The sequence below is a fragment of the Oncorhynchus tshawytscha genome, linkage group LG07 (genome assembly GCF_018296145.1).
Source record: "Oncorhynchus tshawytscha isolate Ot180627B linkage group LG07, Otsh_v2.0, whole genome shotgun sequence".
NCBI lineage: Eukaryota > Metazoa > Chordata > Actinopteri > Salmoniformes > Salmonidae > Oncorhynchus > Oncorhynchus tshawytscha.
In genome coordinates this window covers 33,918,555-33,983,201 of record NC_056435.1, presented here as the reverse complement: position 1 = coordinate 33,983,201, position 64,647 = coordinate 33,918,555, and the positions used below count along the sequence as shown (strand labels likewise).

At 43.0% G+C, this 64,647-nt stretch overlaps 4 protein-coding genes, 2 non-coding genes and 1 pseudogene across 10 annotated transcripts; 5 read left to right on the top strand and 2 right to left on the bottom strand.

Annotated features, from left to right (window-relative positions):
* Positions 1-4,849: 4,849 nt before the first annotated feature.
* On the top strand, positions 4,850-21,980 carry LOC112254419 (scm-like with four MBT domains protein 1). Of its 3 annotated transcripts, none has more exons than XM_024426997.1 (22): positions 4,850-4,942; positions 5,285-5,349; positions 7,529-7,586; positions 7,681-7,775; positions 7,876-8,119; positions 8,271-8,359; positions 8,505-8,751; positions 15,404-15,501; positions 15,637-15,738; positions 16,133-16,295; positions 16,431-16,513; positions 16,639-16,765; positions 16,919-17,032; positions 17,192-17,234; positions 17,352-17,419; positions 17,525-17,664; positions 17,873-17,982; positions 18,132-18,307; positions 18,704-18,882; positions 18,967-19,188; positions 20,715-20,843; positions 20,958-21,980. In XM_024426997.1, the coding sequence occupies exons 3-22, from the start codon at positions 7,562-7,564 to the stop codon at positions 21,096-21,098; spliced, it is 2,595 nt and encodes an 864-aa protein (XP_024282765.1). In that variant the 5' UTR covers positions 4,850-4,942; positions 5,285-5,349; positions 7,529-7,561; the 3' UTR covers positions 21,099-21,980. The 3 variants fall into 3 exon arrangements, with proteins under 3 accessions (XP_024282765.1, XP_024282762.1, XP_024282764.1); XM_024426994.1 differs by having other exon boundaries at positions 16,621-16,765; XM_024426996.2 differs by lacking the exon at positions 5,285-5,349 and having other exon boundaries at positions 4,854-4,942; positions 16,621-16,765.
* Positions 21,981-22,056: 76 nt separating this feature from the next.
* LOC112254420 (store-operated calcium entry regulator STIMATE) lies at positions 22,057-35,701 on the top strand. Of its 3 annotated transcripts, XM_024426998.2 has the most exons (9): positions 22,058-23,197; positions 25,041-25,089; positions 25,305-25,400; positions 27,911-28,032; positions 28,533-28,645; positions 28,850-28,927; positions 29,161-29,310; positions 34,378-34,471; positions 34,576-35,701. In XM_024426998.2, the coding sequence occupies exons 1-9, from the start codon at positions 23,056-23,058 to the stop codon at positions 34,617-34,619; spliced, it is 888 nt and encodes a 295-aa protein (XP_024282766.1). In that variant the 5' UTR covers positions 22,058-23,055; the 3' UTR covers positions 34,620-35,701. The 3 variants fall into 3 exon arrangements, with proteins under 3 accessions (XP_024282768.1, XP_024282766.1, XP_024282767.1); XM_024427000.2 differs by lacking the exons at positions 34,378-34,471; positions 34,576-35,701 and adding an exon at positions 30,293-30,719 and having other exon boundaries at positions 22,057-23,197; XM_024426999.2 differs by having other exon boundaries at positions 22,060-23,197; positions 34,378-35,701.
* On the bottom strand, positions 33,977-34,048 carry trnae-cuc. The gene has a single exon. It is a non-coding gene; the product is annotated as a tRNA-Glu (tRNA).
* A 5,010-nt stretch (positions 35,702-40,711) lies between the features above and the next one.
* trnae-cuc lies at positions 40,712-40,783 on the bottom strand. Its single transcript has one exon. It is a non-coding gene; the product is annotated as a tRNA-Glu (tRNA).
* A 1,212-nt stretch (positions 40,784-41,995) lies between these two features.
* On the top strand, positions 41,996-44,028 carry mustn1b (musculoskeletal, embryonic nuclear protein 1b). Its single transcript, XM_024427001.2, has 3 exons — positions 41,996-42,147; positions 42,362-42,485; positions 43,055-44,028. Exons 1-3 carry the CDS (start codon positions 42,139-42,141, stop codon positions 43,159-43,161), a joined length of 240 nt encoding a protein of 79 aa, XP_024282769.1. The 5' UTR covers positions 41,996-42,138; the 3' UTR covers positions 43,162-44,028.
* A 3,888-nt stretch (positions 44,029-47,916) lies between these two features.
* Positions 47,917-58,476, top strand: LOC112254418 (inter-alpha-trypsin inhibitor heavy chain H3). The gene is given in 24 exon segments (XM_042324333.1): positions 47,917-48,105; positions 51,410-51,439; positions 51,803-51,826; positions 52,211-52,365; positions 52,565-52,669; positions 53,040-53,202; positions 53,301-53,376; positions 53,379-53,410; positions 53,529-53,657; positions 53,757-53,811; positions 53,814-53,872; positions 54,024-54,192; positions 54,412-54,537; positions 54,681-54,862; positions 55,074-55,259; positions 55,458-55,597; positions 55,868-56,028; positions 56,191-56,217; positions 56,392-56,457; positions 56,697-56,810; positions 56,972-57,173; positions 57,357-57,529; positions 57,888-57,999; positions 58,086-58,476. Coding segments are annotated over 24 exon segments (2,727 nt in total). The 5' UTR covers positions 47,917-48,003; the 3' UTR covers positions 58,225-58,476.
* Positions 58,477-61,412: 2,936 nt separating this feature from the next.
* LOC121846790 overlaps positions 61,413-64,647 on the top strand; it is a 7,102-nt pseudogene continuing 3,867 nt past the window's right edge.

Below are 64,647 nucleotides of genomic sequence, written 5' to 3'. Positions count from 1 at the left end.
AGTGTACGGCTTAAAGTGGTCCTATGGACAGATACTCCAATCTCTGCTGTGGAGCTTTGCAGCTCCTTCAGGGTTATCTTTGGTCTCTTTATTGCCTTTGATTATTGCCCTCCTTGCCTGGTCCATGAGTTTTGGTGGGCGGCCTTCTCTTGGCAGGTTTGTTGTGGTGCCATATTCTTTCCGTTTTTTAATAATGGATTTAATGGTGCTCCGTGGGATGTTCAAAGTTTCTGATATGTTTTTTTTAACCCAACCCTGATCTGTACTTCTCCACAACTTCATCCCTGACCTGTTTGGAGAGCTCCTTGGTCTTCATAATGCCGCTTGCTTAGTGGTGTTGCAGACTCTGAGGTCTTTCAGAACAGGTGTAAATATACTGAGATCATGTGACAGATCATGTGACACTTAGATTGCACACAGGTGGACTTTATTTAACTAATTATGTGACTTCTGAAGGTAATTGGTTGCACCAGATATTTCGGGGATTCATAGCAAAGAGGGTGAATACATATGCATGTACCAATTTTCTGTTTTGTATTATTTTTTATTTTTTGAAACAGGTTATTTTTTTCATTTCAATTCACCAATTTGGACTATTTTGTGTATGTCCATTACATGAAATCCAAATAAAAATCCATTTAAATGTCAGGTTGTAATGCAACAAAATAGGACAAACACCAACAAGGATGAATAGTTTTGCAAGGCACTGTACCTCATGCAGCACAACACATCTCCTTTGCATAGAGTTGATCAGGCTTTTGATTGTGGCCTGTGGAATGTTGTCCCACTCCTCTTCAATGGCTGTGTGAAGTTGCTGGATATTGGAACACACTATCGATCCAGAGCATCCCAAACATTCTCAATGGGAGACATGTTTGGTGAATATGGAGGCCTTGGAAGAACGGGGCCATTTTCAACCTCCAGGAATTGTATACAGATCTTTGCGACATGGGGCCATGCATTATCACGCTGAAACGTGATGGTGGCATTGTGTTGTGTCACAAAACTGCACATTTTAGAGTGGCAATTTATTGTCCCAGCACAAGGTGCACTTGTGTAATGATCATGCTGTTTAATCAGTTTCTTGATATTCCAGACCAGTCAGGTGGATGGATTATCTTGGCAAAGGAGAAAATCCCAGTAACAGGGATGTAAACAAATTTGTACACAAAATTGGAGATAAAATAGCTTTTTGTGCGTATGGAAAATGTCTGGGATCTTTTATTTCGGCGCATGAAACATGGGACCTACACTTTACATGTTGTTTTCCAATTTGATTAATTTATCAAAACTCTGAATAGAATAGGAATGGAGTTATAGGCCTTCTCAGGCTAGTTATAGGCAGACTATCACTCCACCTGTACCATAGCCCATAAATCCCATCTATCTTATTTAAAAAGGACTGAAGAGAGAAACAGATTATTTGATTACATTTCAACATATTTATTAGTATAACTAAAGTACAGTAACATAAATTAAATCAAATTGCCTAGTACACACCAAATCAAAAGGCTATTGTACAGAAAAATATGGACAGTCACAGATCACAAATTCAGAACCGCTGGACAGCAACATAATAAACTAATGCACTGATGATTGGGAATGAGATGAGAATGACTGCTAAGGCTTAATCGATTAATTAAATACTAAACAATCCATATTTTCAAATTAAAAGGCCTGATTAACGTGACATCAATAACGCAGCCACATCCCGAGTTCCTGGTGCCGAGACATTCAGAAACGTAAAGGATAGTTTAGAATTTAGTTTAAAAGCTCTGATGAAGTCCAAGAGAACAATAAACACTTTTCAATGAGGAAAGAGAAATCCACTTTGGGTAAAACAAATCAAAATAATTTTCTTCTCAAAGATGTAGCCTATACTCGTGATAAGTTTAAGGAGAACAAAAACGACTTAGCCTACATTTGAACAACACTGCAGAAGCTTCTCTATTCGGAATCTTCCCAATTAAGTGGCCTAGCTGTTGTTTAGCTACTTGAAGAGAACTAGGGCCTATCACTCGCAGCCCAGCTCTTCCAACGCATTGTGGAAAAGTGTGCATCGAATTCTACTAAATGAAGAACCAAAATTAGTATAACATCCTGGCATCTAAACCATATTCGATGTTTTAGAAAACTCAGATACTCTGATACATTCTATTTTTGCATACTGAGAATGTGTCATGCGCGATTGTGTTGTTTCACAGCTATTAGTTGATTTCAGTAGCGCGTCCCAATCTAATAGATCAGCTTTTGTCAAAGCCGAAATAAGTATGACATCCGGGCATTTAAAGTATACTTGATTTTCAAATAGTCTCATAATATTAAACATTATTTTTTTACATACTCAAACGGACTACTATTAAGGATGCAAGTATGGGTATTTCGACACATACACTGCCTTTATCATTGGATGAGTACCACTTCAACGTATTTTGGGGGACAATCATTTCCTCCTCCAGGCTAGAGGGTCATCATATTGTACAATTTTTGTCTCCCCTTTTCGTAGGGCTAGATTAGGAGGAGTAGGCTGCAATTTCTTCAGCGGAGTAGGCTACTAATTTGTGTCATATTAAAAATGATGTTGGTTATGTCTCCAATCATATAAAGTGTAATAGAATTGCATGAACTATGTTTATAAAAGGTCACATTTTCCCTGTGCAAAAACAGAAGAAATGTCTCTGATAAGACCTAGCTGTCACTACGCACTCAGGCCTACATTGTTCAGAACTGTCTGTTTAGCTTACAGTGATATGAGTTGTATTATTAGCCTAAATTATTACTATGCAATCTATTCATCACATTAGGAAAAGTAGCCTATCTTACATTAGTCTGCAAATTTGATGATAGATGCATGCAATCCATTATTATGAAGGTGCAATTTTATGGTAGAAAAATAGCTTCCTCAAACTTGAAACTCATGGAAGTTGACATTTGAAGTCGGCCTTGTTCTGACTTGATAGCGTGTTTTATGCATCTATTTCACGTTGCACTGGATATGTGCCGTTCCACAAGTAAATCAGTCAATTTATGAGGTTGATTAGTGGTTGACATTGTATATGCTGTTCCACAGACCTTTAAACCTAATATTTCGGTGATGATACATTTGGTTTATTTTTGCTGTTCTCCAAATAACATATTTTTGGCGTTTTAAATTGTGAATAAAGGCAGTAAATGAGCTTCAACTTCCAAAAAATTCCATCCCCCCCACCCCCCCACCCCAACACCCCACTTTGCCATACCCTAGGTTTGGCTGAACTGACACCACTGCTGTGGTAGGTGGGAAGGTGCAAGTTACCTGAATGGTATTTATATTGTGTTGGCTTTTGAATAGAATTGACATGTTGATTCTTCTTATTAATGTTCATTTCAAAGTCCACTATATTGTTGCATTTAGCTGTTAAAATTATAGTTTTTTTTTCTTCCAGCAGAGAGCCCCAGAAACCCCTGCTAGGTTTCCTCCTCTGGCTTTGGGCTAAGCCCCCAATGTCATCAAATCGTTGTAACGCCCCTGCTTTTGACTGTAGGTTATAATAGGTTGACTACCCTGCCATCTAGCGGTCAGGTTCTACAATTACTATTCATCTCATTGTCTGAGCCTCGGAGGCCGACGACATTCCTGCAGTGCGCACGGCAACTGTCCTCTGAGTCCGCTCCCTCCCTCTCTGCCTGGCATCACATAAGCTCACTGCACTAACCAACAATGGTTGAAAAGTTGCATCATTGGGACATCTGCCAAGCTTCCAAGCCTTTAGAAGGCTCATAAAAGCCTGTATAAATTAAGATTATCTCATGTTATGGCTGCATATTATTCTATCCCTAGCAACTCGGACACCATTGACATTTGAGGTTTATATTAGGAATATAAATCCACATCCTTTTTTCCTCTCCAAAATAAAACCACATAGGCCCGTGTCATGTCTCAAAATGGCACTAGACCTATTTCCCCTTTGATTTATTGATGGTTATCATATCTGCGGCTACTTCTTGTTGGGAACAAATATTTTAGAAAGATCAAATCGATTTTGTAAAATTGGAAAGAAATAGGCTAATAAACTGTTGTTTTAATATTCAAGCCATTCGTACATGTTCATGCTAGCGAATGGATTATTGTTATGCTACATTTATTGAATTGTAGTTATGCCATTTCCATTCTCAACGACTGTGGGACAGCTCAGACATTTTTTTGTTACCAAATGGATTGGTATTTGTGGGGATTAAGCTTTAGCCTATAGAGTCAACAGCCTAGTCGGAACCTGTTTTTAACAAACGGGTCTCTTTATAACGATTTTCAAATCTAGAACACATTGGGTTCGCCATGAAAGCATATTTCTAAAAAACTCTACACCCAAACATTTCATAAACACCTTATCACCGCCCAGCCCCCAGCCCCCCAAAAAAAAAAACTGGGGGCGGGGGGATAATTAATGTGCCGAACAATGGAGCAAAATTAAGCAACATCGAGGTATTTTATGCGGTTTCAGTCAAAAGTCGATATCACCTTGACAGTTTTGTGGAGAAAGAAATGCCATTCAACGAAAGTGGCTCGATTATATAGGCCAATGCAATCCATATTCTAGTTCAACGATTAACAAAGTGTTGAATCCATAAGGGAATTTGCCAAACGTAGGCTAAAGGTTCTTTCTCAATCAACGTTAAAGAAGATTAACATTATTAACATTATTAAACAACGTTAAAGAAAACATTGTTTTCTGTTTCTTTGCATCTGTTCATTCTGGTTATTTGATATTAGATTTTTATTGTGTTTGAAGGTGGAAGTCATATTTTTATTCTCAACGCCGACAATATCAGCTACTCTGGTTTAGAACGTAGATATAGGCGGCAGAACATGCGCAGTGGCAGTTTGTGCCATATTGGAATGAGGTCGTGAACGACTAGGCGGAAAGAGACGGCATCTAAAACCGACTTGAAAAACTATTTACTGGTAAGAATCAGATTTTGTGACCAAATACTCACATACAATATTTTGTTTATTAAGATCTTAATATGATATAATGTAATTTGGTGCTGTCTGCGTCTTTTTTCCCGTCTCTGAAAAAGATGACTCTGGCTCGGTCGAGTGCAAGCGCCCGTATTGCTTAGTATAGCCTATCGCTCAAGCCATGACGTTTCAGTAACTTGACTTGGTCACAGGCGTTTTTAGCATGTGCCGAATCAGCCGCATTCTACTGCGGTGCCGTTGGCTTCTGAACTGACCTATATGGCATAAACACAGAGAGGCTATGAAATACATGTTCTTTATTGCATTCGGTGTTCTTCTCTTTAGTGCACGTTCCAGTGTGAAAGTTGGATCATCGGCGCTCGTGCGTTCAAATTAATATCCATATTGCGGTAAGTAACCTTCTATCGAAATTCCCACAAATGTTGTTAATGTACTTAATCCATGTATTTAGTTGGATATCGCTCCTATATAATAACGGTTGCACAAGCTTGATGGACGTCTGCGGATGTATTTTATTTTACAAATAGCCTTGCCATTTTTATTTTTTATTTTGTTTTAAATTAAATTGTAGTTGATTGAATATGCCTAACAGATCAGGCCTAAATTATGCTATACACATTGATATTTCCACGTAGGCTACTCTAAGCACTAAACTGCCCATTTCTCTCCAGGTCCAACTTCCCAGTTATGCAACTTGAGTGATCGCGGCAACATTTTTTCAAATGACCTGCGGCATTAAACTGCAACATTGTTTCAATTGATGTGCATCTATAGCCTAAAATGCTACATTGTTTCTTCCACTTGCCAATGAAATAGCAATGCGAAGTGGGTTTTTTTGCGCAAAACTTTTATATTTACGTCTGCCATTGGTTAATTAAGTTGGAGCTATTTATGGTCAGGCTCTCCTATGGCCATTTACACGAAAATCCAGTTCAAAGAACAGTTTCAACACTGCAACAACACTGGGACAACAACAACAGTGGGACAACAACACTGCCCTCTGACGTGCAAGGGGCTCACGAACACCCCACTAACATTAGGCCCCTACTTGACATTGGCAACATGCAACCCTGAAATAATACAATCTCTCAAAGAAGAAGTAACCTATGTGAAGGCAAATTGCTGACAGAAAGGATTCATAAACAAATAGGCTACTATTATTGTAATTGTGTTACACTTGATGAAAATACTCCCAACAGTCTAACTTTATTCTTGACATAAACCCTTGTCATCAAGACTTCACTTTCATTTAAAGTACATTTCTCAAACCCTTGTGTGTTCAATCAATGCATTTATTTTGCTTGCATTTCCTGCCCAGTGATCACCCAGTGACTAAGAGGACTTGATTCAGTCAGCTGCATGTTAAAAATATGTTTGTTTTTGTGTATGCATTCTAGTTTCTCTTTCAGGGCGAGTCAGTGTATTTCTGCTGGGTCTATCTTTTGGTGGAGAGAGTCAGACTGGCAGGGAGCCTGGTGGTGTGTGTGGATACTGGGCAGGCCTCTTTCAAACCATAGGGGAAGTTGTTAGTCATCCTGTTCACTTTGGTGATGAACTGAGAGTTTGTTTAACTGAATTAGCTGTGAATTCCCAGAAATATCAGCATAATAAAATATTATTTAATCAACCCCCTCATCCTTCCCTTCTCAGCTTCATTCTAACTTGTCTATATCATATTACAATAAACTTGCTGACATTTTCAATCTTTATCAACAACTGTTAGAATACTTTTTTTTGTGATCATCGGGTATATTAGAATACACCTCAACAGTGAGGCGTGGCTGTTTGCAAATGGCTAAATGGCTCTGCTGCTCTTTTTTATCCTCCCTAGTGTGAGACGTCAGTATGACCTCCAGCACAATGAGGCCCTTTACACTGTCTGTGTGTGTCAGAAAATTCAGTCGGGCTTGGTTGGATAGCTCTGTGTGTGTACTCTGAGGGCGGCAGGGTCGTGGGTGAAAGGATGGGCTGATCCTGGGTCGCGATGTCCGTGCGGTGGTCAGAAGGACCCTGTCTGATGGCTGTCTACTTTAATAGAGACATCAGACTTGACAAAGACGGGCCTGACAGCCCTGCTGAATGGAGCAGCAGTGACCGAGCAGCTATCTTCTACATCCTATACACAAACCTCTCAGCTATTGTCATTTCCAATGCTCTCTCTCATGCCCGGTATATAAATGCCGTTTCTCTTTTGTGTTCAATTCTTTAATCTGCTTTGTTGTCACAGACTGGCTATAAGCCTACAGCTCAACTTTGGTTCAAAGTTATCGTGTCTTTAAGAGGCCTCACTCATGCTTTTAGAAACTTAGCTAGAAGGATCATTTGTATTTTCAAAACCCTTACCTAAATGTCCTCAGTTTCACTTCTCTCACACACACTAACTAAACTTTGTTTATGCTTTTGTTTGGCAATCCACATCAACTTTCACAAAAATAAATGTAATCACTGGACAAATTACATCTCTTTCACCAGCTGTACCACTTTTACCAACCACCTACTATTCTTACTTGCTCTCCTGATTTTGGCTGTCAAACACAAATAATAATCCAGCTCTCCTTTCTTCCCCAGAGCTTCTAGACTTGGCCTGTGGGAGGAGCTAACATGAGTCACGAGTCACTGGAATCTGGTGAGTAATTACATGGACCTCCAGCTTTGTTACTGGTGACGAGGGCTTTCTAACGTAACAAAATGAACTGAACTGGTGTATGTGTGTGTTGCAGATGAGGACTCGAGTCAGCACGTGTCTGACTTTAACTGGGATGAATATCTGGAGGAAAACGGGACCTTGTCTGTGCCCCACCATGCCTTCAAACACGTAAGTACTGAGACCGCTCACAATCCTCTCATAACCACACACAATACTCACACACTCTTGATCCCAAATCCACCTTGTAAGATATTTCAACATCCCCCAGGTGGACCAGGGCTTGCAGACAGGGCTGACTCCAGGTATGAAGCTGGAGGTGTGTGTGCGTTCAGAGCCTGACCAACCCTACTGGGTGGCCACCATCATCACCACCTGTGGCCAGCTGCTCCTCCTGCGCTACGAGGGTTACCACGATGACCGCCGCGCTGACTTCTGGTGTGACATCATGACGGCGGACCTCCACCCCCTGGGCTGGAGCCGGCAGCAGGGCAAGCCCATGAGACCCTCCGAGGGTAAGAGAACTAGGGCTGGGGAGGAAACTCAGTTGGACGGGTGTTGTTTTACAAGGGTTATTACAGTAAAATCTAAAATGTTGTTTTCTAAAAACATTTCTGAGGTTTCTTTCCATATTCTGTAATCGTGCCTCTCCATCGCCCTCCTCAGGTGTGAGAGAGAAGCAGCCAGACTGGGAGGGCATCCTGGAGAAAGCCCTGGCTGAGAAGTGCAGTGCACCTGCCAACCTGCTGGAAGTGGTAAGGGGATGCTCAGTTATAAACTGGAACAACTGGGAATGTATGACAGATAGGCAAGGGTTTTGATGTGTGTGTGTGTGTGTGTGTGTGTGTGTGTGTGTGTGTGTGTGTGTGTGTGTGTGTGTGTGTGTGTGTGTGGCCTCAGCGTCGTAAGGACCCAGTGGACCTGATGTCTCCAGGCTGCAGTGTGGAGCTGCAGGACAGTTTTGACCCTGGGGTGGTGTGGGGCGCTGAGGTGGAGGAGAATGTGGGTGGCAGGCTGAGACTACGCCTAGCAGGCGCAGAGGGGCTCCCTGAAACACACTCCACCCTCTGGCTCTACTACCTGCACCCCCGCCTTCACCCACCTGGCTGGGCCAAGGAGCATGGCTGCACCCTCAGGCCTCCTTTAGGTAAGCTGATCCTCTTTTCAAAAAGACCTTGGGGAAATTCAGTTTGAACCTTTTCATGTGTGTTCCACAAATCTCTAACGGTCGCCCCAACGTTTCTTTTATATGTGTGATGTCAGAATGCACTCACTGTTCCAAAATGGGATTGTTACACAACAGGACAGTGAACCCACACTGTCCTCAAACCAAGACACACTGCCTGCTATTTATCTATAGGCTATGTTTTAACTTATCAATTTCAAGTTATTTTCAAACAAGTTTTGTTTTCTATCAACAGTTTCAATTGAGGTGTGTTCCGCCCCCTTGTTAATTCACATAAGAAGTAGCCCATTTCACTGTTGTGGACCATTTATATTTGAGGCTTTATTGAGCTGGACAAACTTCTCTCTTCGAGGAGATCCCAAACACGTCCCAAGTGTTTCCCCAGATCAAATATGTAGACATTTGCAAATATGTAGACATATTATCCAGCTGGTGCCCACATCGCCTTAATATTAGTTTTCCTTACTAATAAAAACTTTGGACGTTTGCGTTCCTATCAAAGTAAGTGCCTTATTAAGTTATTATTATAGTTTCTTTATTGTGATGTCATTTCTACTGTAGCACACTGTACATACAGTTGGAAGTTTACATAGTCGTGACAAAGTTTTGGGAATGACACAAATATTAATTTTCACAAAGTCTGCTGCCTCAGTTTGTATGATTGCAATTTGCATATACTCCAGAATGTTATGAAGAGTGATCACATGAATTGAAATTAATTGAAAAGTCCCTCTTTGCCATGCAAATGAACTGAATCCCAAAAAACATTTCTACTGCATTTCAGCCCTGCCACAAATGGACCAGCTGACATCATGTCAGTGATTCTCTCGTTAACACAGGTATGAGTGTTGACGAGGACCAGGCTGGAGATCACTCTGTCATGCTGATTGAGTTTGAATAACAGACTGGAAGCTTCAAAGGAGGGTGGTGCTTGGAATCATTGTTATTCCTCTTTCAACCATGGTTACCATGAGGTAACCAGAGGCAGGTGGACAAACAATAAAACATGTGCCGTCATCATTGCTTTGCACAAAAAGGGCTTCACAGGCAAGGATATTGCTGCCAGTAAGATTGCACCTAAATCAACCATTTATCGGATCATCAAGAACTTCAAGGAGAGCGGTTCAATTGTTGTGAAGAAGGCTTCAGGGCACCCAAGAAAGTCCAGCAAGCGCCAGGACCATCTCCTAAAGTTGATTCAGCTGCTGGATCGGGGCACCCACCAGTACAGAGCTTGCTCAGGAATGGCAGCAGGCAGGTGTGAGTGCATCTGCACGCACAGTGAGGCGAAAACCTTTTGGAGGATGGCCTGGTGTCAAGAAGGGCAGCAAAGAAGCCACTTCTCTCCAGGAAAAACATCAGGGACAGACTGATATTCTGCAAAAGGTACAGGGATTGATTGCTGAGGACTGGGGTAAAGTCATTTTCTCTGAATCCCCTTTCCGATTGTTTGGGGCATCCGGAAAAAAGCTTGTCCGGAGAAGACGAAGTGAGCGCTACCATCAGTCCTGTGTCATGCCAACAGTAAAGCATCCTGAGACCATTCATGTGTGGGGTTGCTTCTCAGCCAAGGGAGTGGGCTCACTCCCAATTTTGCCTAAGAACACAGCCATGAATAAAGAATGGTACCAACACATCCTCCGAGAGCAACTTCTCCCAAACATCCAGGAACAGTTTGGTGACGAACAATGCCTTTTCCAGCATGATGGAGCACCTTGCCATAAGGCAAAAGTGATAACTAAGTGGCTCGGGGAACAAAACTTCAATATTTTGGGTCCATGGCCTCTCAACTCCCCAGACCTTAATCCCATTGAGAACTTGTGGTCAATCCTCAAGAGGCAGGTGGACAAACAATAACCCACAAATTCTGACAAACTCCAAGCATTGACTATGCAAGAATGGACTGCCATCAGGCAGGATGCCAGGGTGAATTGCAAGAGGTCTTGAAAAAGAAGGGTCGGCATTGCAAATATTGACTCTTTGCATCAACTTCATGTAATTGTCAATAAAAGCCTTTGACACTTATGAAATGCTTGTAATTATACTTCAGTATTCCATAGTAACGTCTGACAAAATATCTAAAGACACTGAAGCAGCAAACTTTGTGAAAATTAATATTTGTGTCATTCTCAAAACTTTTGGCCACGACTGTACACCTTAGCCAAATGCATTTAAACTAAGTTTTTCACAATTCCTGACATTTAATCCTAGTAAAAATTCCCTTTCTTAGGTCAGTAAGGATCACCACTTTATTTTAAGAATTTGAAATGTCAGAATAATAGTAGAGAGTGATTTATTTCATCACATTCCCAGTGGGTCAGAAGATGACATACTCAATTAGTATTTGGTAGCATTGCCTTTAAATTGTTTAACTTGGGTCAAATGTTTTGGGTAGCCTTCCACAAACCACTATAAGTTGGGTGAATTTTGGCCCATTCCTCCTGACAGAGCTGGTGTAACTGAGTCAGGTTTGTAGGCCTCCTTGCTCATACACGCTTTTTCAGTTCTACCCACAACTTTTATATGGGATTGAGGTCAGGACTTTGTGATGGCCACTCCAATACATTGACTTTGTTGTCCTTAAGCCATTTTGCCACAACTTTGGAAGTATGCTTGGGGTCTTTGTCCATTTGGAAGACCCATTTGTGACCAAGCTTTAACTTCCTGACATATCTTGAGATGTTGCTTCAATATATCCATAGAATTTTCCTACCTCATGATGCCATCTATTTTGTGAAGTGCACCAGTCCCTCCTTCAGCAAAGCACCCCCACAACATGATGCTGCCACCCCTGTGCTTCACGGTTGGGATGGTGTTCTTCAGCTCACAAACCTCCCCCTTTTTGCTCCAAACATAACGATGGTCATTATGGCCATATTTTTGTTTCATTAGACCAGAGGACAAAAAGTACGATCTTTGTCCCCATGTGCAGTTGCAAACCGTAGTCTGGCTTTATGGCGGTTTTTGAGAAGTGGCTTCTTCCTTGCTGAGCGGCCTTTCAGGTCATGTCGATATAGGACTCGTTTTACTGTTGATATAGATACTTTTGTACCTGTTTCCTCCAGTATCTACACAAGGTCCTTTGCTGTTGTTCTGGGATTGATTTGCACTTTTTGCAAAGTATCTCTTGGAGACAGAACATGTCTCCTTCCTGAGCGGTATTATGGCTGCGTGGTCCCATGTTGTTTATACTTGCATATTTTTGTTTGTACAGATGAACGTGGTACCTTCAGGCATTTGGAAATTGCTCCCAAGGATGAACCAGACTTGTGGAGGTCTCCAATTCTTTTTCTGAGGCCTTGGCTGATTTCTTTTTGATTCAAATTATGTCAATTAGCCTATCAGAAGCTTCTAACGCCATGACATCATTTTCTGGAAATTTCCAAGCTGTTTAAAGGCACAGTCAACTTAGTGTATGTAAACTTCTAATCCACTGGAATTGTGATACAGTGAATTATAAGTTAAGTAAATCTGTCTGTTAACAATTGTCGGAAAAGTACTTGTGTCATGCACAAAGTAGATGTCCTAACCGACTTGCCAAAACTATAGTTTGTTAACAAGAAATTTGTGGAGTGGTTGAAAAACGAGTTTTAATGACTCCATCCTAAGTGTATGCAAACTTCCGACTTCAACTGTATATATGGAGCATAATATATTTACTGTTTTATTCACATTTTCAAGTACTTTTGACAAATCATGCATTCTGATTCTTGCATAGATTATAATGGACAGATACACTATATTTATAAAATCATATGGACACCCCTTCAAGTAAGTGTATTTGGCTATTGCAAACACACCCGTTGCTGACAGATGTAAGAAATTGAGCATATAGCCAAGCAATCTCCGTACACAAACATTGGCAGTAGAATGACCTTCCTAAAGAGCTCATTGACTTTCAACATGGCACCATCATAAGATGCCACCTTTCTAACAAATCACTTCGTCAAATTGTTGCCCCGGTCAACTGTAAGTCCTGTTATTGTGAAGTGGAAACGTCTAGGAGCAACAACAGCAGAGAACGGGACCACTGAGTGCTGAAGCGTGTAGTGCAAAAAAATAGTCTGTCGTTCGTCGGGAGCTTCATTAAATGGGTTTCCGTGGCCAAGCAGCCTCACACAAGCCTAAGATCACCTTGCGTAATGCCAAGTGTTGGCTGGAGTGGTGTTAAGCTCGTAGCCATTGGCGTCTGGAGCAGTGGAAACGCATTCTCTGGAGTGAATCACACTTCACCATCTGTCAGTCCGACGGATGAATCTGGGTTTGGCAGATGCCGAGAACGCTACCTGCCCTAATGCATAGTGCCAACTGTAAAATGTGGTGGAGGAGGAATAATGGTCTGGGGCTATTTTTCGTGGTTTGGGCTAGGCCCCTTAGTTCCAGTGAAGGGAAGTCTTAACGCTACAGCATACAATGACATTCTAGACGATTCTGTGCTTCCAACTTTGTGGCAACAGTTTGAGGAAGGCCATTTCTTGTTTCAGAATGACAATGCGAGGTCCATACAGAAATGGTTTATTGAGATGATAGGTGTGGAAGAACTTGACTGGCTGCACAGGGCCCTGACCTCAACCCCATCGAACACCTGTGTTCGACCTCACTAATGCTCTTGTGGCTGAATGGAAGCAAGTTCCCGCAGCAATGTTCCAACATCTAGTGGAAAGCCTTCCCAGAAGAGTAGAGGCTGCAAAGGGGGGACCAATTCCATATTAATGCCCATGATTTTGGAATGAGATGTTCGATGAGCAGGTGTCCGCTTACTTTTGGTCATGTAGTGTATGGCGTGTAAAATACTTTTTGGAAAGTTGTACTGATTATGATGAGCGAATGCCAGCTATGTGTGGCGCCATGTTTGTTGACATCATATAAAGCTTTCTGGTTGTCACGTAAATATCTGACCAAAGATGTTATAACAAAACAAGGTAAAGGGATGGTTCACTCAACTGACTTCGATTGTAACTATCGTTACTCCAGGTTGCTAGCTCAGACCCCCCCACCCTTTCCAGGGTTTTTTATTTTTATTTAGCGTATAATCTTCTCCTGTGTTTGCCCCCCCCGAATATTGATAAATCCCCCATCACAGTAATATTTCCTGCATCATATCCCCCACAATACCTTACCCCATTTCTACCCCTTATTGACTTGAAATCCCCCCCACACACACACACAAACCATCTGTTGTCGAAATTCTTACGCAGGGGCACTCAAAGTCAATCTTAAATGAATCATTGTTTATTTGTCAGCGTGCTGGAGGGGTTCCAACCACCTCAATGCACCATAGTACACATGTCAATCAGGAGCTCTCCTTGGGCAGACCCAGCAGTTGTCTTTTATATATGACTATACACAGACAAGTTATATTTACAAGATTTAGCATAATTAATTAATCATTACCGTTTTGTTTCATTCATGTGACCAACCAATACTGTTTCATAACATGGAACAGACCAATACCTCACAAGGCTTCTCTCTAAACTGAGACCTTAACTGAGATATCTTTAGTTCGTTCTCGAAACAACATCTGGGCGTACTGCCAAATTGCAGCTACTGATAAATGAGGATTTGTACAGTCAGCCACTTGCATGAACACAGAAATTGGCTTATCGAACAGCACATGAATAGAACACAGAAATGAGTTATAAGAAAATCACAAACATTAAAATTCCCATTACACATCCTAAAATGGTTTTAACTAAATCTGGCAACCCTGTTTAGCTTTCACACTATGGTTAGGCTAGGCAGGAGGCTTTTATTTGGTGGTGGTGATCTGTGAGTTGATAACATTTTATTTGCTATGTGATTTGTCAAACACTGTAAATGACTTGTCATGTCATGTACTCCGGTTCTTGTATACGCTGTAACAAGTACATCGAAGATTTGTAATATGCTGAAAAGTGGCCAAACAAAGTTCATGTTTTTTAGACAATGGACGCAGCCATCTTTGACTTTGACTTTGTTTATTTGTGTCTTATAGTGAATGTCATTCTGGGATTAGGGAGTTTTCACTTGTCAAGCATAAACAAACATGGCTGCCATCAAAAATAATTTACCTGCTGTTATCTTAGCTGACGTACATGTCTTTTCTAAACAATATTACATTTCTCCCTTGTGCTCACCAGAGATGTGGTACATTGCAAACAAGTCTAGCAGTTAGGTTGCTAACTTATGTTAAAAAAAAAAATCTCAGCACAACCTATTATTTAGACTGGTTTATGGAATGAGTTTGGCTGTGGATGTGTTCCGTGTGATGCTTGGATGACGAACTTTGCGTTTTATCTTTTACAATAAAAGGTGAAATTGAGGAATAAAGTTGTGAATACCTTTTTTATTTCCTATCAGTACATAACAACATTGTGTTTCAGACAGCAATGCTGTTTAGACATGTTGGTTGCATCCTGCGTTCTGTTGCTACTTGCTATTTGTGATGGTAAGCTGCAGGGACCACTCAACAATGATCACAAATATGTGATCTTATGCATCAAAGGGCTAAGATGCAAACATAATTCATGAATAAATCGGAGGTTGCGGTTTTTACTGTTTTAACGTGATAATTTGTGTGTGTGTGTGTGTGTGTGTGTGTGTGTGTGTGTGTGTGTGTGCTTGCTTGTTTCAGCCCTGGTCGCCCTGCACACAGAAGAGAAGTGGGAGGAGGTCAGACAGAGGATGATTGATCAGCCTCATGATGAAGCCCTCTCTGAGGAGTTCTATAAGGTGATGGCACTACCAAGCATTATTTACTAACATTACAAGGGTCTGTGCAATATTAATATAATAAGCCATCACTGTGTGGTGTGTGTGTGTGTGTGTGTGTGTGTGTGTGTGTGCGTGCGTGCGTGCGTGCATCAGGACCGGCCTGTCATCGCTGCCCACTGCTTCACTGAGGGGATGAAACTGGAGGCTGTTGACCCTGCATCCCCATTCTGCATCAGTCCTGCCACCGTTACCAAGGTAACAACCTCTTTACTGTCCCCCTCTCACCTCAGGCTCCTGGATTTGTCTGAATGCGTCCTTCCCAGGCCAAAATGAATGACTAGGTTGGATGATGGCAGTACAGTAATGAAGGTACTCCACCCAACAGTTTCCACCACATCGTTGCTGCCTATTCAGTCCACTCAGATCAGTGTTCACCTCAGGGCTAGGAGAGTAAAGATGAATCCTGACATAGTACCCATATAAACTCTGGGAGTCTATCCACTCCATGCGGAAGTGGGTAGTCAGTGAGATACAGTATGGTGGTGTATGAGGCTAGCTTTGGGTGTGATATGGTCATGGAGGAAGGGTAGGGTAACTACTGCATAGAGCCAACATGAGTATGATGTCATAACCTACCTCTTCTCTTCAGGTGTTCAGTGACCAGTACTTCCTGGTAAAGATGGACAATCTCTGTGGTGATGATTTGGTGTCAGAAGGCAGTGGGAAGTCCTTCCTGTGTCACAGGGACAGTCCTGGGATCTTTCCCGCCCAGTGGAGCCTGAAGAACGGTCTCCCGCTCAGCCCCCCTCCAGGTGGGGAAACACTAGTAACATTTACAGAACTACTTTTAAAACTGTGCTCAACTTTTTTTTTTAAACGTTAAGCTAATTGTATTTCTCTCTCTCTGTCTCTCTCTCTGTCTCTCTCTCTCTCTCTGTGTTGTGTAGGGTACCAGGGGCAGGACTTTGACTGGGCAGACTACCTGAAACAGAGTGAGGCCGAGGCAGCACCACAACACTGTTTCCCCACAGTGAGTCATGCGCTGTCTGACAAACGGCCTCATAGAACAATGCATGTTATAACATGAGTGTATAGCATGGATGAACAGGGGCAATTAATAATCTCTCTCTCCTGAAGTCTCTCTGTCTGTCTCAGGAACAGTCCGATCACAGCTTTAAAGAGGCCATGAAACTGGAAGCGGTCAACCCACTCTCACCTGAGCACATTCATGTGGCATCAGTAATCAAGGTTAAAGGGCAACATATCTGGCTTGGCCTGGAAGGTGAGAACCCGTTGCTACGCCTCATATCTGGGCCCTGCGTTTTTAAAGCTTAGTTTGAGACCATTTAAGTGTGAGCTTGTTCACAATGATGGTATTGATATTAGATCACTAATAAGTTGTGTGATTAAATCATTTGTGTCCCTGTGTGTCCAGGGCTGAAACAGGCTATGCCAGAGCTTATAGCTCATGTGGACTCATTGGACATCTTTCCTGTCAGCTGGTGTGAGACCAACGGTTACCCTTTGCTGTACCCCATCAAGCCCGAAGGTGGGCGTCCCAAAATAGGATCCCTCTGTGTTCCTCTCTCTAATCTGAAGGGGTGCCATGCCACAATATGCATGGAATTGTTAATATTGCAGTCACAATATTTGACAGTATTGTGTATAGTTTCAGTAGTTTTCATGTTGATTATACATTGTCTTACAGTTGAGAAGCAGAGGAGGATTGCTGTGGTGCAGCCTGAGAAACAGTAAGTAGGCCTATGGGAAAGGAAGGACTCTTATCATTGGCTGTTTGTCCACTTTTGATTGGTTAATATTCCAGTCCCGTGCACTTTGACCACTAACCTGTATCTTTGTCCCTAAAGCCGAGCTCCACCCAAATCCGCAACACCTGATGCACTCAAGCAGCAGATGACCAGCCAATCAGAGACTGGTGAGTGTTCTCTTTCTCATCTAGACATCCCAGACAAATACATTAGGATTGTTTCTGAGGTGAGGCACAGCTATTACATTGTGTGTGTGATGTTTTTTTGTACAGGACAGGGGAACGGGAAGTACTGCTGTCCTAAGATCTACTTCAACCACCGCTGCTTTTCTGGCCCCTACCTGAACAAGGGCCGCATCGCTGAGCTGCCCCAGTGTGTCGGCCCTGGCAACTGTGTCCTGGTGCTCAAAGAGGTGAGGAGCACCCGAGTGGGATCGGAAAACCATACTACACAATATTATAACTATATTACAATATACTCAAAAGTAAACTACTCAATTCTTCTAGAAACTGATTAGTAATAGAGCACAATTGTACTATCCCTAAAGATCACTCCCCACTTTGAATAGTATCCATGCTAATCCGTTCACGTCTCTCTCCGTCTCCCTGTGTCCTGTCCAGGTGTTGACTCTGCTGATCAACTCTGCCTATAAGCCCAGCCGGGTGCTCAGGGAGCTGCAGCTGGACCAGGAGAACCGCTGGCACGGCCATGGAGAGACGCTCAAAGCCAAGTGAGGAACGCATTCTCTGTCATTAACATCATTACGTTTGTAACTTTTCTGCTCCTATTTGTGCTTGAGTTGATTTTATTAAAGTGTGTACTGGACCTGGCTAAGCAGTCCTAGCTTTGCAAACCTGAGGATCTATTTTTGGCCGGCAGGTACAAGGGAAAGAGTTACCGGGCTACGGTGGATATAGTGCGTACAGCAGACTGCGTGGCTGAGTTTTGTAGAAAGACCTGCATGAAGCTGGAGTGTTGCCCAAACCTGTTTGGACCTCGCATGGTTCTGGAGCGCTGCTCAGAGAACTGTTCTGTTCTCACCAAGACCAAATACAGTACGTGTCACCGGTGTTTGACTTGAACTGTAATAGGTGCCGGTACTCATTTTGGGTGCTTTTACTGTTTATGTTTAGATGCAGGGACTCCACAATACTTTTGAGTTAATATTCTATAAGAGGGACAGGAGCTCAAGCAGTAGAACATTTGACGTGCCGTACTCTGGTGAGCCCCTGCCCTAATCAATCACTCTAGATCTAATGCATATCTGTGAAAACAGGTATTAAAATAGCTGGTGTTATTGAGATCAAGCTGATATGCAGGTGGGAAAAATCTAAGGGAACCAGTGTCTGTTTTTATGTGTACTTAGATGAATAAACAATATTGATTGTAAAGTATTGGATTCATAATGCTCAGGAGGACAAAGATTGTAATATTGATTTTTTTTTCTACAGCTTATTACTATGGTAAGAAGAAGAGTAGGCGAGTGGGCCGCCCACCAGGGGGGCACTCTAACCTGGAAGGGGGGGTGAAGAGGAGAGGTAGGAGGAGGAAGAGGAGGAAGCAACTCTTCGTCCATAAGAAGAGACGCTCCTCAGCCTCACTGGACAACACACCTGCCGGTTCACCACAGGTAACACACACACACACACACACACATACATATCTCTATATATCCAGACATCTTTAAACTGAACCATCCCTTTCTCTAACCCAGGGGAGTGGAGAGGAGGAGGATCTGGATGATGAGGACTCTCTGAGTGACGATACTGGCTCTGAACTCCAGGATGATCAGGACGATTCAGAATATTCCATTGGGAAGTCACAGCCACCCACCCCGTCCCCTTCTCCTCCTGCAACGCCCCGGCCAACCCGAAAGCGCAGGAAACCTCACTCCCCATCCTACTCTGATGATGAGAACCACCCACCTTCACCAAAGGTAAACTACTGTTGTATCATTTGATTTACACAACATGCCTACCACTTTGAAGATGAAAAAAATAATAATTGTGAAACGAACAAGAAATAAATTTAAAAAACTTCACCCCCCCCCAGCCACCTTTTGCAGCAATTACAGCTGCAAGTCTCTTGGGGTATGTCTCTATAAGTTTGGCACATCTAGCCACTGGGATTTTTGCCCATTCTTTAAGGCAAAACTGCTCCAGCTCCAAATTGGATGGGTTCCACTGGTGAACAGCAGTCTTTAAGTCAAACCACAGATTCTCAATTGGATTGAGGTCTGGGCTTTGACTAGGCCATTCCAAGACATTTAAATGTTTCCCCTTAAACCACTTGAGTGTTGCTTTAGCAGTATGCTTAGGGTCATTGTCCTGCTGGAAGGTGAACCTCCATCCCAGTCTCAAAACTCTGGAAGACTGAAACAGGTTTCCCTCAAGGATTTCCCTGTATTTAGCGCCATCCATCATTCCTTCAATTCTGACCAGTTTCCCAGTCCCTGCCGATGGAAAAAGATCCCCACAGCATGATGCTGCCATGACCATCACTGTGGGGATGGTGTTCTCTCGGGGTGACGAGGTGTTGGGTTTGCGCCAGACAGTGTTTTCCTTGATGGCCACAAAGCACCATTTTAGTCTCATCTGGCCAGAGTACTTTCCATATGTTTGGGGAGTCTCCCACATGCCTTTTGGCGAACACCAAACATGTTTGCTTATTCTTTTCTTTAAGCAATGGCTTTTTTCTGGCCACTCTTCCGTAAAGCCCAGCTCTGTGGAGTGCACGGCTTAAAGTGGTCCTATGGACAGATACTCCAATCTCCGCTGTGGAGCTTTGCAGCTCCTTCGGGGTTATTTTATTTGCCTCTCTGATTAATGCCCTCCTTGCCTGGTCTGTGAGTTTTGGTGGGCGGCCCTCTCTTGGCAGGTTTGTTAGTAATGGATTTAATGGTGCTCCGTGGAATGTTCAAAGTTTCTGATATTTTTAAAAAACCCAACCCTGATCTGTACTTCCCCACAACTTTGTCCCTGACCTGTTTGGAGCGCTCCTTGGTCTTCATGGTGCTGCTTGCTTGGTGGTACCCCTTGCTTAGTGGTGTTGCAGACTCTGAGGCCTTTCAGAACAGGTGTATATATATACTCGGATCATGTGACACTTAGATTGCACACAGGTGGACTTTATTAACTAATTATGTGACTTCTGAAGGTAATTGGTTGCACCAGATCTTATTTAGGGGCTTCATAGTAAAGGGGGTGAATACTGCACGCACCACTTTTCTGTTTTTTATTTTTTTTAAACATGTTATTTTTTCACAATTTTGTGAAATCCAAATAAAAAAACATTTAAATGACATGTTTTAATGCAACAAAATAGGAAAAACACCAAGGGGGATGAACACTTTTGCAAGGCACTGTTTATACAGTACGTTGTATTGTCCAGACTTTGTTGTCCCTTTTCAAGTTAAAAAAACATAATTAACTGCATCTTTGTGTCTTGCATGTTGTTTTGCAGCGCTCAAGAAGTGAGGCTCCCCAGAAGCTGTGTTTGGACACCAGTCCCCTAGAGTGGAGTGTGACTGATGTGGTGCGTTTCATCAGGACCACCGACTGTGCTCCCCTGGCTCGCATTTTCCTGGATCAGGTAATAATTACACACACACACGATAATTATCTTTACTGTATAACTGTGTGTACACTGTGGCCTACATCCATGACCATTGTTGTCATACCCCATGACCGTGCTTGTGTTTTTCAGGAGATTGATGGACAGGCTCTGCTCCTTCTCAACCTGCCCACGGTGCAGGAGTGTATGGACCTGAAACTGGGACCAGCCATAAAGCTGTGTCACCATATCGAAAGGGTCAAACTGGCATTCTACCAGCAATTTGCTACGTAGCTGAGGGTTCTAAAATAAGAGAAACTTTACATAGTCAGTAACCTGAAATGATTCCATAACTGATCTACCACTGGACATCCTTTGGACCCTGCACCCAGGCCCAGCACAACAGCAGCAGCAGTCAGGCATGGATATCAGATGATTCAAGACTTGCATTGTTTCTTTGCAATTTCTACTGTATGGTCAGAGAGGGGTTTACCCCGCTTTATTCTAGGCAAAGACAGCTCACATGGATATTCATATTCAGGTTTGTCACCCACAGTCTCAAAATGACTCCTGGTTTCATTTGATCAACATGCAAGCATGGACAATGCAAGGTTCTAAGCACAAAAGACAAATAAACCACTGTACTATATTGTGGTATGCAAAGTGTGTCTAACAGGGTGTATGTGTGTATAGTGTACATATTTAAAAGCTATTCTAGTACAACAGGGTGATTAATGGTTATAGCTTGATTTTCTACAAAACATATTTGCTTTGTTAGTATTTGTGAAGGCCTTCATTCAAAACAGCCTTTTTGTTTTCTCTGAAAATGATTTGAACTTATAATCATATTGAAGACATTAGGGCCTGTGGTAAAAACATTTAGGATTGAGGTGTTTTTGGAGCAGAAATCAGTTACATTTGATAGTTTTACCTTTTTCCTACAACCCTCGGTAGATTACTGGGTATTGTGTGGTATTTTATTTTCGTTAGCCAACTAACTCTTTGCTGTGTTTTTAGTTTCCCTCGTTTACCCGGCTCTGCCACTGAGATCAAATATATTTTACAGGAGATACAATTGATTAATTTGACTGTATATGTTTGTGGAATATGATATTTAAGAGAATATGGAATAAAAGCCTGAATCTCTTCCCCTTGAGATTCACGATCTTTCCTACACTTCCCATGATGCCGTTAATTGTGTCACGTCGAGCACATGAACCTTCACGTCTTGTCAACATGAGTGGGCAGTCTGAACAGACTCAGAAGGGATGTAGCTTGAAATTCCAGTGGTAAATTAGCTAGCTATGCAACGAATGGACTGGATACTCTGGTCATTATTCATATATTTTATGCTAAACAGCTTTTTCAAATAAAATCTGGAGTCGTGAAAAGATCAATATTATGCATTTCATACATGCAGGAGGGATCAATTGCAAGTAACGTTACTTGGACTATGTAGCTAATTTAGCTAGCCTAGCTAAATTACCGGCGTTAGCAACTACCTGCTGGTAGCGTTAGGCTAGCTAAAATGATAACTGGTGGTTTGTACCTGACGCGATATTAGCGCAACACATTTGTATTTACTCAAGGCGCTTGATAGCATAGCTAGCTAACGTTAAGTGGTACAGAAATAGCCTAAATCAGCTAGCTTCATTTGCTAGCTAAAATGACATGAAGAACATGCCTTGGGATGACTCATCTTTTACCCGACTGATGTTAAATGCAACTTTGTTGTTCATGTTTCCGTTAGTAAAACATTGAGTAGCTGCATGCATGTAAGTGTGGTATATGCGTGAAGTATCCTTGTCCATGCTTGCCTGTGTATCTAGCTAAGCTAACTAGTTCACGTTAGGTAGGGACCCAAGATTGGTTTTGATTTGTCGTAAAAGAAGATGCTGACGCATGGTATGTATCTCATCCTTTTATGGCTTTTCGGGAATAATATTATCAACAATGGCATTTGTTTGCTGACACTGGCTACATAGGAAACGAAAAGATATGGATCCGCAGTTAAAAGCGAGAATATTCCATTACTAGTGGCTAGTTATCGTTCTCTGTTTTGCCGAGATTGTCTGCATAACTAGCTAATCGATTGCTCGCTGGATGACTAAGACACCCATTCTATGTGGATGAGACATTTAAATTGACGTTATTGCTTGGCTATCTACCTATATGCCATCGCCCCAACAACCCATTTTTTATCTGGGTGAGTCTCCTTTCTCAAGCCGGGGACGTGGCTGCTCCGGCCGCTATGTCCTCTTCCAATACGTCAGTGTCCGCCAGTCCCACGCCAGATGCGGACACCCGTGGCTGCGAGAACGGTGCCTTGATGGACTCTTTCGGCATCTTCCTGCAAGGCCTGCTAGCGATGGTGGCCTTCAGTACGCTGATGTGTGAGTACAGCCAGCCAGAAGCACACCCATGCTGGAAATTTGACTTGTTTCTTCAGTATAGGCTTATTGTTGAAATTGGATAACTCGCTTAGGCTACTTGTTTTGAATTGTCTGTCTGTTTTCAATTGGCAAGAATCACTGGCAGTCATAGCATTCACTGTGTCTCAAAAGACTGGATTGGACGGAGTTACTTTGGACACAACAGACATCTATGTTGGCCCATCCCCTTGGTGTGCCTTTTTGGCCATGTAGTTTGTCCTCCTCTTTGATTGTCCTCCTCAGTGTTTCGCTGGTAAAGAGGAACTTCAGTCACATCAGCAAGAGGTGAGGAATGTTCAGCTCTCAGAGCAGCGACGATGCCTGATGCAGATTTCTAAGCAGGAATTGGCTGGGCCTGAGCCTGCATCAGTCACACAGCCCAGCCCACAGCTTACATGCAGGGTGTGTCAGTAGTTACATACACAACACATAACAGAGTAGTATGAGGGAGCCTAAAGTTACAGCACAACCATATGAAAATTCCAGTGTAAACATTAGTTTGGGCATCATACTAGGAAAACAAGCTCCCCTTTTGACAGGTGACATAGACACATACTTTACACACAGGCATGCACGCACACAGTAAAGTACTTAATACTTTACACACAGGCATGCACGCACACAGTAAAGTACTTAACACACACTAGGAGACTGTCTAGTGGTACCATGGCTGAAACACAAATTGAGGATTAGGGTATGTCCAGTAGATTAATGACCAGTTGAGTCATAAAGCATTGAACCACTTCTCACCCAGCAATCAATCATGTGTAATGGATGTTAGGAGAAAGGGGGGGCATGGAAACAAGATTACTATTGTTGGGAACAGCCAGAGCTTTATTTGTCAGCCATTACGTCACATTGGGAGAATACACACGCTCACACAGGGATTAATTAAAGTGTAGGCCTAGACTTTAAAATAACCCAGTGGCTTGTGCCACTCGTACACATAGGGGCCTGAACCCCAGAGTAGCAGTCGGGCAGTTTCTTTCATGTAGGCTATTGTGTCTGTAGGGGAAAATGTTTGAACACATTCTCCCAACCTACAGTATCTCATCCCCATTTTTGCATAGCCAGGTTGGTAACCCAGGTGATCATGCTGAAAGATTCAAGTCACTGATATACCAGTCACGTGGTCAGGACAGTGTGATATGTAATATGACCATGCCTGGTGTAACATACTCATAGCACTAGCTGGTCCTCTTGATTACACTGCTAAAGGCATATTTCTTTAAGCTCATAAGAAACAACCCAAGTATTTCCTCTGCTCACAGGCCAAGTGAGATTTGGCTGATAATGATAGGCACAGTGACATCTGCTTGACTACAATTTTAGTACAGTAGTGTGCCACTTCCTCTTTTACCATTCACCCTTCCTCTATAGTCTGACCTAGTGTAAACATGACATCTCAATAGCTGACTTGTTAAGAGAATGTAGCCTAATGAACATTGTTTGGTTCAGTCTTAAGTCTACTAGTTAGGCTATGGTGCCAGGTGTAGCCTAGTTTAAAGGGAACACTGAACTGCATTTCCCATCACACTGGCCAATACTCATAGAAAAAGGCCCCTTACATTTCATGCTGATATGTTGACCATCATACTAAACTTGATGATGAAAATGTAAAGCCAATTTAAGTTCACACTTGAGCGGTCCTAAATTAATTTACATGAATAGGATGATTGAATCTGCTCCTTGACATAATTAGAAGGACAGAGGTACTGATTCATCCCACTGCCGTCGTTTGTGTCCGCGTGAGAAAGAGAGCAGCAGTCCTATATGTGACTCTCTGTCTGTCTCCTGTCCACAGTAAAGCGCTTCAGGGAGCCCAAGCATGAGAGAAGGCCCTGGAGGATCTGGTAAGACAGGAGCCATCTCACACCCACTCCCAACCAGTCTATTCAAGCTAATCCTCTTCAATATTGCTTATGACCTAGTTACAATGGGAATACTGAATTGCAACTAAGATAAACAAAAGACTGGTGCATGTTATAATGTTATGTTCAGCTTTTGAAACAACTTGAATGCTCAAAGAGTTTTTAAAATATCCTCCTGTCCTGGCCAACTCTTCCAGGTTCCTGGACACCTCCAAACAAGCCATTGGGATGCTGTTTATTCACTTTGCCAATGTCTACTTGTCTGACCTCACAGAGGAGGACCCCTGTTCACTGTGAGTGTGTATATTTGTATGTGTCCGTCAGTCATTGTGTTTGTCTAACTGTGCGTATGACTGTATGTAGGATAGTCTCTTTATAACGTTGTCTACCTCTTCTTCAAAAGTACCTTCCTCACCTGCTTAAATAAGCATGCCCCTTTCATAAAATGTAGAACTAAGAACAGATATAGCCCTTGGTTCACTCCAGACTTGACTGCCCTTGACCAGCACAAAAACATCCTCTGGCGCACTGCACTAGCTTTGAATAGTTCCCGCGATATGCAACTTTTCGGGGAAGTCAGGAACCAATATACACAGGCAGTTAGGAAAGCAAAGGCTAGCTTTTTCAAACAGAAATTTGCATCCTGCAGCTCTAACTCATAAAATCTTTGGGACACTGTAATAAAGTCCATGGAGAATAAGAGCAGCTGCCCACTGCACTGAGGCTAGGAAACACTGTCACCACTGATAAATCCACGATGATCGAGAATTTCAATAAGCATTTCTCTACGGCTGGCCACACTTTCCACCTGGTTACCCCAACCCTGGCCAACAGCTCTGCTCCCCCGCAGCTACTGCCCCCCCCTTTCTCCTTCACCCAAATCCAGACAGCTGATGTTCTGAAAGAGCTGCAGAATCTGGATCCCTACAAATCAGCTGGGCTAGACAATCTGGACCCTCTCTTCCTAAAATTATCCGCCGCCGTTGTCGCAACCCCTATTACTAGCCTGTTCAACCTCTTTTTCGTATCGTCTGAGAGTCTTAAAGATTGGAAAGCGGCCGCGGTCATCCCCCTCTTCAAAGGGGGAGACACTAGATCCAAACTGTTACAGACCTATATCCATCCTGCCCAGCCTTTCTAAAGTCTTTGAAAGCCAAGTGAACAAACAGATCATCGACCATCTCGAATCCCACCGTACCTTCTCCACTATGCAATCCGGTTTCCGAGCTGGTCACGGGTGCACCTCAACCACTCTCAAGGTTCTAAAAGATATCATAACTACCATTGATTAAAAAAACAGTACTGTGCAGCTGTTTTCATCGACTTGGCCAAGGCTTTCGACTCTGTCAATCACCGTATTCTTATCGGCGGACTCAACAGCCTTGGTTTCTCTAATGACTGCCTCGCCTGGTTTACTAACTACTTCTCAGAGTTCAGTGTGTCAAATCGGAGGGCCTGTTGTTCGGACCTCTGGCAGTCTCTATGGGGGTGCCCCAGGGTTCAATTCTCAGGCCGACTCTCTTCTCTGTAAACATCGATGATGTCGCTCTTGCTGCGGGTGATTATTTGATCCACCTCTACACAGACGACACCATTCTGTATACATCTGGCCCTTCTTTGGACACTGTTAACAAACCTCCAAACAAGCTTCAATGCCATACAACACTTTCCGTGGCCTCCAACTGCTCTTAAACGCTAGTAAAACCAAATGCATGCTCTTCAACCGATCGCTACCCGCCCGCCTAGCATCACTACTCTGGACAGTTCTGACTTAGAATATGTGGACGACTATAAATACCTAGGCGTCTGGTTAGACTGTAAACTCTCCTTCGACTCACATTAAGCATCACCAATTCAAAGTTAGTTCAAATCTAGAATTGGCTTCCTATTTCGCAAAACAAAGCCTCCTTCACTCATGCTGCCAAACACCCTCGTAAAACGGACTATCCTGCCGATCCTCGACTTCGGCGATGTCATTTACAAAATAGCCTCCAACACTCTACTCAGAAAATTGGATGCAGTCTATCACAGTGCCATCCGTGTTGTCGCCAAACTACCCACCGTGGCGACATGAATGCTCTCGTTGGCTGGTCCTCGCTACATATTTGTTGCCAAACCCACTGGCTCCAGGTCATCGAGAAGTCTTTGCTAGGTAAAGCTCCGCCTTATCTCAGCTCACTGGTCACCATAGCAATACCCAAACAGAGCACGCGCTCCAGCAGGTATATTTCACTGGTCATCCCCAAAGCCAACACCTGCTTTGGCTGCCTTTCCTTTCAGTTCTCTGCTGCCAATGACTGGAATGAATTGCAAAAATCACTGAAGTTGGAGACTTATATCTCCCTCACTAACTTCAAGCATCGGCTGTCAGAGCAGCTTACCGATTGCTGCAGCTGTACACAGCCCATCTGTATATAGCCCGTCCAACTACCTACCTCATCCCCATATTTAATTTTTGTTTTTTTTCTACTATTTTGCAAACCAGTATTTCTACTTGCACATCCTCATCTGCACATCTATCTCTCCAATGTAAATTGATAAATTGTAATTACCTTGCCACTATGGCCTATTTATTGCCTTTACCTCCCTACTTCATTTGCACACACTGTATACAGATTTTCTATTGTGTTATTGACTGTGCGTTTGTTTATCCCATGTGTAACTCTGTTGTTTTTGTCGCACTGCTTTGCTTTATCTTGGCCAGGTCGCAGTTGTAAATGACAACTGGCCTATCTGGTTAAATAAAGGTGAAATAAAAATACCTCAACCTTGAAGTGGATAATGTCTCCTCTCTCTTCCTCAGTTACCTTATAAACTTCCTCCTGGATGCGTCTCTGGGCATGCTGCTTATCTATGCCGGGGTGAGGACTGTCAGTGCCATTGTAGAGTGGAGGCAGTGGGATGCTCTACGCTTCGGAGAATACGGTGAGGATCAGTAGTGTGTGTTTGTTGGTGTGGATCCTTTCACCCTGTAGTACACATGATGTCCAGAAGAGGGCAGAGGCTACCTGGTGCACTGCAGTGCTGCAATGTCATCCAGATCAAACAGTGGACCACTGTTAAACTCTGCCTCAGTTGAACAAGTTATGTTTGCTACAATGAACTTTCCCTGGTTCTTTGATTTAAAGACACAATATGTAGTTGAAACAATTACAAAGCAGTCACCCTGCTTCTGTTTTGGTAAAAGGCTGAGATGGGCCTGGAGAAATGTAACCACTCAACAAATATTCAGAGAAGTTGGGACATTTTTGCTGGCCCTCACTTGTAAAATACTATTTTAGGCTTTGGGGTTTGGGTTAGAATTTGGTTTAGGTTTAGAGTTAGGGAATACAGTATTTGGAGTGGGATTCAATTGTTGTTCCCAAAAAAGTCCTCACAAGTATAGTAAGAGAGGTGTGTGTGTGTGTGTGTGTGTGTGTGTGTAGGAGAGCCGGTGCAGTGCACTGCGTGGGCGGGCCAGTGTGCTCTCTACATCCTCATCATGATGTTTGAGAAGGTCCTCATCATCCTGGTCCTACTCATCCCCCAGTGGAAGAAGGTGAGTAGGGGGCATATTGGGTAGGGTCCTGACCTATGGCCATTTCAGTTCAGACCATTTCGTATCAGTTCAGTTATATTATCCCTGTGGGAAGTGTATGAATTCTAACAGTAAAGTAAACTTTGTCTGTTTTAACTTAGTTGTGTTAATGTTTGTATTTCCTGTCTTGTTTGTTGTGCTCATTCGTGTGTCTGTGTATCACAGCTGGCTCTCCTGAACCCCATAAACAATCCTCAGTTGGAGCTGGCCATCGTCATGCTCATCGTCCCATTCTTCGTTAATGTAAGTTAAGTGTGCAGTGCCTCTGTGAGGCAGGGCTCTATGAAGAACATGGTATCATATGGAATGGTATTACTTCATAGGTTGTTGTTTGCGACAACTATGTGTATTTGATGTTATGTTTGTTGACAGATTTTTGCCAGTTAGGCTTGTGGTGTGTGTGATCAAACTGTCTCAGTCATGTGTGTCTGGTGTTGTACTTGCTCAATGGGCTGTGTATCATATGTTGTCCTCAGGCCCTGATGTTTTGGGTGGTAGATAACTTCCTGATGAAGAAGGGGAGGACAAAAGCCAAGCTGGAGGAGCGGGAGGTGGGGGAGGATGTGCGGGGCAACCGTAAGGTGCGCTACAGACGGGCACTCTCCCATGACGACTCGGAGTCTGAGGTAAGACCTGGACCCCACCACTAACACAGGGCCATTTATAAAGTCATGGACAAAAAAATGGTAAAAACACAATCATACATACATTACACACACAAGCTTGTTTTGGAAAGAGCTCGGGAATATAGACTAAAGTCCTTGATTTGATTCTGAGCCTCGTCCACCTCTCCTCCTTACCCCAAAAATCCTTCTCCTTGCAAACCCTGTGTGGCCTCTCGCTCTCCTCCATTGCCTCAGGCTGATGTAGCCACTGTGCTAAGCTATATCCTCCCTGAACTCCACTAGCTGTGTAGATAAACCCTGTGTGGCCTCTCACTCTCCTCCATTGCCTCAGGCTGATGTAGCCACTGTGCTAAGCTACATCCTCCCTGAACTCCACTGGCTGTGTAGACAAACCCTGCCCAGCACCAGCAGGAGCCTCTCTGGGCTGTAAATCATTCCACCTGGTGCCCATGGTCAGTCACTTTACAGGCCTGTAATCTCCTCCACAAACCAGAGACAACCACCACACTCACAAACATTCATACATTAAGTCATTTAACAGTCTGTCTCGAGCAGGGGGAATTCTTATGAATCAGAAACTGTAAAAACAAACTGTTCATCCGTTAGGAGTTTTTTTTTTAGAGTCCAGAGTTGTTGCTTTGGTATCAAAGGTTGAGCTTATTGTGAAACCTAGGCGATTGGTTTCTCCAGTAACAAGAGGGTAACTCATGACTCAGCCATAGCACTTAGAGAATTTTTATTTAACCTTTATTTAACTAGGCAAGGATTACCGACACCAACATTCCCTCTTATTGAGGCAAATTTGTTTACGTCTGTAATATTAGGTGATTAGGCTACACAACTTTCCTGCATATTTTTTGGTTCCAAAACAATTATTTGTTTAGCATTTAATATGCATTTGCATGCTTCCTGCAATGAAAATATCTACCCTGTCCCTGTTTTTGGGTTCCAGCTCACACTCCCTCTCCCCATTTCCACACAGATTGAAGGGAGAGATGCATCCTGATAAGCACAAGCATACGACTGTTGAGGAACAATTTTAAATGTAATTACGGGGGGATTTATTTATTTTTTAAACACTTACTGTTAGGGTAAGTGGACCTATTAAGCCCACTTATCTTTGGATATAGATATTTTTCTTAAACAAATTCTGCTGTTTTAACCAATTAATCTGGTTGTTATATCCAATTCATCTGGTTGTTATATCCATACGTTTTTTTTTCTTCCAAGCCAATCAAATGTTATTGACAGTTATGTGTAAGTTCCCACTAGTAGCCAATTTGAAAGTTGCAAAAGGTGTGGACTAACATTGACTTCTTACTTCCAGGCCTTTCCCAACGATACAGAGAGAAACAACACATACATGTTGTCCTAGGTCTCTCTTTATGTAGTGTTGTCTCTTGTCGTGATGTGTGTTTTGTCCTATATTGTTATTTAATTATTATTATTTTATCCCAGCCCCCTCAGGAGGCCTTTTGCCTTTTTGGTAGGCTGTCATTGTAAATAAGAATTTGTTCTTAACTGACTTGCCTATTTTAAATAAATAAACACAATTAGTAACAATTTATACAAGGGGTTCCACTGCCGAGTTAATTGAGGTATATATGTACATATAACTAGGAATAAAGTGACCAGTTAGTAAACCGCAGCATGTGATCAGTCAAAAAAAAGTTGGTCCAGGTATATATGTGTTTAACTATTCAGTCTGGGTTCTACTAAGCTAAGATATGGAATTGTTTTTAGATAGCTAAATGATCCGTGGTATTACTATTTGATTTAAAATTTGAGGACCCCTTTAGGTATAAAACATTATACAGTACTAGTCAAGTTTGGACACACTTACTCATTCAAGGGTCTTTCTTTATTTTGACTATTTTCTACATTAGACTAATAGTGCAGACATGAACTATGAAATAACACATGGAATCATGTAGTAACCAAAAAAAAGTGTTAAAGAAATCAAAATATATTTGAGATTCTTCAAAGTAGTCACCCTTTGCCTTGATGACAGCTGTGCACACTCTTGGCATTCTCTCAACCAACTTCACCTGGAATGCTTTTCCAACAGTCCTGAAGGAGTTCCCACATATGCTGAGCACTTGTTGGCTGCTTTTCCTTCACTATGCGGTCCAACTCATCCCTAACCATCTAAATTGGGTTGAGGTCGAATGATTGTGGAGGACAGGTCATCTGATGCAGCATTCCATCACTTTAATTCTTGGTCAAATAGCCCTCATTGTCCTGTTGGGGGGAAAAAATGATAGTCCCACTAAGCGCATACCAGATGGGATGGTGTATCGCTGCTTAATGCTGTGGTAGCCATGCTGGTTAAGTGTGCCTTGAATTCTAAATAAATCAGACAGTGTAATCAGCATAGCACCATCACACTTCCTCCTCCATGCTTCACGGTGGGAACCACACGTGGAGATCATCCGTTCACTTACTCTGCGTCTCAAAGACGCGGCGGTTGGAAGCAAAAAATCTCAAATATGGACTCATCAGACCAAAGGACAGATTTCTACCGGTCTAATGTCCATTGCTCGTGTTTCTTGGCCTAAGGAAGTCTCTTCTTATTGGTGTCCTATAGTAGTGGTTTCTTTTCAGCAATTCGACCATGAAGGCAGTCGCACAGTCTCCTCTGAACAGTTGATGTTGAGTTGTCTGTTACTGAAACTCTGAAGCATTTATTTGGGCTGCAATCTGAGGTGCAGTTAACTCTAATGAATGTATCCTCTGAAGCAGAGGTAACTCTGGGTCTTTCTTTCCTGTGGCAGTCCTCATGAGAGCCAGTTTTCATCATGGTTTTTGCGACTTCACTTGAATAAACTTTAAAAATTAGTGAAATTATCTGCATTGACTGACTCATGTCTTAAAATAATTATGGACTGTCGTTTCTCTTTGCTTATTTGAGCTGTTCTTGCCATAATATGGACTTGGTCTTTTACCAAATGGGGCTATCTTCTGTATACCAACCCTACCTTGTCACAATACAACTGATTGGCTCAAAAGAAGGAAAGGAATTCCACAAATTTTAACAAGGGACACCTGTTAATTTGAAATGTATTCTAGTTGACTACCTCATGAAGCTGGTTAAGAGAATGCAAAGGTTGGCTAAATATTTGATTTTGATTTGTTTAACACTTCTTGGTTACTACATAATTCCATGTGTTATTTCATAGTTGTTATTCTACAATGTAGAAAATAGTACAAATAAATAAATAACCCTGGAATGAGTAGGTGTTTTCAAACTTTTGACTGGTACTATGTATGTATGTGTATATTAGTTGTATTTATTGTTATCAAGAAAAATGGGACAATTTATATTATTACTTTTTGCCGTTATCACCCAGCTCTAATAGCACTATTGACATTGTTGAGTGACTAAAGTCGCTCTGGATAATAGCATCTGCTAAATAACTTGAATGTTTATATATAGCGGTGAGGGCATCGAATCCTTACTTCTAGACCACCAGGGAGCTGTATCTAATATTAGGAATGCATGTCCTATGGAATTACCGTCACATAGACTTTGTGGCACTACACACGACTGGCCGTGGCATGTGTGATGGGAGTAGTTTCTCATAGACATCTGGATGTAGTGTAACAGACTGCCACCACATTGCGCATTTCCTCCAATCAGAAGAACCATCTGCAATCCACCAGTGTGGCCCAAACCCACTATTAAATGAACCTCCTGTACACAGCATATATAGCTTTAGTAATCTGCCTCAAGCTATAAAAAAATGAACAGTGTCTACATAGAGATTAAGAGCAGTGATCTTATAGGTGGTGGGAAATAGCAGGCTTTTTTTATAGTGATGAGTTGGACCTAGTTGTTGAAGTTACAGATGCTGACATTGGTTATGCTGTAAACAACCCTGATAGCAACCCTCTATACTACACCCAGATGCTTTGACATTTGTTCCTTCCACTTTCACACCTCCCTGGTGGTCTAGTGGTTAGGATTCGGCGCTCTCACCGCCGCGGCCCGTGTTTGATTCCCGGGCAGGGAACAAGCTTTTTGGAAAGAATGCCCATCAACACAAGTCAGCACAACTTTTTATTTACACTCTTGAGTACTTCTCATTTTACCTGTGCATTCAGAATGTATTCAGACCCCTTGACTTTTTCCATATTTTGTTGTACAGCCTTATTCTACAATGGATTAAATAGATGTTTCCCTCATCAATCCACACAATGCCCTTATATAGGCAGATGTGTGCCTTTCCAAATCATGTCCAATCATTTGAATTTACCACAGGTGGACTCCAATCAAGTTGTAGAAACATCAATGATGATCAATGGAAACAGGATGCACCTGACCTCAATTTCGAGTCTCATAGCAATGGGGCTGGATACTTACCTAAAGGTATTTCGGGTTTTATTTTTAAGACATTTGCAACAATTTCTAAACCCGTTTTCACTTTCATTTTGGGGTATTGTTTGTAGTTTGACGAGGGACAAAAACCAATTTTAATACATTTTAGATTAAGGCTGTAATGTAACAAAGTGGAAAAGGTCAAGAGGTCTGAATGCATTCTCAATGCATGTGTATTGTAAGATCTGAATGAACCGGTAAAAGGAGAGGTACTCTAGTGTAAATAAACAATTATTGTGGTGACTGGGCTACGGTTGTCGGGCCTTCTTGGAAAGAATAAAACGTGTGTTCCCTGACCGGGAATCGAACCCGGGCCGCGGCGGTGAGAGCGCCGAATCCTAACCACTAGACCACCAGGGAGCTCTGTGTGGAGCCTGAATTTAGGTCAGATGGAATGCGTGACAAAAGGGAGGCGCCTTTCCAAAAGGTGTAATTTACCAGACTGCCACCAGGGTGAGCACTTTTTTTTACCCAAAGCAATCAGCCCCTACCCCCATCTTTCCACCCCTCTGAGACAGATGGATGAAGAATGATGCGTTTCTTCTGACATGGGAGATTTGCTGGCTGCTGTGAGCATTTTAAACTCTGGGATTCAACTCATTTGACCCATATCGCAGTGTTCTTTGAATATCAGCCATCCAGGCAGTGTGACTTCCTTTGGTCTCATTTCCAATCTTTCTCTCTCTCAGATCCTGTTCTCGGCTGACGATGAGATGGACGACTCGGAGGAGGAGGATGTGCGCCGGCTCACCGGCCTCAAAACGGTCAAGAAAAAGAAGCACCGTATGGGGATCCCTGTTTAACCTGGGCCTACCCAGGCTGACTTGGTCTAACCCACTCCTGTGTCCACTCGCCTCACTTCACATCCCCACTCTCTCCCTCTCCAGGCCCCGCTGCCCTGACTGGAGCCTCCTGGGAACATATCGTCTAGATTCCTCTAACAGCAGGCTAGCATTGGTCTCTTTGTGAGTAGGGCGCCTCTGTAGGGAGGTGGGATCATGGAGGACTGCAGATCATGGGGACTATTGGACTGCCTTTACTACACATTTGCATGGGACTCCTGCAGCCTCTACACTGGGAATAGAAACACTCGGGAAAGTATTTTGCTGCAGCTAACCACGTCTGAGATTCCACCATGGATCTATCACTTATGGTGGTGACAGTCATTGAAGAAATGAATTGTTATGATTGTGGAAAACCGTTAACACTGGTGTATTATAGGAATGTTTGGGACTGGTTGAGTGGGTGACGCAGTATAATTGCTAGCACCCCTTCACTGTGGTTCCACATGGACTCTTATGAGGCCACAGTTAATATTAACTGCATCAGGTTAAGCTGTGAATGGTTGTTACTTTTTCTGTGGTTTAACAGATGACCCCTGTTGGATGTAGAGGGAGAGAACAGGTACCTGGGATTGCACTCGGTATTTCCCTTGCCTTCAAGCAAACCTCTGTCATTTTAACATTTTAATACATTTGATACTTATCTTCCGAATCTAAAAGTGATTGTATTCCTCATTTAGATTCCGTATATAAAATGTATGTCTCTTCCTCAGCTAGGCTGACTGCAATGGCCTGTTATAAGAGTTGGTGGAGGTGTGCGTCTGTCTGTGTGAACTTCTCATTCATGCATGTGCAGGAAGTTTAGGATGATGCTCCTATGGAGGCTTTGCTCTGTAAACATGCAGTGTTTTATAATAACACTCACATTTCTAACTCCTAAGCCTATATCATGACTGCAGAGGGAGGACGGGTCAGGACAGTGCAGCTTGGCTGTGTGTGTCTCAACCATGCACCACCCAACCTTAACCTAAGGGACTGAGACCCCTATCCCACTGACGGTACAGCCAGGCTTTTAGGTCTGCAGGCCTGGATTGGGCCCTTCTCTCCCTGTGTGTGTGTGTGACTTAGCTAGGATCTCTTCTGTTACCTCTTTATTCCTAGTCTTTGGTGTGTCCTGTTTATTTTTTTACAGTAAGTTATTTTGGACTAAAACCATGAGACTGAACCTACACCATGTGTTCTTAATTCAGAGACGGAATAGATATGGGACCTGAGGATGTGTCCTCACAACCAATGTTCAAACTCTCTGCTCTTGCCCCCATCACTGGTCTAAGGATGTTCTTTGTTTGTTTTGTATTTTTGTATTTGTTTTGTTCATTCCTTGTTTTTGACAATGTGCCTGTGTGAATTTACCGTGTTTGTGGATGTTCATCTTGTGCCTCAGATCTTCAGACTTGCAGTAGCATTCAGTTGGTTTGGCTCAGATGTTGAGAACTTGACAGAAGCACAGACCTCTAGACTGGGAGTGACTTTTGGGCCGGTGTACAACCTACAGTACAGTGGAGAGCAGTGCGGGTATGTTTGTATGTTTGTGTGTGCAGTGTTGTAGTACTAGAGACTGGTCTCGAGACCACATATTGAGTGTCTTGGTGTCAGATACATTTGTACTCTGTCTTGACTCGGTCTAGAACAGTGACGACTCGTAATTTCTTCCCGATACCAGCAGAGTAAAAGTAAAACATAATTATCAACTTCCATTCAGTCAGTACATAAAACCATTTCGCCAGGCCAAATATACAGTGTATTCAGACCCCTTGACGTTTTCCACATTTTGTTACGCTACAGCCTTATTTTAAATCCTCAATCTAAACACACTACCCCATAATGATAAATCAGAAAGATTTTTTTGTTGTTGACATTTTTGCAAATTTATACTGAATAAAAACTGAAATAACTTATTGAGGTAAGTATTCAGACCCTTTGCTATGATATTCTAAATTTAGCTCAGGTGCATCCTGTTTCCATTGATCATCCTTGATGTTTCTATGACTTGATTCGAGTCCATCTGTGGTAAATTAAATTGATTGGACATGATTTAGAAAGGCACACACCTGTCTATATAAGGTTCCACAGTTGATAGTGCATGTGAGAGCAAAACCAAGCCATGAGGTTCAAGGAATTGTCCGTAGAGTTCCGAGACAGGATGGTGTCGGCACAAATCTGGGGAAGGGTACCAAAAAATGTCTGCCGCATTGAAGGTCCCCAAGAACACTGTGACCTCAATCATTCTTAAATGGAAGAAGTTTGGAACCACCAAGTCTCTTCCTAGAGTTGGCTGCCTGGCCAAACAGCATTCAGGGGAGAAGGGCCTTGGTCAGGGAGGTGACCAAGAACCCGACGGTCACTCTGACAGAGCTCCAGAGTCCCTCTGTGGAGATGGGAGAACCTTCCAGAAGGACAACCATCTCTGCAGCACTCCACCAATCAGGCCTTTTTGGTAGTGGCCAGAAGGAAGCCATTCCTCAGTAAAAGGCTCATGACAGCCAGCTTGGTGTTTGCTGAAATGCACCTAAATGACTCTGATACGCAAAACAAAATTCTCTGATCTGAAACCAAGATTGAACTCTTTGGCATGAATACCAAGCGTCACATCTGGAGGAAACCTGGCACCATACCCAAGAAGACTCGAGGCTGTAATCGCTGCCAAAGGTGCTTCAACAAAGTACTGAGTTAAGGGTCTGAATACTTATGTAAATTATATATTTATTTATTTTAAATAAATTTACAAAATGTCTAAATCTGTTTTTGCTTAATATGAAAATAGTCACAAGGTCTGAATACTTTCCAAATGCGCTCTATACACTTTCTTAACAGCCTTTATCTATTATAGACTTTGAGCAGTGGCGAACCTATAGGCGTTCAGTGTGTAACATGTTTGTGATTCTGAAAGGACAGCAAGCGTAATACCAGCGCACTCATGTAGGAGAGTGCACTATTTGTAAAACACAAAGGGCCGGTGGTGTGGTGGAGGGTATACGCAGGTATAAGCCATATCCCACTTTTTTTTCAGTGGGCATTGCTTATACTCAACAACTTAATCCCTACTGATGCGTATCAGTGTTGTGGAGGTATAAGACTTATCAATTATGTAGTACAATAGAGAAATGATGCACTAAGCCACCTACACAATCGCAAACCCTGTGAAATACACTGCTCAAAAAAATAAAGGGAACACTTAAACAACACAATACAATGTAACTCCAAGTCAATCGCACTTCTGTGAAATCAAACTGTCCACTTAGGAAGCAACACTGACAATAAATTTCACATGCTGTTGTGCAAATGGAATAGACAACAGGGGGAAATTATAGGTAATTAGCAAGACACCCCCAATAAAGGAGTGGTTCTGCAGGTGGGGACCACAGACCACTTCTCAGTTCCTATGCTTCCTGGCTGATGTTTTGGTCACTTTTGAATGCTGGCGGTGCTTTCACTCTAGTGGTAGCATGAGACAGAGTCTACAACCCACACAAGTGGCTCAGGTCGTGCAGCTCATCCAGGATGGCACATCAATGCGAGCTGTGGTAAGACTGTTTGCTGTGTCTGTCAGCGTAGTGTCCAGAGCATGGAGGCGCTACCAGGAGACAGGCCAGTACATCAGGAGATGTGGAGGAGGCCGTAGGAGGGGAACAACCCAGCAGCAGGACCGCTACCTCCGCCTTTGTGCAAGGAGGAGCAGGAGGAGCACCGCCAGAGCCCTGCAAAATGACCTCCAGCATGCACAAATGTGCATGTGTCTGCTCAAACGGTCAGAAACAGATTCCATGAGGGCCCGACGTCCACAGTTGGGTTGTGCTTACAGCCCAAGACCGTGCAGGACGTTTTTCATTTGCCAGAGAACACCAAGATTGGCAAATTCACCACTGGCACCCTGTGCTCTTCACAGATGAAAGCAGGTTCACACTGAGCACATGTGACAGTCTGTTCTCCACTGCGTGTCCATTCTGAACAACATCCTCCAGCCTGCAACATCCTCCAGCATGACCAGTTTGGCAGTGGGTCAGTCATGGTGTGGGGTGGCATTTCTTTGGGAGGCTGCACAGCCCTCCTTGTGCTCGCCAGAGGTAACCTGACTGCCATTAGGTACCGAGATGAGATCCTCAGACCCCCTGTGAGACCATATGCTGGTGCGGTTGGCCCTGGGTTCCTCCTAATGCAAGACAATGCTAGACCTCATGTGGCTGGAGTGTGTCAGCAGTTCCTGCAAGAGGAAGGCATTGATGCTATGGACTGGCCCGCCCGTTCCCCAGACCTGAATCCAATTGAGCACATCTGGGACATCATGTCTCGCTCCATCCACCAACGCCACGTTGCACCACAGACTGTCCAGGAGTTGGCGGATGCTTTAGTCCAGGTCTGGGAGGAGATCCCTCAGGAGACTATCCACCTCATCAGGAGCATGCCCATGCGTTGTAGGGAGGTCACACAGGCACGTGGAGGCCACACACTACTGAGCCTCATTTTGACTTGTTTTAAGGACATTACATCAAAGTTGGATCAGCCTGTAGTGTGGTTTTCCACTTTAATTTGGAGAGTGACTCCAAATCCAGACCTCAATGGGTTGATAAATTTGATTTCCATTGATAATTTTTGTGCGATTTTGTTGTCAGCACATTCAACTATATAAAGAAAAAAGTATTTAATATGAATATTTCATTCATTCAGATCTAGGATGTGTTATTTTAGTGTTCCCTTTATTTTTTTGAGCTATCAACTCCCGAGATTAGGCTGGTGTTGACATCTTTGCTGAAATCCAGTCAGGTGTGTTTTTTTTGTGTTTTTTGGCGAATGCGTAATAATGATTTAAAGTCGCGCTGTTGCAACTGCCTGTAAACACACAGTCCAGTTCAAAGTGAATGATTGCAGGCACGTGTTTCAAATGACTTGTTTGTATGAAGGTCTACTATAGCTCTGATTAGCTATAGCGGTCCGTTCCGTGTCGACTCCGGTCCTGGACAAGACCAATGTTTTTATTCATTTTTTTGTACAGCAGTGTCTATTAATTGTCCAAACGCTCGGCCGCTTTCCCACTCTCTATTTTCACAAATCCCTTAGAATACTTAATTCCAAAACATTCTAAGAATTTAGGAAACCATGAAAATGACCATATCTAATTTGTCACTTGTCAGAATAATTTTTTAAAGTGTCATTCTTCCTGGGGGTGTATTTGAACAGATTTCATGTTGAAAAAATGCAGTCAGTTCCACTTTGAATGCAACAGTGTTCCACACAAATAAGTTATTTCCGTGCTTCTTTCTACATCTGCATTGCTTGCGTTTTGGGGTTTTAGGCTGAGTTTCTGTACAGCACTTTGTGACATCTGCTGATGTAAAAAGGGCGTTATAAATACATTTGATTGATTGATGGCTAACAGCAAGCACGCTGCAATAGAAAAGTTCCACTCACCAGATGATCATTTGAAACTTCTTGTTGAAAGTTATTCTTGAAATGGGAGAAGCTAACAAATTAGCAACAACATCCTCTTTGATAACACCTGCTGCAGCCCTGTAAACTGTTAACTGTTTCCATCCAACAAAACTGATGATTAAATCAGAACATAATTTTAAAATAGTGTAATTTAGTAATAATTTAGTAAAATTTAGTAAAAAGCCCATTGTTCCCCAGTGTGTTTGGGTTAGTAATAACTTGTAAAGTGGCTCTATTTGCCCTCAGCATGCATTTATTCACTATTATGAATATCTAAAATATCCATATGTTATTCTGAAATATGAACACAGAAATACTGGACATTTTTTAACTCCTATGGTGATGATTTGACAATAACATTCATGGTCTTGAATTGGACTCGCATTTTTCTGGTCTTGACTTTGTCGCCCCCCCCTTCCTCAGGTCTAGGTGTTGAATCGGTCTCGCTTTAGGTGACCAGGAACACAACACCGAGTGTCTTAAGGAGTGGTGATACAGTAAATGTGGTGATGATGAACTGTTTGAGTAGGATGTTGGCTGAGGCAAAGGAATAACTGACTGTGGGGTTTGGTAAACGGTGGTGCAGGTTGTCCTCCGTTCAACAGAGGGATTTTATTGTAAAAACTAAAATGACTGGCAAATGATCGACTTAACATTACCATTAAAAATGATTTTACAATAAAGTTTGTAAAACACTGAAATAACAGATTTTGTCTCTGAACAGAGGCTTTCTGTAGGGTTTAAAAAACATGTGTTCCCTGACCGGGAATCGAACCCGGGCCGCGGCGGTGAGAGCGCCGAATCCTAACCACTAGACCACCAGGGAGCTGCCAGTGCATAGAATGATTTGTAGTAATAAGTCTCTTGGAATGGAGGGGGTGGACAATGAGAGTTATAAGACAGGGGAAGGAGTCTCTGAGATCATAGGTCTTCATAATACTCTAGACTGCCAACAGGGTACACATTTTCACAGTGACAGAGTGGGCCCTCAGTAAACAGTAACAGGTACAGTGAGACGTACACCACTGAGTGAGGACCTATTTCTTCCCATAGAGTAGACTGACTCCGAGAGTAATGTCTCAGTACCCACAAATAGACCCCTCACTACACACAGACTTTTCTAGCATTTAAAATGACTCAAACTATTATTGACACACAGGCCTGGCTCTCAATCACTTTTTGCATTCTGTCCTGACTCGCTTGCCATTTGACTGCACACAGACGCATGTTGACAGGCAAACGTTGGCTTTTCTCCCAAACAGAAAGGTTGACTCACTAGTCTCCCTGTGATATGTATGGTCTTGCCCCCTCTCGGAGTCAAGTTGAAATTGTATGACCAAGTGTTGTCTGCAAAATCTCTGCTCCTTTTAGGTAATCAATTCAGAAAAGTACTTTTGACCTCAGGTTTAATGTGATGGAAGAAGAACTCTGCCTGTAGACTAGCAGTTAGAGAGTAACCGAAAGGTTTGAATAGTTGAGCTGACAATGAGTGAAAAATATGCCAATGTGCCATTGAGCAAGGCACTTAACCCTAATTTGCTCCAGGGGTGCCATACTATGACTGACCCTGTAAAACACATTTTACTGCACCAGTCTGGTGTATGTGATGACAAAAAACGTTTTTTTGTTTTTTTTGTGCAGTTGGGTGTAGGCCTGTTACTTTATGTCATGTTGAATTTATCTAATGTGTTCTGCCAGTTGAGCTGAAGTGCATTCAATGAGGCCCAAAAGGACATTCCCTGACTGGGAATCAAACCCAGGCCACAGTGGTGAGAGTGCTGAATCCTGACTACTAGGGACTAGCGTGGCTTCCCATTAGTTATTTCTGTTCCTTGGAATCACTCCCAGCAGAATGTTGTGGGGAAAGGGCTATTTGTTGTCTCTTTCCCTCAGCTGTTCGCTGAAACCACATCGTAAACGAAGGAAGACCCGTTCCAGCTGCACAATCACTCACGTCAGGCCTAATAATACACCCTGATAATGGTCATAGAGCGAGAGAGGAATAGAAAGAGGGTGGGGGTCCACTGACTCACTCCCAGGGTCAATAAGAGAGAATAGCCCCCTGAGGATCTCGGGGTATAAATATAATGGACTGGACAGAGAGGATCAGTCCATACACACCAACGCGCGCACACAGCTCCACTGACCAGAACTCTGGGATTAAGACACAACCCACACACCATGTCTCAGGTAAGCCAACTTCCCTGTATCCTACTGTACTGACCTACTGTATCAACTATTTGTCACCGTTTTTGATGATAGCCACATTTCCATATTATTTCCTACAATGTTTACTTTTAGAATAGAAAGATTGAGACAAATCAGAGGGAGCATTGTAGGATCAGGGAAAAGTGTGAGATTTTGTCCTGTCTTTAACCTCCATTCTCTCTCCTGCCCTCCATAGCCCGTTGAGGTGAAGAAGAAGAAGCGTCCTGTGATGAAGGAGGAGGACTTGAAAGGAGCCCGCAGCAAGCTGGGGCTAAAGGGCGAGCCCAAGAGTAAGACCTATGAGGTCATGGTAGAGTGTGGTGAGTAGGAGCTTTACCACTCCACAGTGTGTCATCGGAACAGCGTTTTACACACTGGCATTATTGTAAGTTTCCATTCTGGCTCTACAGACTCAGTACCTATAGTACTGTCGCTTGCATAACATTTTATTTCTATTTGTGTGTCAAATATAAGTAATGAATCACTTTCACTAGTTGTAGACACTAGTGTAGGGAACATATCAGGGGGAGTAAAGTTACACAGTCAAGTGAGACGTGAGCTCGGTTATACTTTTTAGAATGTTATCTCTGAACTCTGGCATGTATTTGGCCCGAGCCCAGCTCGGATTGAGGTAGGGACAAAGTTTCCACTCCTTCTATAGAGACTGAATCTTGTATAGTCAGTCTGTAAGACCAAGGGTATACATAGTTGGTGGCAAGATAACTAGAAAGGAGGATCAAATACAACAACTACAGCACTTCTTCTAAAGATTATAGACACATTTCAGTATATAGATTTGTCAGTGTGTGTATGTTGCGTCATGTTTCTGTGGTAGTGTGGCGTGCCAAGCACTATCTTAGCTCACAGCCTTGTCTCTGTCCATCCACAGAGCGTATGGGAAAGGTGGCTCCCTCAGTGTTCAGTGGGGTGAAGTCTGGAGGAGAGACTGTACTGGAGAAGCCTAAAGCCCCAGGAGCCAGCATCTTTGGCAAGTAGAGCCGTCCAGTGTGGAGTGTTGGCTATCATCACTGCGCTAGAGTCTAGAGGAGAGACGGGACAGACGCATCAATGGACAAACGGCAATGAAGAAGCCAAACCTTGCTGTTATTGAATGGTTTGATACCCGTTTTTCCATTTTCAGCACGGAAATGGGCCCATCTCATTTTGAGCAGGTTGTTCATAGTAGGGTTTGTTCATACTGTATGATGACTGTTTATGATTGATTGAGAATTTAGGGAAATTCCAGCATCATGGATGTGATATTTGCACACACAATGAAAAACAAAATGTCTCACATAGTTGACTTATCAGGTAGAAATGAAAGTGCTATCATAATTGCCTTACGCAGCAATGCTGACTGATCATGTTATGATCATGCCATTGATCATGTTATGACGTGTCTGTAACAGTCACATTCGTTACGCTTAGAACGAGTACCTACAGAGAGGAAGGAAACCAATTATACATCACATAAGCCCTTGATGAAGTTAGCTTTGCACAGAAGGTTTGTGTAAAATCATACTCAAAACATGTCCACAATAACCTTTCCTCAATAACATTACAGTTGTGACACTGCCTGTCCAAATCAGCATTCTATCTTCACTAGACTGTAGAATTCTATACTAGCAATCAAAGGACAAAAATGTGTTTCATGAACCTTCCGGCTTGGTCAGAAACAGAGGGACAGATATTATTGGGGGTGTAGCGAAAATATGGTAAATATTTTCTCTAAATATGAAAGTTTAATTAGGAAATAAAGCTCGTTTTTCATGTTTGGGTTGACCTTACTATGAAGTTGCTCAAATTGTAAATGTTGAAATATTTGTCTTATGTTTTTATAAACAAATGAATGACTTCCCTACTTATTGATTCTGTATCCCATTGTTTGAGGTGTTAAAAAATATTACTACACTACAATGTTGTTACTACAAGATTAGCATCTTAAACACGTGGACAAAGTCATGTAAAAGTAGGGGTGTCAAACATACGGGCCGGATCTGGTTTGAATCTAGACATAGGAGATAGTGAGCGAACTTTGGTCAGCTCTGAGCTCAACTCGGGATAACCGATCTGGTGACATGAATGTGGCTCACCTTTTAGCCAGGCAAATTTCTACAGGTTGACGTTTATTGTAATGAATCTTACACTGGAGGCAGAACTAAATTATTTCTGCTAGATGGGCCAGCTGCAATGTCAAAATTGGCTATCATAAAAATGTATGGTTAGGCATTAAGGTTAGCTCGTGTGTGTGTGTGTGTGTATGAGGTTTAAAATCAGGTTTTATGACTGACTGTGCCAGCTAGTGACCACTGCAGAACTGCCTCCAGCACAAGTTTCATGACATGCCAACCTGCTAAATGTATATGGGAACGAATCCTTCAGAGCTAACCTTCCCCAGAGCAGTCTAACTCAGGGCTAACTTCATTTATCATGAAAGGTTTGAGCTGTAAGTTAAGGACCAATCAAATTAGGTTCCCTCCAGCAATTGCCGCAAAGAGTGCGCCATCATCCCTTCATTCTCCTGAAACATATTTTGGGGCAGATGACTGATTTTAAGTATTTTATTAATCAAATGTGAGTTTTTTTAAATTATAGTATTGAAATGCAATATGACAGGATGCATTTGAAACTTTTGTATGTCTTAATACAATTGTATCGATAGCCATATTACAACTGTGTTGTGATAATTGCATTGTTTGCTCTATAACCTGTTAATTCGTATGCTTTGCGACCGTGATAAAAAGGCCTAAAGGCAGAGACAAGAAAACGGTGGCAGAATAAAACCACACCTTTGTTTTATCACAAAACCGGATTGCAACCTCTGTCCTGTGAAGTCCACAAAGCATATTGCATGTACAGTAACAGACATGACCTACAGAGTGGTCAGTCAAGTGAATGTTTGCCGTTAAACAACTATTTGACTATTGATTTAGAACCACCAAGAGTTGCCGCAAGTCAAAGAAAATATACCTTGACTTTGTTGTCCTTAAGCCATTTTGCCACAACTTTGGAAGTATGCTTGGGGTCATTGTCCATTTGGAAGACCCATTTGCGACCAAGCTTTAACTTCCTGACTGATGTCTTGAGATGTTGCTTCAATATATCCACATAATTTTCCTGCCTCATGATGCCATCTATTTTATGAAGTGCACCAGTCCATCCTGCAGCAAAGCACCCTCATAACATGATGCTGCCACCCCCGCGCTTCACGGTTAGGATGGTGTTCGGCTTGCAAGCCTCCCCCTTTTTCCTCCAAACATAACGATGGTCATTATGGCCATATTTTTGGTTCATCAGACCAGAGGACATTTCTCCAAAAAGTACAATCTTTGTCCCCATGTGCAGTTGCAAACCGTAGTCAGGCTTTTTTTATGGTGTTTTTGGAGCAGTGGCTTCTTCCTTGTTGAGCGGCCTTTCAGGTTATGTTGATATAGGACTCGTTTTTACTGTGGATATAAATACTTTTGTACCTGTTTCCTCCAACATCTTCACAAGATTGATTTGCACTTTTCGCACCAAAGTACATTCATCTCTAGGAGACAGAACGTGTCTCCTTCCTGAGTGGTATGACAGCTGCGTGGTCCCATGGTGTTATACCTGCGTACTATTGTTTGTACAGATGAACGTGGTACCTTCTGGCATTTGGAAATTGCTCCCAATGATGAACCAGACTTGTGGAGGTCTACATTTTTTTTCTGAGGTCTTGGCTGATTTCTTTTGATTTTCCCATGATGTCAAGCAAAGAGGCACTGAGTTTGAAGGTAGGCCTTGAAATACATCCACAGGTACACCTCCAATTGACTCATGATGTCAATTAGCCTATCAGAAGCTTCTAAAGCCATGATATTATTTTCTGGGATTTTCCAAGCTGTTTAAAGGCACAGTCAATTTAGTGTACGTCAACTTCTGACCCACTGGAGGTGTGATAGTGAATTCATCTTTGTGAAACAATTGTTGGAAAAAATTACTTGTGTCATGCACAAAGTAGATGTCCTAACCGACTTGCCAAAACTATAGTTTGTTAACAAGAAATTTGTGGAGTGGTTGAAAAACGAGTTTTAATGACTCCAACCTAAGTATATGTAAACTTCCAACTTCAACTGTATATACAATTAACAATGGTGTGTGTAAGTGAGTGGTTGCGTGTATAGATGCCCAAGAAAACAAACCAAAATCAAACAGTGTGTCTACAGGGAGAGAGTCTCCTCAATGAATAGGGAAAAAAAAGGTGTATTGATCCCGGGACACAACATGGCCCAGGTGTGTCCCATTTTGCTGACGACCCTCCTGGCTCCGCCCACCGACATCCTTATAAGGAAAACAAGAGCAAAGAGAAAGAATTCGGCAGACAGAGTAGGAGGGTCGTCACACTCGTTTGGACCAGACATCATCAGATAGATGGCCTACACATAGAGAGACAGATGGGTGCTGTTTAGATCGCTCGGATGCTTTCGAATTGAAGGAAAATGATGAAACACTGAGAGACAAAATATGCATTATTTTATGTTTTTTTGCGGAACACTGGTTTCTCTTGGCACCCATGAATACACGCCACTGAGTAGTGGGGGGAGAAAAGGGACTTGTGCATTGATAAGCACACCAAATTAACAATTTGTGAAGAAAGACAGCACTTCTACTAGGCCATTTCACATCAAAGCCTGATGAATTTGCATATTATTCTTTCATTTTGATTTCAGCATCAATAAAAAAACGGGTCACTGACTCGGCCAGGAATTTATGTTTCAGCATTGTCTCAATGAAGAGTTTGGCATTCGATTAGCCATGTGTGACATGCACACACAGTTACAAGTGTGGCGGGTGCACGATCAATATCTACCTTCGTAACATGGATGAAGCCTGATCTGGATTGTGTAACTAACTGAAACTAGCTCAATTCCGAAAAGCTTTGAGTACATCTAGCAAGATTATTGGTATACCCCTCTGGTCTGAATGAGGCTTCAGTATTGGGCACACAGAGCCCTCATTGATATGGTGGTCCAAGTATATGTATCTCCAGCTCTACCCTCCATGAGTCAGCAAAATTACAACTTTTCTTAGCATTTTGCAATCAACCCTCAGTGAGGGAACATATACCTGCTGTACATGTATGTACAGACTTCTCTGGTAATGAGTGAGAACAGGAACACACATACAATACTGTACCAGTGGGAGCAATGTGTGAGCCAAAGAGAAGGACAGGAATGGGTGGTGAATACAGGACTTCGGTGTGTATTGATTTTAGTTTTGCTGAATTGCAATGTATTCTGGGAATAGCCCATTGGCACGCAAAGGAATATTCACAGAGTGGAGAGGCAAAAACTACTCTGGTCAAAGGCCACTCCACTGACCAATTAGGATAGAGCCTTCTCAGAAACTTGGTTTGGCAACAGAACTAACAAAAATTGGACAAGGAGTGTTTGTAGTATCCTGGTGTTGTATTGACCGATAGAATCAAGTCCATACTTGTTGAATAACAGCTCTTACAAAAACAAACTTATTTACTTTTTGTGCTTACCAGATTCCACGCAGTCAGAATAAAAAGTAACCTCAAATGTTCAGTTGCTTTTTTTTTATACTACAGTAGGTAGAGAGAGTAGGCTATGTGGACAGACAAACAAATATATGTAAACACGCTGACACAAATCCCTAGAGGCATACAAGAACACAGACCTACACACACCTCGGGCCTCCTGCCACGCTGAGGTCATGTCTTCTGGTCATTGCGCCAGTATAAAAGCAGACAAACGCACACACTCTGACACTTCTGCTTTGAGCTGGGCAGTAGGAAAGGGTTGAGTTTTCTAAGCAGTGAAGTCGGTGTTCAGCTGCAGTTTGGTCATGTCTGGAGTGTGGACTGTGCTGCTGCTATTGGGATGTGTCTTTCTCCCGGCTCTGTCGCATGGAGCTCTGGTTATCTCACAGGATGATTCCACACCACAGGTGACTCTCCATTGTTACTATAAAGATGCAGGTTCTCAATTTGATCCCCCTGTTGCAGGAGGACTTACTGCACTGCAGGACATGTTAAACTTGTATTGTTTGTGAGGTTTTAAAAGGCTTCGGAAGTTTACAATTTCCACTTTGAAATGTCAGACTTGATTTTCCCTTAAGAAAAATTTACAGAAACATCTTTCCCCTCCTGCTATACTCTACTACTACTACATATCTCCCCTCCTGCTATACTCTACTACTACTACTACTACATATCTCCCCTCCTGCTATACTCTACTACTACTACATATCTCCCTCCTGCTATACTCTACTACTACTACATATCTCCCTCCTGCTATACTCTACTACTACATATCTCCCCTCCTGCTATACTCTACTACTACATATCTCCCCCTGCTATACTCTACTACTACTACATATCTCCCCTCCTGCTATACTCTACTACTACTACATATCTCCCCTCCTGCTATACTCTACTACTACTACATATCTCCCCTCCTGCTATACTACTACTACTACTACATATCTCCCCTCCTGCTATACTCTACTACTACTACATATCTCCCCTCCTGCTATACTCTACTACTACTACATATCTCCCCTCCTGCTATACTACTACTACATATCTCCCCTCCTGCTATACTCTACTACTACTACATATCTCCCCTCCTGCTATACTCTACTACTACTACATATCTCCCTCCTGCTATACTCTACTACTACTACATATCTCCCCTCCTGCTATACTCTACTACTACTACATATCTCCCTCCTGCTATACTCTACTACTACTACATATCTCCCCTCCTGCTATACTCTACTACTACTACATATCTCCCCTCCTGCTATACTCTACTACTACTACATATCTCCCTCCTGCTATACTCTACTACTACTACATATCTCCCTCCTGCTATACTCTACTACTACTACATATCTCCTCCTGCTATACTCTACTACTACTACATATCTCCCCTCCTGCTATACTCTACTACTACTACATATCTCCCCTCCTGCTATACTCTACTACTACTACATATCTCCCCTCCTGCTATACTCTACTACTACTACATATCTCCCTCCTGCTATACTCTACTACTACTACATATCTCCCCTCCTGCTATACTCTACTACTACTACATATCTCCCCTCCTGCTATACTCTACTACTACTACATATCTCCCTCCTGCTATACTCTACTACTACTACATATCTCCTGCTATACTCCTGCTATACTCTACTACTACTACATATCTCCCTCCTGCTATACTCTACTACTACTACATATCTCCCCTCCTGCTATACTCTACTACTACTACATATCTCCCCTCCTGCTATACTCTACTACTACTACATATCTCCCTCCTGCTATACTCTACTACTACTACATATCTCCCCTCCTGCTATACTCTACTACTACTATACTCTACTATACTCTCCCCCTCCTGCTATACTCTACTACTACTACATCTCCCCTCCTGCTATACTTACTACTACATCTCTCCCTCCTGCTATACTCTACTACTACTACATCTCTCCCTCCTGCTATACTCTACTACTACTACTACTACTCCCCTCCTGCTATACTACTACTACATATCTCCCCTCCTGCTATACATCTACTCCTGCTATACTACTACTACTACATATCTCCCCTCCTGCTATACTGCTATACTCTACTACTTACATATCTCCCTCCTGCTATACTCTACTACTACTACATATCTCCCCTCCTGCTATACTCTACTACTACTACATATCTCCCTCCTGCTATACTCTACTACTACTACATATCTCCCCTCCTGCTATACTCTACTACTACTACATATCTCCCTCCTGCTATCCTACTACTACATATCTCCCCTCCTGCTATACTCTACTACTACTACATATCTCCCTCCTGCTATACTCTACTACTACTACATATCTCCCTCCTGTTACTCTACTACTCTCATATCTCCCTCCTGCTATACTCTACTACTCATATCTCCCCTCCTATACTCTACTACTCTACATATCTCCCCTCCTGCTATACTCTACCTACTACATATCTCCCCTCCTGCTATACTCTACTACTACTTACTACATCTCCCCTCCTGCTATACTGTCCTGTTACTACATCTCTCCCCTCCTGCTATAATCTACTGTTACTACATATCTCCCCTCCTGCTATACTGTCCTGTTACTACATCTCTCCCCTCCTGCTATACTCTACTGTTACTACATCTCTCCCCTCCTGCTATAATCTATTGTTATTACATCTCTCCCCTCCTGCTATACAGTCCTGTTATTACATCTCACCCCTCCTGCTATACTGTCCTGTTACTACATCTCACCCATCCTGCTATACTGTCCTGTTACTACATCTCTCCCTCCTGCTATACTGTCCTGTTACTACATCTCTCCCCTCCTGCTATACTGTCCTGTTACTACATCTCACCCCTCCTGCTATACTGTCCTGTTACTACATCTCTCCCTCCTGCTATAATCTGCTGTTACTACATCTCTCCCCTCCTGCTATATTCTACTGTTATTACATCTCTCCCCTCCTGCTATACTGTCCTGTTACTACATCTCACCCCTCCTGCTATAATCAGCTGTTACTCCATCTCTCCCCTCCTGTTATAATCTACTGTTACTACTCTCTCCCCTCCTGCTATAATCTACTGTTACTACATCTCACCCCTCCTGCTATAATCTACTGTTACTACATCTCTCCCCTCCTGCTTTACTGTCCTGTTACTGCATCTCACCCCTCCTGCTATAATCTACTGTTACTACATCTCACCCCTCCTACTATACTCTACTGTTACTATATCTTACCCCTCCTGCTATAATCATCTCACCCCTCCTGCTATAATCTACTGTTACTACATCTCACCCCTCCTACTATACTCTACTGTTACTATATCTCACCCCTCCTGCTATAATCTACTGTTACTACATCTCACCCCTCCTGCTATACTGTTCTGTTACTACATCTCACCCCTCCTGCTATACTGTTCTGTTACTACATCTCACCCCTCCTGATATACTCTACTGTTACTCTATTAACTTGATGTGTATCTGTACCGTTTCTACTTTTCTGTCAACACATCTCTACTTTGATTCCTAACTGGTCTGCTTTCGTGTATGTGGGTGTGGGTGTCTGTGCATGCGCCTGTGTACATTAATCCATTTTTATTCATGCCAATATGTTTATGCTTTACAATGAATTAGACTATGAGGTGTTAAATTAGTTTGACATTCTGACCCTAAATTCAAACTTCTCCCTTGTGCTTTTGTATCCCAGGGCTCTGATGGTGCTACACGGCTACTAAAGGTAGCTCAGCATCGACATAAACCTGTCTGACACAAATCCAAAACAGGAATCTGTTGCAGAATCCGTCAGACTTCTACTCTTGACCACCCAGTGGTGCATCTGATGATACCTGATGAATATATTGTTATTTGTATTATCCCAAAAACAGATCTTTGAGAACGTGGTTGAGTAAATATTTGAGGAAATCCTTTGCTCTTTGCCACGGTTAAACTACTCTCTATTTCTGTAAATACAACAGTATCATTGGCACCTAGAAGTTTCAGCCACTTGAAAAGTAAAACATGTCTAAGTCGTACAGTGTGCTCTGTAAGAAACTTTTTTTTATAATACTGTGTCTAAATGTTATTATTAATTTTTTTACAGAAAAGAAGTACAGATAATGCGGAGGTAAGGAAATCACAATATTTACGTTCTATTTGTGATGATCCTGCATCGCCACCACTATATTCAACACTAGAAATACGTGCCTTTGCTCACCCAGATTGACTCATCTAGTCTTTCTACTGGAAACACTGAGTTAATGTTTTTCACAAGAGTACAGCGGTAATCATTTGTTTTGGCAGTAATCTTGTAGTCAATGCAGCTTACTTCACACTATTCAGCTGTAACAGGAAAATACATTTTGAGAAAGTGTGTGAACGTTTTATAGGCACATAAGACAGTCAAGACAGTCAAGCAAACATTTCAAAACCCTTCTGTTTCTTTCTTCTTTCTTTCTCTCCCTGTCTCTCATCCTCTCTCTCTCTCTTACTTTCTCTCTTACTCTCTCAGGTGGAGGTGTACAGTGTAAAGGTGGACTGTAAGGTCGCTTCTCGTTTTGCTCACACGGTCATAACCTCCAGTGCTCTGAACAAGGCCAACTCCTCTCAGGAAGTGTTCTTCGAGGTGGATCTGCCCAAGACCGCCTTCATCACCAACTTCAGCATGTCAGTCAGCACCCATGGCATGTGTAGAAGCCACGTTATGTCTAGAAATGATAACACCAATCCATAGGACTGTTACTCTGCGCTGTGTGTGTATGTGTGTGTTTGTATGTGTGTATATCTGCGTGTGAGGGCAGATATACGTATGCAGATATATGTGTTTCTGTGTGTTTGTTTGAATGACTGTGTTTGTGTATCTCAGGGAAATAGAGGGTCAGACGTACACGGGCGAGGTGAAGGAGAAGGAGAAAGCCAAGAAGCAGTATCAGAAAGCTGTTTCCACAGGGCAGACTGCAGGACTGGTCAGGTGAGTGGACCAGGGCAATGAGGAGGGTACAAAAGTTTTTCCATTACACCAAGCACTCCTATTCTCTTTCATCACAGCCTGTGTTTTGTTTCAAATGTGATTGCCCTCCTACTGGGCCTGTGTTTGTGTGTTTTGTTTCAAATGTGATTGCCCTCCTACTGGGCCTGTGTTTGTGTGTTTTGTTTCAATTGTGATTGCCCTCCTACTGGGCCTGTGTTTGTGTGTTTTGTTTCAAATGTGATTGCCCTCCTACTGGGCCTGTGTTTGTGTGTTTTGTTTCAATGTGATTGCCCTCCTACTGGGCCTGTGTTTGTGTGTTTTGTTTCAAATGTGATTGCCCTCCTACTGGGCCCGTGTTTGTGTACTCTAGGGCATCAGGGAGGAAGATGGAGAAGTTCACTGTATCTGTGAACATCGCGGCCAATAGTAACGTCACCTTCATTTTGACCCACGAAGAGTTGCTTCAGCGTAAACTGGGCCAATACGAGATCATGACCCGGGTCAAACCCAAGCAGCTGGTTCAGCACTTTGAGGTCTGTAGATGTTTACACCCTATACCCCAAAACATCTTGTCATCATCTTGACTCCTCAGTCCTGTGTCTCATTAGTCCTGTTCATGTCTCTGTGACAGATTGTGGCAGATATCTATGAACCCCAGGGCATTGACTTCCTGGAGGCCTATGGAACCTTCATCTCCAACGAGCTTCTCCCCTGGTGGAGAAAACAGTCAGCGACAAAAAGGTATATGATGCGCTTCTGTTCTATGAAACAACTGCATGTGGAACATATCATCCGAAAGAGATGAATACTATTTGTCTGTGTTGTTTTGTGTTTAACTGTATTGCCCTCACTCACTCAGGCACACATCTCATTCTGCCCAACACTGGACCAGCAGAGGAAGTGCCTGGGTTGTGAAGGCACCCTGATTGACGGGGATTTCTTCATCAAATATGACGTGAACCGAGCTGAGACCATCGGTGACATCCAAGTCAGCTGTGTTGAATATAATTTAGAATAAGTATTGGGGTCAATTCCATCAATTCAGGGTGTTCATGTCATAATGATATTCATTGTATGTATTTTTCAGATAGTTAATGGGTACTTTGTGCACTTCTTTGCGCCTTCGGACTTACCCCGAGTTCCAAAAATGTGGTGTTTGTGATCGATAGGAGTGGGTCAATGAGAGGAATCAAAATGAAGCAGGTAAGAGAGAAACCGTGTGTCTGAGAGAATGAATGAAAGAAAGATCAGAGAAGATGAAAGAGAGAAGGATGCAGGAAACATATCACTTGGTTGCAGTGCTGTAATTGTAGTTCATGTTCAGATTGACCTGAGAGCCTTTGATCCCTCGTAGACAAAGGATGCTATGCTGGCCATCCTGAATGACCTGGCTGAGGACGACTATTTCGGCATTGTCCTATTTGACTCTAGCATCTCAACATGGAAGGAATCTCTTACCAAGGCCACCAAGGAAAATGTGTCTGAAGCCCAACAATTTATCCAGGGAATAACTGATTTGGGAGGTGAGTCATTATGTGCTTAATGGGAACAGGGTGACATACAGAGATAGATCATTAATGATGTTTCTGTCATTAGGACTTTAGTAGTAAAACTATGGCAGTACAACACTTGGGCAAGCAGTATGATAAAACTGAGTGAGGTGCATTTATGTTACAAAATTATGTCTATCAAATATTTATTTTTGATTACACCTGGATTGATTTTTGGTGTTCTCCTTTTAGCCACTAATATAAATGATGCTGTGATGAAAGCTGTGGACATGATAATGAAAGGCAAACGAGACAAGAAGGTCCCGGAGAGGAGTGTGTCTATGGTTATCTTAATGACAGATGGAATGCCCAACTCAGGTGCGTACAGGTTTCCTTCCCTTCTGATCTTACTTATTTGGTTGGGACTGCCATTTTAACGTTGAAGTAGCCATCTGATTTATTGCTCTATATTAGATCCAGCCAGTAAGGTCATGGTACATGCCATTTGTGTTTGTGTACAGGAGAGTCTTCTGTACCACATATTCAGGAGAATGTCCTTCTTGCTATGGGTGGGAACATGACTCTGTTCTGTCTGGGCTTTGGGGATGATGTGGACTACTCCTTTCTGGATGTGATGTCTAGACAGAACAAGGGACTGGCCCGAAGGATCTATGAGGGCTCTGATGCCACCGTCCAGCTTCAGGTGTGGACCAGGGCTCTGTCCCAAATATCACAATAGTCACTTTTCTGTGTCTTTCTGGTTTGACCATATCACTTATGGGGAGCGTCACAGGACAGACGAAACTATGTAGGTCGAGGTCTTATATTGATCCTACGTTTTGGCATTATTGATCATGTACTGTCAAAAATTGCAATAGACAAATGACTTGGTGATGTGTGCATTTGTGTCCCAGGGTTTCTATGAGGAAGTGGCCAGCCCCCTCCTCTCCGAGGTGGACCTGCGTTACCCTGACAACCTGGTGAACTCTCTGACCACCAGTCACTACAAGCAGCTGTTCAACGGCTCAGAGATCGTGGTAGCTGGCCGGCTCACTGACTATAGCCTGGATAACTTCCTGGTGGAGGTGTTTGCACATGGGGTGAGGAACAGACAGGCACGACACAACACACCACCCGGATACTGAGCTTAGAAAGATGATATTTTCTTTGCACCTGAAGGGCATTGCGACTCAAGTATTGGACAATGCTCAACCCAACTAATGCTTCTCTCTCACTCCTTCTCTGTGTCTAATACCTCTTTCTCTTCTTTCTCTCTCACTCCCTCACTCTCTTTTTAGTTTGAGGAGGACTTTATTGTCAAAGGCCAGGCCAGTGCCCAGGAGTGGGACATACTGTACCCTGAGCAGGAGTACATATTTGGGGACTACACTGAGCGTCTTTGGGCTTACCTCACCATCCAAGAACTGTTAAGCAAGAGGTCTGTGTGATCAGCTAACTGCTATTACTGATGTCTGGTGAATGAACTGAATTGTGTTTAAGCATTATTAGCATCACTGGTGGATGAGAGCTTAGCTTTGGGATCTAATGAATGGAACTGGGTATATTAAAGGAACTCAGTTCATAAATATTCCATTATTTTCTGCCCTGCGGTGTAAGTTAAACCAAACCTAACCCAAGTTAAACCGAACCTAACCTCTAATCCTAACCTAATGCAATAACACCATTCGTCCTATGTTTTTATTGTCAGAGAGACTGGTACTGCGGAGGAGAAGGGAAATGCCACTGCCCAGGCTCTGGAGATGTCCCTGCAGTACAGCTTCGTCACCCCCCTTACCTCCATGGTGGTCACCAAACCTGAGACTGACGAGGAGCCAGAGGGCCCCCTCATCGCCGACAAGCTGACCGAGGGTATGTGACCCAGTGGGTTGGGAGAGGGGCAGGGGCAGGGGGAGACAACCAGTACATCTGGCGTGTCTTATCTGACATGTTTATCTCAGTGGTTATGGAAATCCTTGCATCGATTGTCAAATGTGTGTGTCTGACTGTTTTTCTCCTGCTACTGTTTGACAGATGAAAGGCAGAAAGCCCAGAGATTTGGTAAGCACCTGACATGAATGGACATGACTGGATCCTTCAACGAAATGGCTTTCTATGTCATTATAGTGGATCACCTGGATTTATGACATGGAAAGCTGACACCATCAAATGCATTTTACCACTTTGAATGTGGAAAACTTTATTTGGCATCTGACATCTTGGCGTGATTTTCAGGTCATTTTGTACCCCAGCTGATGAGCAACGCCTGGACGCACAGCAGGATCTCACCTACAAACTTTGGTGAGTCCCCCTTCATTCAGAGTGACACTCTTGTCAGACATGGGTTACTTCTGGATTGACTACAAAATTTGACTGTTGTCCCAAAAATGACTACAGAAATGTTATATTTATATTTAGTATTTTCAATGCCCACCATGCTGTCACGCACAGACAATAATATAGTGATCCAAAGTTTGGATGGGCTTAGCCTCAACCAAATCAAATGTAAAAACTGGATCTATCTGTTGATGGCTCTGCAGTGGATGGAGACCCTCATTTCATGATTGAGTTGCCAGAGCAGGAGGATGCACTGTGCTTCAACATAGACGACAGGCCTGGTACCATCTTCAACCTAGTGAGAGACCAACTGGCAGGTGAATATGGAGAAAGTAGACATTATTTGAAATTGACCAACCTTTGACAGTAATGCGTCTTTTGAAGGCATGAAATCAAAACATGCCACTTGTTTTATCAAATAAATAACACATATCAAATCTATATCAACAGCTTGCCTCAATCCCATGCTGCCTTGCAGGTATTTTGGTCAATGGCCAGACCATTGGGGATAAGAAAGTGGCCCCTGATGGCAAAGTGAACACCTACTTTGGTCGCTTTGGCATCATTCACCAGGGGCTGGGGGTGAGACTGGAGGTGACCACTCATGACATCACTGTGTCCCAGGATGGCAAGCAGGCCAAGCTCTTCTGGTCAGACACCGCCTCTCTCAAGGGAGCCAAGTAAGCACCCTTACCCATTCTGATTTTGCCGTTCTGGCTTCCATATAACTCCTATAAGTTATTGGTGACCAGAGTTTCTACCTGTAATGCAACCCCTCTACCACATAAGGTTGAAGGGGCATCTAACGTTTTATTCTGTGGTCGTGGTTAAACCACCTCCCTCTGCCTCTCTCCCTCCTACAGTATGGACCTGCAGGTGACCAAAGACCGCAGCTTGACTGTCACCCTCAGGGACTCGGTCCGGTTTGTGGTCATCCTACACAAGGTGTGGAAGCAGCACCCCTACCACCAGGACTATCTGGGATTCTATACCCTGGACAGCCACCTCTTATCCCCCAGTGTCCACGGCCTTCTAGGTAGGACAGCCACCTCTTCTCCCCCAGAGTCCCTGGCCTTCTAGGTAGGACAGCCACCTCCTCTTAGGACCGCCACCTCCTCTCCCCCAGAGTCCCTGGCCTTCTAGGTAGGACAGCCACCACCTCTTAGGACCGCCACCTCCTCTCCCCCAGAGTCCCTGGCCTTCTAGGTAGGACAGCCACCTCCTCTTAGGACCGCCACCTCCTCTCCCCCAGAGTCCCTGGCCTTCTAGGTAGGACAGCCACCTCCTCTTAGGACCTCCACCTCCTCTCCCCCAGCGTCCACGGCCTCTGCATTATATTGGACAATTGTCTGTTTGGTTGATCAATTAAAATGTTTTGTATTGTCCCCATGCAGGTCAGTTTTACCATGGCGTGCAGTTTGAGGTGAAAGACATGCGTCCAGGAGAGGTGCCAGAGAAACCAGATGCCACCATGCTAGTGAAGGGACAGGAGCTTACAGTGACTAGGTAGATGTTTACACACACACACACACATGCAGTACATACACACACTTTTCTCATCATTGTCTCTCCTCCTTGCTGTGTTTCCACAGGGGCTGGCAGAGGGACTTCCGCTGGGATGTGAAGAATGGAGAGAACATCCCCTGCTGGTTCATTCATAGCAACGGCAACGGCCTCATCGATGGAAACCACACAGACTACATCATGTCTGGACTCTTCAAGACGGTCTGAGTCTGGTACACTAGCAGTCAACCTCCTCAAACTGTACAGTACATTAGTCACACATTTCACATGGATTCAACACCCCTATGTGCTAAAGATATACCATCATGACATGAGAATAATTGTGGGTAGCGTTAGATAAAATCTGACTGGAGTACATTTAATTAAAAGATAAGTGTCAAGAAAGGGGACATTTATAGATATTGATATAGATAGTGATGAGCAAAACCTGTTGAAATAAATGGACCCACTTCCACCTAACTTGTGTGTATTTTTTCCCATGTTGAATGGCCACGGAGAGAGAAAGATATACAGAGTGATTAAAAACCAACGCCCCTGTGTGCTTGACATAGGGGCGTTGGTCAGACCTGACCTCAGCCTTGGTATGTGTGTGTTTCTTGCTCTGCCCAGTTTAACTAGGCATAGGCGCTCATGCCAGTTACTTCATCCGGATATGAGGTCACTTCCCAACAGCATCACATAAGGCGTCTCTGTTAAAAGGCTTGAAGAGTGACTGAGCTAATAAACCAGACAGAGTGTTTCTGTTTTAATACAGTAGGTCCTCTACAGACATTTAGAAACCACACCTTTGATTCAGTGGGATACAAGGATAGTGACAGGCCCCTTGAAGGGTGGAGGGTGTGTGTGTGTGTGTGTGTGTGTGTGTGTGTGTGTGTGTGTGTGTGTGTGTGTGTGTGTGTGTGTGTGTGTGTGTGTGTGTGTGTGTGTGTGTGTGTGTGTGTGTGTGTGTGCACTTGTTTTCTTTTCCTAAGGTCCTGAAATGGTAGGAAAACAAGAACTTGAAAGAAAGAAAATTGTTCAGGTCCTGAATTTGTTCAAATGAAATTTTAAGCCTAATGTTTTGAGGTTAGGGTTTTGGGGTTGGGGTTAGGGTTAGGTTAAGAGTTGGGGCTAGGTTTAGGGTTAGGGAAAATAGGATTTTTAATGATGAAACACACTTTTGGAGTGTAAAATGTGTGTGTGTGTGGGTGCGCGTGCGTGCGTGTGTGCGTGCGTGTGCGTGCGCGTGCGCGTGTGTGCGCGTGTGTGTGCGTGCGTGCGTGCAGTACATATGTGCACTAACTTTACTGTAACAGTGCTTTGTCTCCCGGCTTTGATTACATGGCTGGGGTGTGTTTCCTAATGGGTCCTGGGCAGGAGCGCTGACCAAAGTCATGTCGGAAGTTCAGGAGTTGAGAGGGATCTCCCCTCCTGCTATACTCTACTACTACTACATATCTCCCCTCCTGCTATACTCTACTACTACTACATATCTCCCTCCTGCTATACTCTACTACTACTACATATCTCCCTCCTGCTATACTCTACTACTACTACATATCTCCCCTCCTGCTATACTCTACTACTACTACATATCTCCCTCCTGCTATACTCTACTACTACTACATATCTCCCTCCTGCTATACTCTACTACTACTACATATCTCCCCTCCTGCTATACTCTACTACTACTACTTCTCTCCCCTCCTGCTATACTCTACTACTACTACTTCTCTCCCCTCCTGCTATACTCTACTACTACTACATATCTCCCTCCTGCTATACTCTACTACTACTACATCTCTCCCCTCCTGCTATACTCTACTACTACTACTTCTCTCTCCTGCTATACTCTACTACTACTACATATCTCCCCTCCTGCTATACTCTACTACTACTACATATCTCCCCTCCTGCTATACTCTACTACTACTACTTCTCTCCCCTCCTGCTATACTCTACTACTACTACATATCTCCCCTCCTGCTATACTCTACTACTACTACATATCTCCCCTCCTGCTATACTCTACTACTACTACATATCTCCCTCCTGCTATACTCTACTACTACTACATATCTCCCCTCCTGCTATACTCTACTACTACTACATATCTCCCCTCCTGCTATACTCTACTACTACTACATATCTCCCTCCTGCTATACTCTACTACTACTACATATCTCCCCTCCTGCTATACTCTACTACTGCTACATATCTCCCCTCCTGCTATACTCTACTACTGCTACATATCTCCCCTCCTGCTATACTCTACTACTACTACATATCTCCCCTCCTGCTATACTCTACTACTACTACATATCTCCCTCCTGCTATACTGTCCTGTTACTACATATCTCCCCTCCTGCTATAATCTACTGTTACTACATATCTCCCTCCTGCTATACTGTCCTGTTACTACATCTCTCCCCTCCTGCTATACTCTACTGTTACTACATCTCTCCCTCCTGCTATAATCTATTGTTATTACATCTCACCCCTCCTGCTATACTGTCCTGTTACTACATCTCACCCATCCTGCTATACTGTCCTGTTATTACATCTCACCCCTCCTGCTATACTGTCCTGTTACTACATCTCTCCCCTCCTGCTATACTGTCCTGTTACTACATCTCTCCCCTCCTGCTATACTGTCCTGTTACTACATCTCACCCCTCCTGCTATACTGTCCTGTTACTACATCTCTCCCCTCCTGCTATAATCTGCTGTTACTACATCTCTCCCCTCCTGCTATATTCTACTGTTATTACATCTCTCCCCTCCTGCTATACTGTCCTGTTACTACATCTCACCCCTCCTGCTATAATCAGCTGTTACTCCATCTCTCCCTCCTGTTATAATCTACTGTTACTACATCTCTCCCCTCCTGCTATAATCTACTGTTACTACATCTCACCCCTCCTGCTATAATCTACTGTTACTACATCTCACCCCTCCTACTATACTCTACTGTTACTATATCTCACCCCTCCTGCTATAATCTACATCTCACCCCTCCTGCTATAATCTACTGTTACTACATCTCACCCCTCCTACTATACTCTACTGTTACTATATCTCACCTCTCCTGCTATAATCTACATCTCACCCCTCCTGCTATAATCTACTGTTACTACATCTCACCCCTCCTGCTATACTGTTCTGTTACTACATCTCACCCCTCCTGATATACTCTACTGTTACTCTATTAACTTGATGTGTATCTGTACCGTTTCTACTTTTCTGTCAACACATCTCTACTTTGATTCCTAACTGGTCTGCTTTCGTGTATGTGGGTGTGGGTGTCTGTGCATGCGCCTGTGTACATTAATCCATTTTTATTCATGCCAATATGTTTATGCTTTACAATGAATTAGACTATGAGGTGTTAAATTAGTTTGACATTCTGACCCTAAATTCAAACTTCTCCCTTGTGCTTTTGTATCCCAGGGCTCTGATGGTGCTACACGGCTACTAAAGGTAGCTCAGCATCGACATAAACCTGTCTGACACAAATCCAAAACAGGAATCTGTTGCAGAATCCGTCAGACTTCTACTCTTGACCACCCAGTGGTGCATCTGATGATACCTGATGAATATATTGTTATTTGTATTATCCCAAAACAGATCTTTGAGAACGTGGTTGAGTAAATATTTGAGGAAATCCTTTGCTCTTTGCCACGGTTAAACTACTCTCTATTTCTGTAAATACAACAGTATCATTGGCACCTAGAAGTTTCAGCCACTTGAAAAGTAAAACATGTCTAAGTCGTACAGTGTGCTCTGTAAGAAACTTTTTTTTATAATACTGTGTCTAAATGTTATTATTAATTTTTTTACAGAAAAGAAGTACAGATAATGCGGAGGTAAGGAAATCACAATATTTACGTTCTATTTGTGATGATCCTGCATCGCCACCACTATATTCAACACTAGAAATACGTGCCTTTGCTCACCCAGATTGACTCATCTAGTCTTTCTACTGGAAACACTGAGTTAATGTTTTTCACAAGAGTACAGCGGTAATCATTTGTTTTGGCAGTAATCTTGTAGTCAATGCAGCTTACTTCACACTATTCAGCTGTAACAGGAAAATACATTTTGAGAAAGTGTGTGAACGTTTTATAGGCACATAAGACAGTCAAGACAGTCAAGCAAACATTTCAAAACCCTTCTGTTTCTTTCTTCTTTCTTTCTCTCCCTGTCTCTCATCCTCTCTCTCTCTCTTACTTTCTCTCTTACTCTCTCAGGTGGAGGTGTACAGTGTAAAGGTGGACTGTAAGGTCGCTTCTCGTTTTGCTCACACGGTCATAACCTCCAGTGCTCTGAACAAGGCCAACTCCTCTCAGGAAGTGTTCTTCGAGGTGGATCTGCCCAAGACCGCCTTCATCACCAACTTCAGCATGTCAGTCAGCACCCATGGCATGTGTAGAAGTCACGTTATGTCTAGAAATGATAACACCAATCCATAGGACTGTTACTCTGCGCTGTGTGTGTATGTGTGTGTTTGTATGTGTGTATATCTGCGTGTGAGTGCAGATATACGTATGCAGATATATGTGTTTCTGTGTGTTTGTTTGAATGACTGTGTTTGTGTATCTCAGGGAAATAGAGGGTCAGACGTACACGGGCGAGGTGAAGGAGAAGGAGAAAGCCAAGAAGCAGTATCAGAAAGCTGTTTCCACAGGGCAGACTGCAGGACTGGTCAGGTGAGTGGACCAGGGCAATGAGGAGGGTACAAAAGTTTTTCCATTACACCAAGCACTCCTATTCTCTTTCATCACAGCCTGTGTTTTGTTTCAAATGTGATTGCCCTCCTACTGGGCCTGTGTTTGTGTGTTTTGTTTCAAATGTGATTGCCCTCCTACTGGGCCTGTGTTTGTGTGTTTTGTTTCAAATGTGATTGCCCTCCTACTGGGCCTGTGTTTGTGTGTTTTGTTTCAAATGTGATTGCCCTCCTACTGGGCCTGTGTTTGTGTGTTTTGTTTCAATGTGATTGCCCTCCTACTGGGCCTGTGTTTGTGTGTTTTGTTTCAAATGTGATTGCCCTCCTACTGGGCCCGTGTTTGTGTACTCTAGGGCATCAGGGAGGAAGATGGAGAAGTTCACTGTATCTGTGAACATCGCGGCCAATAGTAACGTCACCTTCATTTTGACCCACGAAGAGTTGCTTCAGCGTAAACTGGGCCAATACGAGATCATGACCCGGGTCAAACCCAAGCAGCTGGTTCAGCACTTTGAGGTCTGTAGATGTTTACACCCTATACCCCAAAACATCTTGTCATCATCTTGACTCCTCAGTCCTGTGTCTCATTAGTCCTGTTCATGTCTCTGTGACAGATTGTGGCAGATATCTATGAACCCCAGGGCATTGACTTCCTGGAGGCCTATGGAACCTTCATCTCCAACGAGCTTCTCCCCCTGGTGGAGAAAACAGTCAGCGACAAAAAGGTATATGATGCGCTTCTGTTCTATGAAACAACTGCATGTGGAACATATCATCCGAAAGAGATGAATACTATTTGTCTGTGTTGTTTTGTGTTTAACTGTATTGCCCTCACTCACTCAGGCACACATCTCATTCTGCCCAACACTGGACCAGCAGAGGAAGTGCCTGGGTTGTGAAGGCACCCTGATTGACGGGGATTTCTTCATCAAATATGACGTGAACCGAGCTGAGACCATCGGTGACATCCAAGTCAGCTGTGTTGAATATAATTTAGAATAAGTATTGGGGTCAATTCCATCAATTCAGGGTGTTCATGTCATAATGATATTCATTGTATGTATTTTTCAGATAGTTAATGGGTACTTTGTGCACTTCTTTGCGCCTTCGGACTTACCCCGAGTTCCAAAAAATGTGGTGTTTGTGATCGATAGGAGTGGGTCAATGAGAGGAATCAAAATGAAGCAGGTAAGAGAGAAACCGTGTGTCTGAGAGAATGAATGAAAGAAAGATCAGAGAAGATGAAAGAGAGAAGGATGCAGGAAACATATCACTTGGTTGCAGTGCTGTAATTGTAGTTCATGTTCAGATTGACCTGAGAGCCTTTGATCCCTCGTAGACAAAGGATGCTATGCTGGCCATCCTGAATGACCTGGCTGAGGACGACTATTTCGGCATTGTCCTATTTGACTCTAGCATCTCAACATGGAAGGAATCTCTTACCAAGGCCACCAAGGAAAATGTGTCTGAAGCCCAACAATTTATCCAGGGAATAACTGATTTGGGAGGTGAGTCATTATGTGCTTAATGGGAACAGGGTGACATACAGAGATAGATCATTAATGATGTTTCTGTCATTAGGACTTTAGTAGTAAAACTATGGCAGTACAACACTTGGGCAAGCAGTATGATAAAACTGAGTGAGGTGCATTTATGTTACAAAATTATGTCTATCAAATATTTATTTTTGATTACACCTGGATTGATTTTTGGTGTTCTCCTTTTAGCCACTAATATAAATGATGCTGTGATGAAAGCTGTGGACATGATAATGAAAGGCAAACGAGACAAGAAGGTCCCGGAGAGGAGTGTGTCTATGGTTATCTTAATGACAGATGGAATGCCCAACTCAGGTGCGTACAGGTTTCCTTCCCTTCTGATCTTACTTATTTGGTTGGGACTGCCATTTTAACGTTGAAGTAGCC

What these genes read in the sequence shown, in the direction of transcription:
- LOC112254420 (XM_024426998.2), top strand. Translation starts at nt 23,056, where the DNA reads ATGTCCTCTTCCAATACGTCAGTGTCCGCCAGTCCCACGCCAGATGCG. An exon ending in AGAAGGCCCTGGAGGATCTG is followed by an intron (nt 25,090 to 25,304) that starts GTAAGACAGGAG and finishes CAACTCTTCCAG; the next exon opens with GTTCCTGGACACCTCCAAAC. An exon ending in GGTCAAGAAAAAGAAGCACC is followed by an intron (nt 34,472 to 34,575) that starts GTATGGGGATCC and finishes CTCCCTCTCCAG; the next exon opens with GCCCCGCTGCCCTGACTGGA.
- LOC112254419 (XM_024426994.1), top strand. Translation starts at nt 7,562, where the DNA reads ATGAGTCACGAGTCACTGGAATCTG. An exon ending in CTGCCAACCTGCTGGAAGTG is followed by an intron (nt 8,360 to 8,504) that starts GTAAGGGGATGC and finishes GTGTGGCCTCAG; the next exon opens with CGTCGTAAGGACCCAGTGGA. An exon ending in GTACCCCATCAAGCCCGAAG is followed by an intron (nt 17,033 to 17,191) that starts GTGGGCGTCCCA and finishes ATTGTCTTACAG; the next exon opens with TTGAGAAGCAGAGGAGGATT.
- mustn1b (XM_024427001.2), top strand. An exon ending in TGAGGTCATGGTAGAGTGTG is followed by an intron (nt 42,486 to 43,054) that starts GTGAGTAGGAGC and finishes GTCCATCCACAG; the next exon opens with AGCGTATGGGAAAGGTGGCT.